Source organism: Mus musculus, chromosome 10 (assembly GCF_000001635.26).
Source record: "Mus musculus strain C57BL/6J chromosome 10, GRCm38.p6 C57BL/6J".
NCBI lineage: Eukaryota > Metazoa > Chordata > Mammalia > Rodentia > Muridae > Mus > Mus musculus.
The window spans coordinates 65,734,683-65,806,771 of record NC_000076.6 but is presented as its reverse complement, the minus strand read 5'-3'; the positions used below and the strand labels follow the sequence as shown (position 1 = coordinate 65,806,771).

General features: G+C 36.3%; 2 pseudogenes; one reads left to right on the top strand and one right to left on the bottom strand.

Annotated features, from left to right (window-relative positions):
- On the top strand, window positions 34,568-35,214 carry Gm19116 (predicted gene, 19116; annotated as a pseudogene).
- Marcksl1-ps1 (MARCKS-like 1, pseudogene 1) lies at window positions 38,203-38,895 on the bottom strand (annotated as a pseudogene).

Here is a 72,089-nt window from a genome sequence, read left to right as displayed (position 1 = left end):
AGTGAAATCATTTGTCTCAGAAATTTTCTACAAAAGTGATTTTTACATTCAATAATTAGATTATTTGTTTTTGTAAAAACACAGTACTGAAGAAATACATGTAAAAGGTACAGAGTATTGAAAAAACACTTTTTGCTAGATTAAATCTTTCTGTGTATTATATCATGTAAACCTTTTCAGAGTTCATTATGGCTTCCCTGGTTAACACTCACTGTGGAACTTTAAATATATTTTGCTCAAACACTTATTCAACACTGTGTTTAGATGGACATCACATTATAATTTGAGGGGCAAAGACTGAACAGAAGGCAAAATGAAGAAGAATTAGGAAATATATACTTAATGTGACTTAGAACATTGTTTCTTCTTCAAGCTTATTAACAAACTCCTCTATGTGAATCATTTCTGCATTATTTTTTCAGCAATTTATCAAACTCTTTTAGTTATAGTTATATCATTTATTAATTTTTCCCTTAAAATTGTTTTGCTTTTTTGTCTATAGAGGGAATGAAGTCTGGGTTCCTATATTGTAGTCTTTATAAAAATGATTTAATTGCATTTCTACTGATTGTGTGTATGCACAGGCAATTGTGCACAAGTGAAAGTCCGAGCACAGCTTGTGGGAATCACTTTTCCCTCTCTCCAATGTGGATTCCAGGAATCGAACTCAGATCATTGGGCTTGGCAGTAGACAACTTTTCCCTACTAAGCTATCTCATAGGCCTCAGGATAGATAGCTTTAATTTTACTGCCACAATTCAATAATTCCCATAACAAATCTAATAGTATTTTGAAATAATAGGAAATAATAAAATACTTGATCATAGTTGGACAAGAGTCTTTGAGTAAGAATCCTAGTGAAGGTGTGTGATTAGAGAAGATTAGATGTAGTAAGAAAGAGTGAAAGTTATTTTTGTTTCTTACCTGACTGTGTTGGTCAAATTGTCCACAATGTAAGATAGTAGCTGTGAAGATAGGAGCTATTCCCACATTTTCTATTACCATAGTTGTGGGGCAACGGGCTACACACAGATAGCCTGGTTTCCAGTCGAGGCTTGATCTTGAGCCCAGGTAACCGGTGGTGATAATTCACCTACATGGGATGGAAGGAGTTCTCTCATGTCTCCTGGACCCGGGCTCCTGTTGAAGTTACTGCCCTCACAACCCCCACAAGAGAAGCATGGCTATAGGCTGCTTAGGAACAGCACCAAGCCTTCCCACATGCAAATAAGGTTTCGCCAAACTCTCAGTCCAAGTCAATGAGAGGTGCCTGCTGTCAAACCCTGAATCACCCCCAGAACTGTATATAAATCCATGCAGGGAATTAAAGGTATGTGAGAACTATTCCTTTGTCTGAGTCTTTTGTTCCAAGAGCTCTATGTAACACTTGGGAAGAGATCTTCTCTCCTGAAGAGCCACCCGAGGTCCTACTGCACTCCTCACTGGATTGGCAGCTTTTCGCTGGCCCAGCCTGACCTAAGTTCAGAGAGGCTTGGAGTTACTGAGAGACCTGAAAGGCTTGGCAGAGACTTCTTCTTCCTGCCTGCACTCACTTTCCTTCGCTGGAACCTTCTGACCCGGTCTGGATGGAGATCTTCGTGGAAAACCTCTGGTACCCAGGACCACACATAGTTTTTTTTATTAAATATGATTATAGCACCTCATGAATGTTCCTTGAGTTACACTCAGCAAGGAATATATATATATATATATATATATATATATATATATATATATATAATAAGTATTTTCAGGATAACACATACATAACATATTAACATATGGGATTAGAGAAGTAAAATAAAATGTTGAATAAAGGAGCGAAAACAGGCCAAAATGTAAAGTGTGTTTGTGCACATTAATATTTTCTAGAATATTTGGATGTGGAAGCTTTGTACTTATACATTCACTTACTGAAAGGAAAATGTAATCCTTGCAATGAAAGCAGTTAATAGAATGATTTTTCCCAAGCATTGTAATGCTTTGATTTTCTTACTCTTTAACCCTGTAGACAAATGACAAGAGGAATAAAAAACGCCTATATGAATAAACTAAAAAGCTTTTTCATTATGTAAGTGTTGGCTTATCAGGCATAGTATCTTTGCTGCTACAGGCCTCCCTAATTTAACCTATTCTTCTGTAACCTCTTATGTTATTATACAAAAATTAATCTGTTCTCCACAGAAAGGTAAGAACAAAGAAATGTGCCGCTGTCCTGTTAGCAGTGTTTGGGAAATGCTCTTTTTAGTCAATAGCAAGTTTCCATATTATTTCACTATTGAAAAGAATACATTTGTCATCTGTCTTGCAATCATAAGGAATCATATAGTTCTCCATATGCTCATGTTTCAGCAGGCCACAGGTTCTCCAAGCTGCTTTACCGATCACTCAACAACTATCTCCCCCCAGTATTCTAGAATTTCTATTCAGATTGCATATGAACTCTGAGTCTGAAATTTTATCCTTTCAACATTTTGAAAAGTTATTTTAAAATGGTAAGAATGCTTAAACAGAAGATAGTATATATGGGACAATGTTGTGGTAAACCTCTCCAACCCAAATATGTCCCGGCAATGAAAACACATCACAGTTCATATGATTACATGCTGTGTGCCTAGGCTGGGCACGTCTACAGTTACACTACCATCTTCCACAGCTTATGAGACCCCTTAGAACTTGCAGTTTCTCCAGGCCATGTGCTTCTACTCTGCTTTTCTCCTTCTTCCTCCTCCTCTGCATGTCCTCCCTCTTCCATTTTCTCCTTCTCTCTCTCACCTTCCACTCCACCTTCCCTTTTATCTGCCCAATCATCAGCTCTCCTTTATTTTTACAAATTAAGGCCGGAAGCAGGTTTACAGGAAATCACCTGAGTGTGACTCATTCCTTGTTCACAACCCCTCACAGGAGAAGAGATTTAAACATTAAATATAACTAACCCCAGGGCTATCCACAATAGCACAGAATATCTTAACAATAACTCAATGTTATTAGAGAGCAAAATCACCACATAATATTTAGAAATACGTGTTTTGTTTTGTTTTGTTTTTTAGTTTTATCCATGTAGAGGTTGTTTTTCAGGAAAACAATGACTATGTGTCAACTCTGTCTATAAAGTGTATCAGTAAAGTACAGATCAAGCTAAACTCTCTCATATATTGAAACCCATGTGTTTCTCCATATCCCCATTCCTGGGAATGTTCCATTCTGTGTGCATTAAGCCAGTGTTAAGCTGTTGGTGCTGGGTGAAGATGTAAGGGGGCCCCTGCATGTGTTATACAGGGAAGTAAACTGTATGCCAAGAGATAAGAATGAAAAGTCCAATGCAGATTGACTTTATCAACATGAATCGGACTTTGGAGAGTTTAATAATCGATGATTTATTCCCAATATATTTTTAAGGACAGGACAATTTGAAAAAGAAGTTTCCTAGTATAATATAATCCCTGGTGCACAAAGAAGCATAACAAAATTAAACTCAACTCAGGATCCATGGGTTTTGCAGTTAAACCCACACATCCCCTCTCAATTACAAAATTTGTGATACTTTCTTGGATAAATTTCCCAGTTACCTTTTAGTATGGTCCAAAGACCCCATAGAGCCAGCAAATTCATTTTCGAAGTACCCAACCCAAGTTTGCACTTTAGAAAAACAGTGTTATGTATCACACCATGTTGACTGTGTAAGTGATTCCCCAATGCCATGAACATAGCATGGTCTGAGTCTCAGGTTTTCTCATGAAGCTTCTGTGTCTACTTTCTTCACCTTTGCTACCTTATTTCACCAATATGGTTTGGTGTTTTTGTTTGTTTGTTTTGTTTTGTTTTGTTTTCATTTTTAAAAAAATTATTGGTTATTTTGTTTATGTTTCAAATCCCTCTTTCTAGTTTCCCCTGTACAAGTACCTTCTCCCCTTTTCCCTCCCCCTACCTCTATGAGGGTGCTCCCCCACTGGCCACCCACTCCTGCTTCAGCACCCTAGTGTTCCCCTATCCTGGATCATCAAGTTTCCACAGTACCAAGGGACTCCCCTTCCAGTGATGCCAAATAAGGCAATCCTCTGCTACATATCCAGTTGCAACCATGGGTACCCCCTCTGTACTCTTTGGTTGGTAGTTTAGTCTCGGGAAACTTTGAAGTGTCTTGTTGGTTGATATTGTTGTTCTTTCTATTGGGTTACAAACCCCTTCAGCTACTACAGTCCTTGCCCTAACTTTCCCATTGGGGTCCCCGTGCTCAGTCCAATGTTTGACTGTGTACATCCATATCTGTATTGGTCTGGCTCTGGCAGAGACTCTCAGGGAACAGTCATGCCAGGCTCCTGTGAGTAAGCACTTCTTGCCATCAGCAATAGTGACTGGGTTTGGTGTCAGGAGATGGGATGGATCCCTAGGTAGGGCAGTCTCTGTATGGCCTTTCCTTCAGTTTCTGCTCCACTCTTTGTCCCTGCACTTCCTTTTGACAGGAAGAATTCTGAATTAATATTTCTGAGGTGGGTGGGTAGGTGGCCCCTTCCCTCAACTGGGGGCAATGCCTGTTTTGTGCAAACCCTCCTAATTTGTCATCTCCTTGTTGTCAAAGGTTTTTGGTATCAAAGAAATACCTTTTTTAATGAGAAAACAGAAAGGCTTCTCTCTCTCTCTCTCTCTCTCTCTCTCTCTCTGTGTCTCTCTCTCTCTCACCAGCTAAAATCATTATACAAGACAAGAAATCACACTCTAACTCTAATTCAATATTATTTCCGTTGGTAATTGCAAGGAAAAGTGAATGGGCATACTCTTTTTTCATATGATAATCTCCTAAATAACTGAAGATGAATTTCATGAGATCATTTATCTTGTGAAAAGATAGTGTTTAAATTATTCCTAGTAAATTGAATATTATTACCATCTCCCTCTGTTATAGTCTGTATTTGTCACTATGTAACCTTAACATATCTGAAAGTTACCAATTAAATCAGAAAAGCTTGTTCGAATTCATTTTGCAATTCTACTAGATGCTCTTAGAGAACAGGAAGCTTATGTGCCACTGCCCACCCTGGGGTACTGGTGTACTGAGTCTCATAAAGTAGACTGAGACATAGCTACCACAACAAATGTTTTTACTCTCCTACCTATTGTACTTTCATGCATCAGGAACGGATTTTGTTTCGTTTTGGTAAGAAAGGATCACTAACGGCTATTTTACATCATCCAATGTTGAGATTATTTTAAATGTATTTTCCTAGCAGCTAGTCTGGACAAGGAAAGCATACTTTCCACACACACACAATCAGAAGAGTGTGTAATAAAGTATTTTATATTTCTATAGAATCACACCATGTATATAACATTACAGAAACTCACAGAACAGTCTAAACATTGTCCTAAAGCAATGCATAGAAGACACATTACATTTTACAGTTAGAAAAAAAAAACCAGTGGTCAGGAATAAATGAATGGCCTGAACAAGCTCAGAGCTGGTTACTGTTCACCCAATCTTCAAATCCTACCTCAAGGTTATGTATCATTCCCCTTTTCTGCCGTCTGTGAAGGGATATGATCAGTTGCCATCATTCATTTGCCCTTTTCTACTTTCTGGGCTTCTTTTTTAATTGTTTTTCAGTTATTTATCTTTGATGGCAACATTTATAATAGTAAGAAATGCTGGGCAGGTCTAACTAAGCAGTATCAGCACCGACCACGAAGAAAATCATTGTTACTTCACCCTGTGAAATACTCAACAGTCATGTGAATGGAACATCTAATAGCCAATGACTTAGATTCATAGAGGAAACACTAGAATCCTCGCAATCTCACACAAATGCAGTTTGAGCTATTATCATTATAATGCTGCTAAGATTTTACAGGTGCATTTTTTTTCAAATAGACTTTAAATTTAGCTATAATTTTAGCAAGCAACCAAATGGCATTTGGAAAGATAAGATAAAATGTGGCTTTAATGATTTTGTCCTAAAAAATGAACTCAGAAACAGATGAGAGTATTTCAGGTGAAGTGGGGTCATTTACATGACTTCTTTGCTACTCATTGTCTTATTTTTAATCACTAATGAATATTTATTTGCAGCATAAACTTATTATGAATGGCAACATCATTAAGGGTACATTAAGTTTATGCTTTGGGGGAAAACAGTAATTCTAGATTGACCTAAATGTTTCTGTATCAGATAAGTTCTCATTACAATTACTATATCAGTCAAGTATAAGACAAAAGGAAATGAAAATTTGACAGAAATTAATATGTCCACAGATATTTAGCAATATCTGACTCTAAGAGGTAATTAATGAAGAGTAGCACACAGGATTATGTAATTTGTTGAAACCTCCAGTATTTTCCCCTTATATACAAGAGAGACATCATCGGGGCATGCTCAATACATAGTGTATCTACTAAGGCTGGTGTCCATTGCATAGCAAGCAATGGGAGTTACCTTTTCACAAAATAGATAGATAGATAGATAGATAGATAGATAGATAGATAGATAGATAGATAGATGATAGAAATTAGAGAAAAGGGTTTGCTTACATAGCCCAATCATAGTCCAAGATGATAGGAAATCAGTGTAGGAACTCAAGACAGGGACCTGAACATAGGAAGTGAAGCAAAGGCCACTGAGGAATGGTGCTTATTGGCTTGTTTCTCATGGTGCTGATTTCTTATATAACTCAAGAGCACCTGCCCAGTGTTAGCAATATCTTCTGTACCACCACTCAAACTGTATCAGTAATGAGTAAAGAAAATGCCTCATGGTTTATAGGGTTGAAATTCTGAGAAAATAACTCCAGGAGCATATAACAGTATTGTCTCATACAGGGCTGACTGTTCAGAAATATCTTCCATAAACTGTAAAGAGGTAAACATGTAATTTGGACAAATATGCAAGTCTACATTACCAACTTAAGTGGCTCTATTCATATAAGACTTAAACTCTGGTCTTATCAGCACTTCATTTATAAAGTAATTTCACAGTGTATCCTAGGGATCACTTCAGAAAAACATCTACATACTTAATTAGTATATAGAAAAATCTCAAGAAAAATAATAGTAAGATGCTTGTGAGGCTCTAACTAATAATTATGAAACAAGCATAAAATTGCAACATAGCATTGTGCATCGCCTAAGAAGACTTCCCAGTTTTCAGAATAAACCTAAGTTGTCTAACCCTGAGATCATTATTTCTCATTTTAAAATGTAAGCTTTCAAACAAAATAAGTAATTAAGGTTTCATTTTATGGTTATTGTATTATAAATTTTAACCAAATTCCTTTCAATTTTCAAAACCTATCATAGTCATTGGATTTCTCAGGGATACAGATTCTCAATTTTACCTGATATAAAGTTTGAGACTAGTATTCACCGGAAAAGATATTAAAGGAGAAAGTTATGGTTATTTGTTTGTTTATTTGTTTATTGATGGATTGATTGATACATAGGATCTCAGAAAAATGGTTAGGTTCATCAGCTAATCCTCTCAAAGCAGTCACTATGAAAATATATTTCTCAAGTCATCTGTGAAACACTCAAAGGACAGACTCTTTTTAGAAACCACAGGGAAAAAATAGAGATGGTTTCCCACTGAATTGGAAATAGTTAATCTTAGGCTTCAAAGATGAACACTGATGGAACAATGAACCAACATTTGCCATAGGCCAAGTGTATCCATTAAGAAAGGGCAGTCAATTTGTGATAGCAGAAACCTTTTCCCCTGCTAGGAAAGTGTTTCACAACCTCAAAAATATATTCAAATCACATAGTAGAATCCCATTTGAATAATAATTTAGAACCTCTTGAGCTCTAATTTCATTAACACTAAATCCACCTATATTTACTTTTGTTGTTATGTTTGTTTTTGTTACTATTCCAGATATTTCAAATGTTTTAAACGAATTGGTTGTATAGATACTGATGTGTAGTTACAAAGAATGTGAAAGTCTGTACAGACAGGAGTGGATCAGTTGCATTTAAATGACAGTCCCACCGGAAATGGCATTGACAAAGGGGAATTAGAGGTAACATGCAGGGCTGGTGGTTCTGACATGTGGATGCACACCAGAGTGGCAGAGTCTGATATTATTTCCTTAAAGACTGTTCTTGTGTCTAGCACTAAGTGCAGGATGGAATTTTATAGAATGATGTCAGAAGAATTTTGATAGTTCATGGTGGAAGAATGTACTTCCCTGTCCTTTATATATGACGAATATTTAATATGTCTCAGACATTATAGCATGAAGTGGTTTTGGTTCAGAGGCAACAAGGTAACAATTAAACCCATTATACAATTCTAAGTTATATAATTTTTCCTCTTTTTATTCTCCAAAGCAGATCATGTGTCTTAAAATGTAACTAAAATTTAACAGATTGTTTTCCATAACCCTATTATTATCCCCAAAATTCACTTTACCCATTTTCTCTCTCTCTTTTTTTTTTTTTTTATTCTTTAATCTTTTTGACATTCCAGACTTTATCCCCCTCCTGGTACACCCTCCAACTGTTCCACATTCCCCACCTCCCCCATCTCCAAGATGTTATCCCCACCCCCACCCTACCAGACCTCCCCACTCCCTGGGGCCCCAAGTCTCTCCAGGATTAGGTACTTCTTTTCTGACTGAGTCCAGACCTGGCAGTCCTCTGCTGTATGTGTTGAGGGCCTCATATCAGCTGGTGTATACTGCCTGGTTGGTGGCTCAGTGTCTGAGAGATCCCAGGGTTAATTGAGACTGCTGGTCTCTTATAGGGTCATTCTCCTCCTCAGCTCCTTCCAACTTTTCCCTAATTCAACAACAGTGGTCAGCAGCTTCTGTCCATCAGTTGGGTGTAAATATCTGCATTTGACTCAGCTGCTTGTTGGGCCTTTCAGAAGGGCAGTCATGATAGGTCACTTTTTGTGAGCATACCACAGTATCAGTAATAGTGTCAGGCCTTGGAGCCTATCCCTGATCTGGATCCCAATTTCCTTTTCCTCAGGCTCTTCTCCATTTTTTCTCCCTGCAGTTTTTTCAGACAGGAACAATTCTGGGTCAGAGTTTTTCACTGTGGAATGGCAACTCCATCCCACCACTTGATGCCCTGTCTTCTACTGGAGGTGGGATCTGCAAGTTCCCTCTCCCCACTTAGCATTTCATCTAAGGTCCCTCCCTTTGAGTCCTAAGAGGTTCTCACCTCCACGACTCTGGTATATTCTAGAAGGTCCCTCCCCACTCCCACCTCCTACCTCCCAAGGGTGGCTGTTACCATTCATTTTGCTGGCCCTCTGGGCTTCACTCCTGTTTACCCCCAATACCTGATCATATTCCCCTCTTCTCTTCCCTGTTGCCTTTCCAAACTGGTCCCTCCCTCCCTTCCCCCTCCTATGATTGCTTTCTTCTCCCTCCCACCTGGGATTGAAGCATCCTCACTTGGGCCCTTCAGCTTGTTAGCCTTCTTGAGTTCTGTGGATTGTATCCTGGGTATTTTATACTTTTTTTTGGGGGGGGGGCTAAAATCCATTTATTAGTGAGTACATACCAGGCATATCCTTTTGGGTCTGAGTTACCTCACCCAGGATGACATTTTCTAGGTCTATCCATTTACTTATGAATTTCGTGAACTTGTTGTTAGTACCTGAGTAGTATTCCATTGTGTAAATGAACCACATTTTCTGTATTCATTCTTCCATTGTGGGAAATCTGGGTGGTTTCCAGCTTCTGGCTATCACAGATAAGTCTGCTATGGACATGGTGGAGCACGTGCCCCTGTGGAATGGTGGGGCATCTTTGGGTATATGCCCAAAAGTGGTATAGTTGGGTCTTCAGGTAAATCTATTTCCAATTTTCAGGTAAATCTATTTCCAATTTCCTTTTTTTTTATTACGTATTTTCCTCAATTACATTTCCAATGCTATCCCAAAAGTCCCCCACACCCTCCCCCCGCCACTCCCCTACCCACCCTTTCCCATTTTTTTTGAGGAATCTCCAGATTTATTTCCAGAGTTGTTTTACCAGTTTACAATCCCACCAGCAATGGAGGAGTGTTTCTCTTTCTTCACATGCTTGCCAGCACATGCTGTCACCTGAATTTTTGATCTTTGTCATTCAGATTGCAGTAAAGTAGAATTTCAGGGTCCTTTTGATTTACATTTCCCTGATGACTAAGGACTTTGAACATTTCTTTAAGTGTTTCTCAGCCATTCTGTATTCCTCTATTGTGAATTTTAGTTCTATAACCCAGTTTTTGATTGGGTTGTTTGGTTTCTTGGTCATCAGCTTCTTAAGTTCTTCATATTTTTGGAAACTAGCCCTCTGTTGAATGTGGGGTTAGTTTTTCCCAGTCTGTACATTGCCAATTTGTTTTATTGGCTGTATCCTTTGTCTTACAGAAGCTTTTCAGTTTCATGAAGTTCCATTTATCAATTCTTGATCTTATAGTATGGGCCATTGGAGTTCTGTTTAGGAAATTTTCCCTGTGCCAATGAATTCAAGGCTTTTTCCAATTTTCTCTTCTATTTGATTCAGTGTATCTGGTTTTATGTTGAGGTCCTTGATCCAGTTGGACTTTAGCTTTGTGCAAGATGATAAATATAGATCTATTTTCATTTTTCTACATACAGACTGCCAGTTAGACCAGCACCATTTATTGAAGATGTTTTCTTTTTTTTCCATTGTATATTTTTTGGCTTCTTTGTCAAAGATCAAGTGTCTGTAAGTGTGTGGTTTTATTTCTAGGTTTTCAATTCTAGTCCATTGATCAACATGTCTATCTCTGTACCATTACCATACAGTTTTTTTTATCACTTTTGCTCTGTAGTATAGGTTGAGGTCAGGGATGGTGATTCCCCTAGAAGTTCTTTTGTTGTTAAGAATTGTTTTCACTATTCTGGATGTTTCACTTTTCCAGATGAATTTGAGAATTGTTCTTTACATCTCTTTGAAAAATTGTGTTGGAATTTTGATGGGGATTGCATTGAAACTGTAGATTGCCTTTGTTAGGATGGACATTTTTACTATGTTAATTCTGCCAATCCATGAGCATAGGAGATCTCTCTAATTTGTGAGATGTTCTTCAATTTCTTTCTCAAGAGACTTGAAGTTATAGTCATACAGATCTTTCTCTTGTTCAATTAGAGTTACCTCAAGATATTTTATATGTTGTGGCTATTTTGAAGGGAGTTATTTCCCTAATATCTTTCTCAGCCTATTTATCATTTGTATAAAAGAAGGCTAATGATTTATTTGAGTTAATTTTATATTCATCCAGTTTGCTAAAGTTGTTTTTCAGCTGTAGAAGTTATCTTGTAGAAATTTTGGGGTCACTTATATATACAATCATATCATCTACAAATAGTGATACTTTTACTACTTCTTTGCCAATTCTATCCACTTGATCTCTTTTTGTTGTCTTATTGTTCGAGCTAGATCTTCAAGTACTATATTGAATACATATGGGGAGAGTGGGCATCCTTGTTTTGTTCCTGATTTTAGTGGAAATGCTTCAAGTATCTCTCCATTTAATTTGATATTGGCTGTTGGCTTGCAGTAAATTGCTTTTATTATGTTTAGATCTGGGCCTTGAAATCCTGATTTATCCAGTACTTTTGACATGAAGGAATGTTGTATTTTGTCAAATGCTTTTATAGCATCTAAGGAGATGATCATGTGACATTTTTTTTGAGTTTGTTTATATAGTAGATTACGTTAACGGATCTTTGTATATTGAACCAATCTTGCATCCCTGGGACGAAGCCTAATTTTATCGTGGTGAATGATGGTTTTGATGTGTTCTTGGATTCAGTTTGCAAGGATTTTATTGAGTATTTTTGCATTGATATTCATAAGCGAGATTGGTGTAAAGTTCTATTTTTTTGGTTGTGTCCTTGTGTGATTTAGATATTAGAGTAATTGTGGCTTCATAGAATGAATTAGGTAGTGTTCCTTCTGTTTCTAGAGATAGCTTCATGGTAAAAGCACTAGCAGCTTTTCCAGAGGATCTGAGTTTGGTTCCCAGTACATGCGTGTTAACTCCAGTTCCAGGAGATCTAATGCTATTTTCTGGCTTCTGGTGTGCACAGTCATACATGCAGACAGAATATCTGTGAACATAAAAAGAAAAATAAAGATTGCCTTTATAGAGCATACATAGGCTGATCTGAGGCCCCCAGCACCTATGCAGCAGAGGACTGTCTGGCCCCAGAGGATGTACTAATCCTGTGGAGACTCAATGTCCCAGGGAGGGGGACAAGGAGGAGAGCAGTTTTGTAGAAGCAAGAGGAGGAGGGATAAGGGGAATAATTCTGTGAGGGAACCAGCAGGAGGCAATATTTGAGTTCTAATTAAGTAAAATTAATTTTTAATTTTAATTATAATTTAATTAAATTTCAATAAAAATTAATTTAAAAATTGCCTTTATATATATTTAGAAGGTTTCCAGAGCACTAAGTTTCCATGCTATCCTTAAATGTCGCTCAATTTAACTCTTTTACTCTGTATTCTCTCTCTCAATCCCATCTCATTTCCCAATCCTCCCACTTTATCCTCCCATTCCTATCTCCTGCTCCCAGTTCGCCCATAAAATGCTTTCTATTATCTCTTCTTCCCAAGGAGATACATGAATTTTTCTATAGTTAACTTCTTTAGGTTTCCAGATTATTATTTTATTGTGATTTACTTAGTGGCTAATATCCACATATGTGATTATATACCATATTTACCTTCTGTCCTGTTATCTCACTCAGATGATTTCTTCTAGTGCCATTCATTTGCCTACATAATTCATAGTGCCATTTTAAAAAACAGTATAATATAACTATACCACATATTCTTTATCTAGTTTTCTATTGAGGGACATCTAGGTTGTTTCCAAATCTGGCTACTCTGAATAGAACAGCAATGACCTTGGTTGAACAGGTGCCCTTGTGGTGAGATGAAGTATCCTTTGAGTATATGCCCAAAGAACAGTATGGCTGTAGCTCAAGGTAGGTTGATTCACATCCTCCTGAGGAACCACCACATTGATTTCTTGAGTGGCTATACAGGTTTCCACTCCCACCAACAACAGATGAATGTTGGGACACAGTCCATAAATGAAGCTGTGGGAGATTTCTGAGAGCTTGTAAGAAACTCCAAGTAAACAACACAAGAGTGTTGTACCCTTTGTTCTGCCATAATGTGGGTAGTTCTTGGAATGTGCCTTTGTGCTTCATCTTACTTTTGTTACTCAATATATTTTGCTTCATCTTACTTTTGTTATTCAAAAATGTTTCTGACAAGGATTATCCTCATAAGAGTATATCGCCTAAATTCATATGACCTTGTCTAACCCTCAGGATATAAATTGTCTGATGCACTGAATAAAGTTGGTTATTACATTCAATTTTAGTTTGCCTCATATTTAGACTTTGCTTTTCAAGGTTCACACTGCCATCTAGAGTGGTTGCATCTGAGTTTTTCCCTTATTTCACATCCTAGCCAGTATGTAAGATGGAATCTCAAAGTAGTTTTGATTAGCATCTCCCTGATGGCTAAGGACTTGATTATTTCTTTAAGGGTTTGTGAGCCATTTGTGTTTCCTCTTTTGAGAATTCTCTATTTAGATCTGTACTACATGTATAAATTGGATTATTTTTATGTCTAATTTCTTGAGTTCTTCATATATCTTGGATATTAGTTTTCTATTGAATATAGGACACCCTCTGGTGGTGTGTATTTCTAAAGAAATATTGTTTGAATCTGGCTTTATCATAATATATCTTATCATCTCTATCTATTGTGATTGAAAATTTTGAGAGTATAGCAGTTTGAGCTGGCATCTGTGGTCTCTTAGAGTCTGCAGCATGTCTGTCCAGGCCCTTCTGGCTTTTTAAGTTTCCTTGAGGAGTCAAGTATAATTCTGAGAGGCCTGCTTTATATGTTACTTGGTGTTGCATTTTATTAAAAAAGAGGAAAGCCAGGTTATGTTTTGTAGAGTAGAGTATGGGGAGGTGGGAGGAGTGCCTTGACTGGCCCATGAAAAGGGATCCCTTCCCCCTGAGGTACCAGCCATAAGATGGATGTAGTATAGAATAGAGTTGATTTAGGGACATGGGAAGGGAAGTTTTGAAGGGAATAGAGATGGGGGGGGGGTGCGGGGGAAAACTTCCTCTTTTTAGGAAGCCAGCCCTACCTGGATATTGCCAGGCAACTGTTAGGCAGAGCCCAGAAGGAATGCTAACACTTGGGCTTTTTCTCTTGCAGTGTTTAATATTCTTTCTATATTCTGTGTATTTATCATTTTGATTATTATGTGCTAAAGGGACTTTTTTTTCTGGTTCAATCTATTTGGTATTTTGAGTGTTTCTTATACCTTTGTATAGGCACTTCCCTCTTTAGGTTAGGGAATTTTTTTTTTTTTTCTATGCTTCTGTTGAAAACATTTTCTGGGTCTTTGAGCTGGTTTTTTGTTCTTCCTCTATTTCTATGAATCTTGGACTTGATCTTTTCATAGTGTTCTAAATTTCCTGGATGTGATTTTTAAAAATTATTTCTTTTATTTTTAATTTTTTTGAGGGAGAGTGGGTCAGGAAATTTTTACATTTACCATTTTCTTTGTTGTACCCATGTTGTCTGTCTATCTTCAGTGCTTGAGATCTGTCTCTCATCTTTTTCATTCTGTTGTTGAAACTTGCCTGTGTAGTTCCTGTTCCAATTTCCCAAGTTTTCATTTGCAGAATCCCCTTAGTTTGATTCTATTTTCCTTTCCAGGTCTTGACCAGTTTTATTAGTTTTCTTCCATTGCTTGTTAAAGGATTTATTAATTTCCTCTTTAAGGACCCCATTTATCTTCCATACCCCTGGCCCCCACAACACACCTCAGTAGTATTGGAATATTCAAGGCTTGCTGTGGCAGGGTTGCTGAGCTCTAGTGAAGACATCCTGCCCTGGATGTTTTTGATTGTGTTTTTATGGTGGTATCTAGGGATCTGGGATGCTGATGATTATAGGTTTAGATGCTGGTTCTAGTTTTGTCTTTGTTGTGTGAGTGTTTTATTCCCTAGTTTCTGTTGCCTTTCTGGATTTTAGGACAGTGCAATGACTGTCCTTTGTCTGGTAGGACATTTTCTGTGGACCTGATAGGTTTGACTGCTGGAATCTTCAAGGAAACCATATTTCTGGGTATCAGGAGCTGTCACTTAGGAAGAGTGATATGCTAGAGGTCTAAAGGGTTTCACAGGGTGGAGGAAATAGATTGTCCAACCAGGATCTGCTTGTTTGGTCTCTTTGGAATGGGGTAGAGAGTGAAAAGAGATCACTCTGTAAGGTCTGCTGTAGCATTGGGGATGAGACTGGGGGACTGGGTTAGGGGAACAGAGGTATAGTCTGCAGTCAGTTTACCTGGTTCCCTGGTAGGAGTCCTTGTTAATTAGCAGGGATTGCCTACTGGAGTTCAGGGCTGGGATAAAACAATCAGTGGGGGCAGGGATGTTAGAAGAAGATCTGTGAAATTCATAGGAGATAGGGTGCAGGGGTAGGGGGTGGGGGTGCTAGGAAGACTGCAGCAGGTATTCAGTAACAGCAGGGGTAGAGATTGAAGGATTGTATCAGGGGAACAGATCTGGAATGAATCAATGAATGGAAAGTGTGTGGGATCCACATGAGATATGGGTGGAGGTGGGATAGAAGGAGGGTTAGAACAGTTGTTCTGTTGCAGAATTAGGAAAGAGACTTGGGGATTATATTTGGAGGGGAGTGGGGAGTGGGGAGTGGTAAAGGTCTTTCATTAGGTTATCTGTTTCTCTGGTCTGCTTAACTTTTATGTCCCCTGGGAATGCCTGCTGGTGTTGTCAGCTGGAATAATGAGATGTGTTCTGGATGGGAAGGTCAGGGGAGGATTTCTTTGTGACCCCTTGGGTGTGGGTTCGGCGAAAATGGAGACCACAGCAAGTTTTCTGCTATCTGGAGATAAGACTAGGTGGATTGGGACAGGAGGAGCAGAAGGAGAGGTGAAGATCTTCAGGTAGTCTACCTGCTTCTCTGACAGAATTGGCCTTGGGGTGATAAGCTAGTGCCTACTGCTGAATGATATTTATATTTCCTTCAGATTCATAGCTCCCTTACAGTTGTGTAGCACTCCATATGATCAATTGCTTCATTTTAGAAGGCTTTATACAAATTTGTAGGCTTTCACTGTGGCTTTAAATCCCATTTTTCTAGTGACAAAATGTCAAATATCCTTTTATCTTCTAATTTGTGACCCATATACATTTTCTCCTTTAAGTTTCTTAGTGGTTAAACGTTTGAGCTATTTTTATTGCGTTACTTGTTATGGAGAGTTGTGCTTAAACTCTCAAATAATACATTGAGCAAAACAAATACTCTAGAGGTATTTGAAAACTGACTCTGGCTCTGGTTTTTATTTTAAAATAGTTTCATATGAAGATAAGAAGTGTTGGAAAGCCAATCTGTCTGGGATTCCTTTATATTAATTTTGAAATTTCTGTTATAACTAAGGATCTTTGCTTAATATACTGTTGTAGACTTATCTCTCCTTTCAAAAATGCTTTACAAGTTTAAATTGTGTGTGTGTGTGTGTGTGTGTGTGTGTGTGTGTGTGTGTGTGATTTCCATGTGTAAGTTCTCTACTGGTATAAGAAAAGCCACAAAATCATTCCTTTAAAATACAAATATTGAACATTTCCGCTGTTATTAATTGAATGTTTACTCTCTGTTGAATTATAATTTCAGCAAAAATGTTTCAATATGAATCATATTTTTCCCATTATCTTTCATTTTTATTAGAAATGTTTATATAGTTTTCCCAATTAACATTACAACCATTTACCACCTAAAGGTGAACCAAATTTTATTTTCCACACATCCTTTATTGTTACGAACTTCTTGTGTTATAGTTGAAATTATAGTCATCTTTGAATCTTTACTTTGTTCCTTTACTTCACTATTATCTATAGTAACTTTAAGACTAAGTAAGAAAGGACATGAATAAGAAGTAACCACAGAAAACTTCACCTATGTCTTACAAACTGTGAGTCCCCAAACACAGATGTTCTTTGGTGGTTAAATTTGTTTTAATATGAATTTTTTTTGTCCTTGTATGAGAAACCTAGGGACCAGGGTGCTGTTTCAACTTTTATGCACACACATACATGTACAGGCACATGCATGTACACACACATACACACACACACACACAAACAACACATACACTCACACACATACATTTCACTATAATAATATTTACATTGTGGTTTTGAACAGCTACCCTTTAGTCAGAATTTCACAGTGTCATGAAAGACATATTAAAGGGAACTTAAAGGCCACTGTGATTTAAAGAATGAAATGGGGGTCCCTGAAAAAATGACTTTATGAATTTGCTTCCTCCTCATAAAATGTTCCCAAACACTATCAAAATCCAGAGTGTAGAGCAGGGCAGACTGCTACTTACCTCATTAGAGATACTGTAGAACATTTAAGGCTAAACATAGAATTTAGTCGGCATTAATTCTTTCTTTATTAGTTCTATGTTATTATAAAAAGAAAGAGGCTTCCAGCAAATGACTGGTTTGAGAACTGTCCAGTGTTGAGACAGATTGAGATGAATCAATTCACAGACATTATACTGTGTAACTCTAGAACAGCTTCAGTTTGTGGTCAGTGAGGAAGGCCGGGATATATGGCTTTGATTTCAAGATGTGGGAAAATTGTCATTAATCAGGACATAGGATTATATTCCAACCATTTATATTTTTCATCTTAGATGATGACATCTGGAATTCACATATTTCTATGGGTTGACTCTAGACCCTCTGTTCTGCACATAATAATCCTTGGATCCCAAATATGAAGATATTTTCAGCATTTCCAGGTTGTCAAGCCTTCCTTTTTCCACTGGATTCTGCAATTCTTTATATTTAAAATTTTTAAATCCTTTTTTTTTAACTCTGCAATATTCTAAAATGAATTTTAAATTTTTCAGTATCTACTAAATTTTGTCTATTGTGCAATAAATATTCAATTTTGGATTACCGATTAAATGAAGACAATTTTAAAGTATATGCAAATTAATGAGACATTGACTCTGTTAACAAATAGCTACCATCTTGAATAAAACGAATACATGGGAAGAGATATCCACAATGGAATAGGAATAGTATAAATTCACTACTTTGAAAATTTAAACAAGTAGAAAATACTGATAGAACTACAAAACAAAACAAAACAAAACAAATCCTGAAAATATGAGGAGGGAATCTTTGCCACCTATACAGATGACAGAGTACTAATTTCAGAATATACAAAGAACTTACCACAAAAAAAGAAAGAAAACACAAAGAATCATTAAAACAAAGGACTCACTCAAAAGAAAATGGGGTTAACAGAAGAAAAAATAGCTAAGTATTATATGAAATTTTTTCTTTTCCCTATCAATTAGAAAAATGTAAATCAAAACCGCTTTGAAATTTCATCGTACCCCAGTCAGAGTGGCAAAGATCAATAAAATACCCAAAACCAAATGCTACATGGAGTGTAGAGAAAGGGGAATCCATATATTGGTGGGATTGCAAATAGGTGTAGCTACTATGGAAATCAATGTGGAAAGATCTCACAAGGACAAAAGGAAACGAGCCATATGACCCAGCTCTATCATTCCATGGCATTTGACTGAAGGACTCACAGATACTTTCTCTGTTATAGTCATTGCTTTTATATTCACAGTAGCAAGGAAATAAAAATGATCTAGATGTCCAACAACTGATAAATGGATAATGAAAATGTAGTACATACACACTAGAAAATACTATTCTGCTGTAAAGAAACATAAAATCATAAACATTGCAGGTAGATGGATACAACTAGAACAAATCGTACTGACTCAGGTAACTTACAAACAGTGACAAATGCTGCATGTATTCTCTCTCTCACTGGAAGCACCTAGCTTTAAGTCTTCAGATATGAATACATATCCCAGCATAATTACAGGAAACCAGCAAGGTATGAAATTGCCATTGCTGGGGTAAGAGGGTTGGGGAAAAATAGAGAAGGGAGTAATGGGGTACATGGGATCTGACTGAGAAAATGAAAAAAGGTTGGTCTTTAACTACGGAGGGTGGAGGGAGGTAAAGACAAAGGAAGGAGGCAGAAGGTTAAAGTAGCAGTAAGGATGTTTGAAAAATCATGAGAATAACTACATAAAAATTATAATACATGTAATTCTATACATATATATATACATAAATATAGTTACATATATTATATTTATACATATATAAACATGTATATATAATTATTATGTATAGCAAGTATATATAGTTACATGTATTATAATTCATATATATGTATATGTGTGTGTAGGAAACTTCTCTTTACAAAATAAAGACCATTACAAAATCTACAACGAATCAAAATTGAGCATTGTCAAACCCAGCCCCAATGGATATATAGTGAACATTGTGAAAGAGGCACTGGAAAGTTTTTAAGAGCCAGAGAAGCAGAAATTTGCTTAAGAGTGTACCCAAGATATAGATACAATTTGCCAAATGCATGAAACTCTAGAAGAATGAAGACCAAAGTGTGGACACTGTGCCCCTTCTTAGAATTGAGAACAAAACACCCATGGAAGGAGTTACAGAGACAAAGTTTGGAGCTGTGACAAAAGGATGGACCATCTAGAGACTGCCTTATCTAGGGATCCACCCCATAATCAGCTTCCAAATGCTGACACCACTGCATACACTAGCAAGATTTTGCTGAAAGGACCCAGATATAGCTGTCTCTTGTGAGACTAGGCAGGGGCCTAGCAAACACATAAGTGGATGCTCACAGTCAGCTATTGGATGGATCACGGGGCCCCCAATGGAGGAGCTAGAGAAAGTATCCAAGGAGCTAAAGAGATATGCAACCCTGTAGGTGCAACAACATTATGAACTAACCAGTACCCCGGAGCTCTTGACTCTAGCTACATATGTATCAAAAGATGGCCTAGTCGGCCATCACTGGAAACAGAGGCTCATCGAGCACACAAACTTTATTTGCCCCAGTACAGGGGAACGCCAGGGCCAAAAAAATGAGAATGGGTGGGTAGGGAAGTGGGGGGGGAGGATATGGGGGACTTTTGGGATAGCATTGGAAATGTCATTGAGGAAAATACGTAATAATAAAAAAAAAAGAGTGTGTCTCCTAGTAATATCAGAAAGTACAACCACAAAAGTCACACCAACGTGACTGTCTAAGCATGAGCTGAACCATGACAACAGTGATAGACATTCTATTTGGACAGAAGACAGGCTGGGAAGCCTCAACCTACACAGAGTACTAAGGAATGCTGAAGTCTGCAGGAATAATATCCTATAGAAGAGCATACCAAGTAGTTATCATATACCAACTTTAGGTACTAGAATCAGTTGAGTGGTTTTATTACACACACACACACACACACACACACACACACACACACACAGACACACACACACACACACAAACACACCTCACACAAATCCCCTTGTAACAACAATGAATGAAGAGAGAGGCCACTGATTTGAAAGAGAACAAGGAAGGATTTGGTTTAGAGGGATGAAAGTGAAAGGGGAATGTTGTAATTTTTAGTATAATTTTTAAAATAGAAGAAACAGAGTTATCCATTTTTAGAAAGGAAGTCTTAGAACATGGCCTTTCTGGATAAAAATTGCTAGAGTAGACCTGGAATTTACTTATCTGTAACACTGTTATAATTCTGCTTTTTCATGAGGGACATTGATTAACATTTAAACTATATTCCTGAGTGTGAACAGTTTAGCACAAGTCATATAATAGAAGACTACCCAACAGTGGCAGGTCAGTTTATCTGTGAATCAGATGTACAAAAGGATATACTAAATGGAATAAATCAGAAGGGTATCAAACAATATGACATGGCCTTTGAATGTAGCACAGTTCTCTATTTAAGTAGATTTTGAAATAACTGTGTAGTATCTGAACCTATGGTCAACATGATTAACATACTTTAAGGAGGTTACCTTGTGAAAGAGAAAAGGATATACACTTTATACCAAATTACAATTTTGGTTTTTTTTTTTCTAATGTGAACTAGAAGAAAAATAAGAGGAAATATTCCTGATGGTTCTATGTTTAATGGACCATACACTAAACAATCTTCTTTCATTTGCAAGATTTGTTCCCCCTGGAGTTGCTGCTAAGAGATTCAAGAAAGGGAAACAACCACTTAATAACAAGTCTGTGAATGTCACTGCAGATGGTAATCATAAGTTCCCCGGGATTGCAAGGCAAGTAGAGCTACTTGGGAAGGAAATAAAGACATGGGGCTTTGGTCCCTTGGGAAAAATTATACGAGGCAGTCTGATTGAGTGGAAACTACCCAATAAACTGTTCATGGACTTTACAATCAGTGAACTCTATAAAAGAGACTCAATTTCCTGAATTGCATGTCAAGGAATAAATTTACATGACATATCCACTTGAAGCAAATACAAGGAAGTCTGCTGTTCTACGAATGCCTTGGGGATAAATGGGTATCACTAAGCAGCTGCCTGACCACTTATTCAGAGTATTTATATAGCTGTGAATGGTATTACTACCTAATCCTCCGCCTATCTCTCTCTCCCTCTCTCTCATAGATACATCATATACACGTGCACATGTGCACACGCGCACACACACACAGAGGCACTCGCATAGGCATACGCAGAGTTCACACGTGCAGTTTTTCAAGATGCACACAAAGAAATATGACTTCCAATATTAGTACTAGTTAGGTCATAGTTGACTAAATTAGGTCAACTATGCTTCAGAGTATATCTATTAAATCTAGATATTATTTTCCCAAAATCCATTTAATAGTAGTAGAGATTTTCATAAGTTCTTAATTCTACCCAGTTGAATAGTAGAAAAAAATTAAAGTTATCCTAGGCTTTCTACCCACCTGTTTATATATATATATATATTTTTTTCTTTTCTCTCCATATAAGAATTCTTTAAATATGACTCTTTGATTTCTTGTTAGAGAAATCTTATCAGTCATACACACATGCTGGCTTTACTCTGGCCTTGATACTTGGAAGAAGCTACAGTATGACAGTTCTGAGCCTAGACTTCAAAGTTGTTCCAGCACTTCCTTTATTTCTTAGACCTTCATGAGCATGATTGAGCAAGTTTCTGATACTTGTATTTGATGGGATAACACGTGAAGGAGACATTGTAGGCTATTTAGCCAGTCTGCCACCAATCATCCCTTAGGCAGCCATCCATTGGTCTTTCACACACAAGCTAGGCCACCTGGGCACCCACAACTATCCCCTATGAGAAATGGTTTATAGGTGTTTGCTTAGATCACAAGTAACTTGAGTTGTCACTAGTGATATTCCCTGCCAGGAGGTATATTGCTTGGAGGTTCAGAGAAGGGAAAAGGCGCTGTGTTGTCTATTCCTGAGAGTATATTTGAGAGGAAAGGAAGAGAGGTCACTTTACAGAAATAGAAACAGAAATTTCTAAAGACCCATGAAGGTCATGGTCTGCAGGAACCAGCCACAGTGAAACACTGTAAGCACAGGCAATAGAATGGGAAACATAGTTTGCTCCCAGGGGCATGCAGAGTCAGGTTGTCATCCAAAAGTGGACACTATCTTAATCATCTTGGCTCTCTTGCTTCTTCCACCCTATTTCTGGCCTTGCAAGACAATACTGCTCACACTGCAACACTTATATTTTTGAAATGAAGTCATACAGTGTGTCTTTTGAAACCATAATGGAAAAAATAGGAACCAAAGATACAGAAGACTAGAAAATTCTTCAATGCCGTGAAACAGAAAAATACTTTTAGAAATGATCCATCAGTCAATGGGAAGTCTCAAAGAAGATGAAAAAGGCTATTGATCTGAATAAAAAGGAACAAAAAAACATCAAAATTTTGCAGTGACTGAGCAAACCTATGCTATCTGTCCTCGAGGATGGAACAAATAGAGGATAATTTGTAGCCTATTCAGACTGTCTAACACAAGCCGTTCTGTAGGCAACCTTCCACCTAACTTTCCCACACAAGCTTGGCCACCCAGTGATCCCACATCTGTTCCCTATGAGAAATGGCTCATAGGTATTCCTTTAATTCACCAAGTGACATGAATTGTCATTAGAGATAGAAAAAAATTGTCATAGAAATAGGAAAAATATACAGAAAAATCAGCACTGGAAAGGGATGTTAAAACATGCACTGAGAAAAAGAAAGTGAAGCTCAAGTTGAGAATCTAATCTTCCAGGTCAAAAACCTTGGGAGATGAAAGTAAATAAACTGAAAATCAAACATCAAAGGAAAAATAAGGAAAGAAGAAATACTTTAAAACAGACACAAAACTGCCATAGTGGGAAAAACAGTAAAATAATTAACTAATTTTAGGAAGGCCGTTAAAATTGAAAAGTCTTAATGAAAAAGTAAAATGCAAGACTCAACAGTGAGGTCCAAACAAGAGCAGAAAGGCTGGGGAGACAGGTCCTTGTATCAATTAATCCATGTAGAAGTTTTGGGTGAGGATTATGTAGTCAAACTGGCTATTTAGACTTGCAAGAACTGGCTGACCTCTAGGTTCGTAGAAGACAATGCGTTAGTACATAATGAGTAAACAGGCAGAGGAAGAGGGTTGAAAACAAACTTAGGCCTCTACATCTGTGCTCATGCTTATACATGTGCACCCACATACATAACAAAATGAACATATACTCCAATGAACAACATGTACACATGTACATTCACATGAGAGAGAGAGAGAGAGAGAGAGAGAGAGAGAGAGAGAGAGAGAGAGAGAGGAGAGGGAGAGAGAGAGCGAGCAAGAGTGAGCAGGACAGGGAGACAGAGACAGACAGAGAGACATAGAGAGGGAGGGAAAGAGACAGAGAGAGAGCACACAGAGAGGGTGAGGAAACACATGCACACATTCTCTATTCCTCACTATACAAAGCTGCATTACTATAAGATTCTGATGTGAGCCCCAGATCTTGGCGCAAAACCATCAGCTGGAGCTGCCTCTTTCAGCTCTCCCTCCTGCTCATCCTTGCTCTTTTGGAACTCAATGCTGATTTTAACCCCGCTTTGCACCAGGGTACCCATATCCAACTCTCTCTCTCTCTTTCTCTCTCTCTCTCTCTCTCTCTCTCTCTCTCTCTCTCTCCTTTTCCTATCTTCCATTAGCTTCTACTCTTATTTAATTCCTTCTGTTCATATTACTTACATGGCTAGGCCCATGGCCTCAAGCTCTGTTCTGCCTTTCTTCTTAGTTGATGACCAGTCATCTCTTGGAGGCTCCTATTTTTTTTTTCTGTTACCTGTTCCATCTTCACTACTGCAATGTTATTCTGGCTTGAATTTCCCCCAGGTTTAATGTGTTGAAATAATTCTCCATTGTGAGATATTTAAGAGGTCATGTACTTAAAATGTATATGGCATTTAGATATGAAATTTTTTGGGGGTGACTGAAATTTGAGAACTTTATTGTTATAGCCACATTATATAATCCTGGTGGCTTTTCAGGAAGACAAAAAAAAGGAGAGAGAGAGAGAGAGAGAGAGAGAGAGACAGAGAGAGACAGAGAGAGACAGAGACAGAGAGACAGAGAGAGAGAGAGAGAATAAGAGGAGGAGAATCAATAAAAATATGAGGATCTTATTTTAAAAATTCTCCAGGATCAAGTTCACCTCTCCCCCCACCCCCTCCCAATCTGTCTACTTTCCCTCCCAGGTCCCTTCCTCCCTTTTCTTTCCCTCCCTCCCCACTTGTGATCTCTTTCTTTTTTCTCCCAAAAGGGACTGAGGTGTCCTCACTTGGGCACTTCATCGTATTGAGCTTTTTGAGTTTTGTGGCCTGTATCATGGGGTTGCCATCCCACAGTCACATCTCTGACCCATAATTGTTCCTGTCTGAAAGAGTGGAGAGGACCCTGAGGAAAAGAAGGTCCAGCAACAGGCCTAAAGTGGGATCCAGTTCAAGGGGATGTCCCAAGGCCTGACACTATTACTGAGGCTTTGGAGAGCTCACAAAAAGGGATCTATCATGACTGCCCTCTAAAAGACCCAACAAGCAGCTGAAAGAGTCAGATGCAGATGGTTGCACCCAATCAATGGACAGAAGCAGCTGACCCCTGCTATTGAATTAGGGAAGGCTGAAAGAAGCTAAGAAAAAGAGTGACCCTGGAGAAGGACCAGCAGCTTAATTAATCTGGACCCCTGAGGTCTCTCAAACACTGGACCACCAAACAGACAGCATACACCACCTGATGTGAGGTCCCCAATACATATACAGTAGAGGACTTCTGGGTCTCTGTTCATTCAGAGATAATGCATCTAATGCTCAAGAGACTGGAGGTCCCAGGGACTTTAGAAGTCGGGTGGGGTGGGGGTGGGAGTATCCAAGTGGAAACAGAGTAGGGTGGTGAGGAGGTGTGGGGTATGGAGCAGTCAGAGGGTGGATGGGGGTAGGGAATGGAATATGGAGTGTAAAAAAATTAAAAATTGAATTAAATTTAAAAAAATTATCCAGGAAAGACATTCACAAGGTCTTATAGTTTCAGCTAATGACTGTATTAATCTCAACAGATTAGCATTAGTATTTAAAGTCTCCTTCACATAAAACTAATAAGACGATATTATCAAATACATTTTAAGAAGCTTATATTACATTGATATAATATCCTGAAAATATATCCCAGCTGCACATCAGAGGAAGGAAGATTACCAAACTATACAAAGAGTCTTTAAAATTCTACATTTAAGAATAAGAAAGTAGAAAATGGATAAATATTAGCAAAGATTTGAAACTTATAGGGTGTCACTCATGATAAAAGAATAGAATTCCCCATCAAGTGTGGGAGGATTAAATAATCCTCACCTACAAAAAAAGTAAGAGGTGAAGAATGGACCAGTAGAGGCATCGGAATGAATCTCCAGGAACATTTGGATTTTCTCAAATACATTAATGTTAATTGTGAGAGAAAAAAAATGGATCAAGAAGCCAAATAATATTTGAAAGATTACCTGACACTAAATGCTTCACCTATATATTAATAGTGAATAACATTGAAGAGAAAATACAGCGAGGTGGAGTTGAGTTGTCCAGGCCTCATCTAGCAGAGGGTATGGATATGCAGAGTTACTAGAGTAACCTAGTTAATTGATGGAGACCTTGTCTTAAGAGGAAATAAACAGGGGCTGGATAAATGGCTTAGCAGCTAAAAGTGCTTGCTGCTCTTGCAAAGGAATGGAATTGTGTCCCTAACATATCACACAGCTCAAAACCACCTATAAATGCTACCCTGCTCTTGCTTTCAAGGACACTGCACACGTGTACATGTGCACACACGTAAAAATATAAATGAAATTATAAAAAAGTAATTTAATTTTACTTATACAATTTTGGATAATATACCTAATTTTATGAATTACTTAAAACTATTAATTTCAGTTTTAATTTTACTGTTAATCGATTATAATATGAAATGACATGATTATCTGATTTACCTTGAACTTTACAATGGATTGAAGATTTAGCCTGAACAGATTGCAAAGGTTGGCAGTAGTATCAGGAAAATGGAATGTATGTGGTTTGTTTCAGTTTCAGGCAATGACGTCTAATTGATAGTATGCATCTCATGCCAGACTAACTTCACAAATGAGAATTACCAGATACTCATCAGAGCATATCTTTTGTAAACACAATATGCTGGCTTTACAATTATCTTTAATTCTGATTGTAAGAGCATCTTTATGGCAAAAAAAAAATTAAGCCTGTGACATTTGTGCTTCAAAATACCTTCTGTATTGTATGCATGTAAAAATTTTTAAGGAATCCTAAAATAAGGAAAGTGAATCAAATTGTCAATGCTCTTAATTTTTTCTTCATCAATATTAGCAAGTTGGTGTGAGAAAATGCTTTTAAAAATATATCTTCTACTTTGTGATAGTAGGAGATATTTTAGCCCCTCTTGAATAGATTTCCTTGTTGATAAATAAAATTATATCAACACAAACATGTGAAGAAAACATGGAAAAAATCTGTTCTGCTCGTTATATTTCCATATCAGAATCAGTTGTATTCCTCTTCTATAGATGCTAGCTATGAAACCCAATCTTGCCAATGTCACTTAAGAGTCAGACATGCCCATGGGCAGGTATTCAAGTTGAAAAGTGTTTAATTTTCTGACATCAAAAACTGAGGAGATCTGAAAAGTTAACATTTTAATATAAAAAGACTGAGCTCGATTCCTCTTTTCTTTTTCATGGTACAGTGACTGTATTAAATGGAAGCGATATGAAATCAAGAGCAAGCTCTGAGTGGGAACCAAGAAAATAATATCATTTCAATGGCAAAAATAAAATTTTCTCAAATGTTGAGAGGTGAATTATCAATTGTATTTTTGTTTCCTTAATGTTTATTAAAATAAAACATAGGAGGATAAATGTCTATACATTGTTTCTTCTATTCATTTTCTTTACAGAAGTAAAGAAACCATACTCTAGGAGTAAGAGACTAGGTGCAAGGGACAGTGTACCTTTGGGATATATGCCTATAATTATTGACATGCTGAGAGGGATTTCATTGGAACCTCATTGATCCTCAGAGCTGTGTTCTTCAACCTGTGTGGATCTTTGTCACAAATCCTATCTGTTTGTACAAATGAAATTATTTGCCCTCTTCCTTAAATGATGGATATGTATTAGGTTTTCTACTAAGGCCCATTCCTAGCCAGCCATTTTGTCGAAGCTAGTGGTAACAGGCATGACTTCTGAGTCCCTTCTTGCAGCATGGGACTTTAAATCAGATTGTTAATCATTATTCCCAGAACATCTATGCCACCATTGTACCTGTGCAAATTCCTTGTCAGACCAGTCATTATTCTATCTCACAGCTAACTAAGACAATAGACAATTCTTTTTCACCAATAGTGTACATAGAACTCTCAAGGTCTACAGATTCACAATGCCTGTGCCTGCATTAACAAGACATATTCAGGATAGAGCCAGCCCAAATCCCAGCATGGATATAGGAAATATTTGTGGAGTACAACTCTGCGGCTGAGATCTATTGACCATAAGTGACTAGTAGGGAGAGAGTTAGTCATCTTCCAGGATACATGTTCTCTGAGACGTCACATGGTCCAGTAGACTCATGTACACTAATGTACATATTGGGAACACTAAAGGAATTCAGTGGGTGTAAAAGTAGTGCACATGGACTTGTGATGGAAAAGTGAAAAGGGGAAAGGAATTACAATAGAAGGAGAGTTGAGGATATTTGATCAAAACATGTATGGATGGATGACATTCCCAAACGATGTAGAAAATGAAAATTAAAAACAACAAGAAAGACTACTTAGTAGAGCAGTAATACATTACCTCAACATGAACTCACTTCAGAATTTAAACATAGCAATATTTGGTATATAACAATGGGATGCAGATGACTATAATTAGAATTGGACACAATGTTAGGCCTTCTGAGGCCTTGTACATCCCCATCTATACATGGAAACCTTCCTTAGTTGTCATTATACATGTTTAATTACAGCTAGGTGCAATGGAGTCCACAGGAACATAACCAAGATGTGCATTCAAGGTGAAAGTGGTCCAGGATAATATAGGGAGAGACGCTCCTGGATCCGTCTCAACATGTCAATAAGTATAGGCAAATATTTAAAAGGTACAAGGTCCCTTCCATGTAACCCTCTGACTCCTACACTGAACAAATTCTCTTCTAAAGAGAAGTGAATAATAAAAACTATTTATAGACATTTATGTCCTCATGGTTTCTATAATCATCAAGAAGACAAGGACATCCATACCTCATTTTTGTAGTATTATGTTTGTCTACATTATACAAACTTCACAATTTCATCAAAGAATCCTAGATAAATATTATTGTAGCATAGGAATATTAGAGGAATTGTCTCTATATACCGGGAAATACAGAGAAGACATAAGAGTCAATAGGAAGAATAATCAAATAACCTATGTTTGAACATGGTTCACAGATCTATTTCTAGATCAATATCAACAGAACATATATGAAGCTTCGAGGAAAGATTTCCGATAGTCAATACAAAATGTACATATAGTATATATGAATATATGTACATGTGTTTATATTATATATGTCTCTAAAGCAATATTATTTTATAAAATATATATATTGTGCATATGTGTGCATGTCTTGAGTATATGCATGTGCACCACATGCATGCCTGAGCCCATGGAGATCAGAAGAAGTCATAGGATCCTCTGGAACTAGAGTTAGAGATATGAGTTGTCATATAGATGTTGAGAAACAAAGTCAGGTCTTCTGCAAGAACAGGAAGTGCTCTTAAGGACTGAACTATCTCTCCTGCCCAATGTAAAGCAAGCTTAAAGTAATTACTTCTGATCTTTGTGATTTTTCCCCATTTGTTGTTGCTATTAACTTTTTGAAGTTTTTGTTGTTTGTTTGTTTGTTTGTTTGCTTTTCCTGATTTTCCTTAAATGTCTGAAAGAAGTACCAGGAATCACTGAGTACCAATTCATATTACTAATTTTTTTCTGAAGGGTTCATTTTTCAAGCTATTTTTTGTAATGATTTTTCCATCCTCCAGGAGTCATTGTGGGATGGTTTAGAGGAGATAAGTGACAGAGGTCGCTTTACCAGCACCTCAGCTATAGCTTGAATTTTCTTTAGTTAATACTTATTTTTAATTTATAGCTCATCTCTGAGATACCTTTTCTCTCCTCACCAGCTATGTGCACATGCTAGGGGGTCTCAGTGTGAGGCATAGATCAGTGATCAATCCACCCTGTGATCTCATCACTCCTCCTCAGGGTGTAATCAGGGTGGCTGGAAACTAATTTAAAGATCTGTGCCCAAACGTTCGAGGGATTTGAAAGGAATAGGATGAAAGCACAAGAGAGAGACATCTCTCCCTAAGTGGGTTTCTATAGTAACAGAGAGTTTCACCCCTAAGTTATCACTTGGTCCAAGCTTATTCTTACAATTGTGGTTTTCTTTCTTCCTTTATTTTTATTTCTTACTTTAAAATAATCAATCCTTTCTTTATTAGGGACCATACATTTCCTATTACTTAATTTTTATTAGGGAATTGTCTATGAGTGTTCTCTATGTGATAAGACATGTATAACCTAAGTATATCACAAAGTAGGTTTCACCTGACAAGTATCATTTATACCAGTACCAATCCCCAAGAAAATAATTGCTCCAATGTGAGTCTTAGTACTAAAAATCACACTGATATTTGACATTAATTAAAAGAAGATGTCAGAGCTGGGCAGTGGTGGCACATGCCTATAATCCCAGCACTTGTGAGGCAGAGGGAGGCAGATCTCTGAGTTTAAGGCCAGCCTGGTCTACAGAGGAAGTTCCAGGACAGCCAGAGTCACAAGGAGAAACATTATCTCAAAAAGCCAACAAACATAATTAACTAACTAATCAACTAACTAAATGTGGATTTCAAAAGGTAGATGTTTTGTTCCTCAAAATTATTTTAATGCCACTTTGGCTGATCCACATCACAGCACATTAAGGCCAATAATATGTTTACTGATGTTCAATGGCCATTCCTATTTTCAAAATATATAAAAAGAGTGCCGTGCATAGTTTTATTTATACATTTACATATTTATATAGTTAATTTATAGTGCAAAACCTCAAAGTAGCCTGTCAGTGCACTATTTCATATAGGAAAGAAGAATCTCATCCATATATATGTATCCAATATTTCTCCTGGAATGAAAATTACTAGACGTATCCTAAGAAAAGTAAAACATGGATATTTATAGAGTATCCTGCACAGCATGGCAGTAGGTACCATAGTGAACAGTGAAAACCAAGAGGATTACAGAATAATATCAACCATTGTAGGAAACTCATATATGCAGACTTCTATTGCTGTGTTAGTTAGGTTTTTCTTGACATGGGAGAAAGAAAAGAAAACATTGTGGAAGAAATGGCACTAAGATTTGACCTAATTTACAGTTAATCAAGGTGCCACAAGAACCCTGAGACAGGGATGTGCACACACTGCTTAAAGCCTGTATATCTATGTGAAATGAATGTTGCAGTATTTTGTAAAAAAATCTGATGAGCTGAGTACATTTGCTCTTTATGCATATATTATCTCTCTCCACCAGCGTTGGCTTCACACACAAGTGACAGTGTAATCTATGGAAGGGAAATGGTTAGTGTCATAAATAAGGCATCTACTTCTCTGGCTAGCATATAATTAGACTTCAATAGATAGTGACACTTTTCCCTTCGAAACAAATTACTACTAGAAATAATTGAATTAGTCTGAGGAGCACAAGGTAATGATACGGGAACTGTATAGCTCTCAAAAAAAAAAAAAAAAAAAAAAAAAATCTCAGTGACGTTTCTCCTCGAGCATTTTTTTGTGTGTTCAATCTCTGTTAGTTTTGGTGACTCTTCAGTTACTATACTTGTGGTGACTTAGGAATAATGAGTTATAAAAACTTGTTACTTTCACTATGCAATCAGGACAGAGGTAAAGGGAATACCTATAGTAGTTTTATCATTTGTCTTCAATTGCTTTAGCTAAGAAATTATGCTTGAGTCTATAGCCTGGTCAGAAAGATTGGTCATATGACCTTGCCTAGAGTCATAGAAGTAAGAAAATAAAAGGCAGCAGAGACAATATTTAGTAAGAATTAATAATATCTCTAATAAAACTCTAAGATGAACTGGAATGATGGCTTAGTGCTTGAGAGAGTTCGTTGCATTTCTAATTTTAGTATATGTGCTGCCAAAGCAAGCACATCACTGCATTTCTAAAGGACATGGATTCATGTTTCAAGACCCAGATGATGGCTCACAACCATCTGTAACTCCAGTCCCAAGGGAATCTTCTTGTGGTCTCCCTGTGATTGTGCATATTATACGAACGTAAGCAAAACACCAAATACATAACAAAATAAAATATTATTTTATAAACTGTCTAAGAGCATGTTATGGAATTGGGGAAGGTTACTTGTCAACTGGGTACTAAAACTAAAGACATGCACGTATCTTTTGAATCTAATTAAGAACCTTGAGTCAACATTTAGCTCAGTATTAGAGCATTAGCCTATTCAAGGAACCCCAGCACTACAAACAACCAACAAACAAATAAAAATACAAAACAGCCTGAATATTAGTCCAGATATATAAGGAAGACGAACATGTCAAATGACCATCCAGAGACTGCCCCACCCGGGGGTCCATCCCGTGGTCAGCCACCTAATACAGACACTATTACATATGCCAGCAAGATTTTGCTGAAGGGACCCTGATATAGCTGTCTCTTGTGAGGTTATGCCAGTGCCTGGCAAATACAGAATTGGATTCTCATAGTCATCTATAGAATGGAACACAGGGCCCCCAATGGGGGAGCTAAAGAAAGTACCCAAGGAGCTGAAGGGGTCTGCAACCCTATAGGTGGAACAACAATATGCACTAATCAGTACCCCCAGAGCTCGTGTCTCTAGCTGCATATGTAGCAGATGACCTAGTCGGCCATCATTGGGAAGAGAGGTCCCTTGGTCTTACAAACTTCATATGCCCCACTACAGGGGAATGCCATGGCCAAGAAGTGGGAGTGGGTGGGTAGGGGAGCAGGTGGGGGGGAGGGTATAGGGGACTTTTGGGATATCATTTAAAATGTAAATGAAGAAAATGTAAAAGAACATGTAAAATGAGAACAGTTTACCTTGAATGTCATAAAGATAACACTGCAATGTTTCAGAGAAAAGAATTTTATTTTCATTTACTATTACTGGAGGATTTATGCTAAATAAAATAATAACACTGCTTCCTGTTTCATTTCTTGTAACTCTAACTTTCAGGCACATTTGATATCCAATTGCATAGATAAAAAAACAGAGTACTTAAGAGAAAAGGTAAGAATCTTGCTGGGTAAAATTGGAGCATGCAATTTTTTCTTAAAGAGGATAGCAGCATTTCAAATTTTCTAAGAACTATTAGAGGTAAGAGCATAAAAGGTAAAATATTATTTTATGATATATTCATGGAGGGAAAAGGAAAATTACAGTCTTTGGACAATATGTTGTGGTAAACACTTCTACAATGGAACCATATGTATGTTGTGTTAAAGAGAGAAAGAGAGATCTCCCAATCAGAAACAGAAAGCCTGGAAGATGTCCTTCATGAAGGAAAATAATTGAGTGGGTAAATTCCTATTCATTAGTGATTAAATAAACACAGATCCAAGATCACAATGTGACACTATCACACACCCAACCATGTCTCAAGTGAAAAAGACATGTCTGATTCAGCCTGAATACAGAGAAGTCAATAGAACATTCTTGCTTGGTTGTTGGAAATGTCAACTGATTAAGTTCATACCATTTAAAATTGAACACATCCAGAAATATTGAATTAAAATTCTCTTTTTTTGGTAGGATAAACATGCCCATGTAGTTATGAAAGAGATTTATAATAATATTTAATTCAATACTGTCCATAAAAGGCAGAAACTGAAGTAGACCAAATGCTCATCACATACAGGACAGAGCAAGAAGCAGCCATGTTTTGAGAAAGATTGGATAGAAAATATTTAGGTTCTGTTGGCCATGAGATGACTGCCACAAGTACTCAGTTCTGACTTTGCAGTGCCAAAGCAAACCTACAAAATCTGTAACTAAATTTGTATTGCTGTATTTCAACACATTTTGATTCAAAAAGCAGGTGGATTCGGACAATGAATTCCTTTTGCTTTTTGTGGCATAGATAATTAAATGCTGCATATTTAGAAGATATATATTAGAGACAAAGGCCACAGATAGACTGTAACTGCATGACCGACATGGATAAATTCCCTGTATTTTTTAAAAAAGAAATCTGACATATTCATGTGGATGTTCCCAGAATATTCAAATAGCATGATTCCATGTATTAAGCGGCCCTCTGTGGTACTGTAAATCAGAGGGATGGTTCTTCTGGTGAGTGAGTGAGTGTGTGTGTGTGTGTGTGTGTGTGTGTGTGTGTGCGCTTTCAGTGGGTAAAGTAGCTACAGCTTATGCAGGAAGTTTGAACAGAGAGTTCAGAATGAGTGAGTGTTCTGAAAAGCTAATGCTGTTCTCTTTCAAACTGGCTTCTGACTAGAAATATATTTTACCTTGTGAAAATTCATCAAGCGATTCATGAAGTATTTCTGATCAGTACATATGGCTCTGTTCCATGGGGAAGGATGGTCTTAAGAAAATGAATGGTTCATACCCTTTAATCGAGTAGCAGCAGGCATTCAGGTTTCTCATATGCTAATTTAAATTTATTTCATTACGGTAGAAAAATGAAAGAAGATTAAATTACCTTTAAAATGAAACCATAAAACCAAACCCTGTCAAAAGTTTTCAAGTCATATTCAATCATAAGAAAATGTAGAAAATCTAAAGCATGAGTTTTTTTTTAAATAATAGATTGGAAGACATGTTATGATAATATTAAATTAATAAACAAAGGTCTGTATTATAATTAAACTAATAACTATTTATGATAGTCATTAAATTAAAATATAAAATATTAGAGACACCAGATGGTGAACTAGGCTCCGATGCCATATCCGGTTTGTCTGGCCAACTATCCTGGCTTGGCCCTGCCCATTGGCATTGCTCTTTACATTACTGCTTGGCCCCATCTCAGTTCTCACGATCTTTGTCCATCTGTTCATGAGCTCTTGCAAATCTCTCCATGAGGAGATATGGAATGACCTTCTAATGATGTGCACGTGTGAGATCACTGACCAGCCTGGGCAATGTCAGCGATCAGCACTCCAAATTCAAATGACAGACTCTGCTAGCCATATTCTGTATACCAAGAAGGACACAAGTAAGTGGAATTTTGCCTTTACCATGGAAGATTATGACAAGATGGAAGTGTGTTTTGAGAGCGAGGGAGATGGGCGGATACCTGACCTACTTGTAATTCTACACAAGAAGCATGGATTGAGGGTGAAGAATTAGGACGAGATTGCAAAAGTTGAGGAACCTAAATATTTGGAGCTGGCGTTCTGATGCCTAAAGGACATTTGAAAGACAATTTTTAATGGTTTGGCATACATGAAGAAGCGGGAAGTTGAGATGTGCGGTACCAATAATTCCATATGCACCAGAGTCCTGTATTTCAGCATCTTTTCAATAATCTGTCTAGCTGCATGGCAGCTCTTCTGCCCGTGTCCCTTTTGCAAGTGCAAGAACTTGATACAGTAATGAGGCTCAGTCTTCCATCTCCTTATGTCTCAGTCAGCAGAACATCACTGGGATTTGCCTGGCCTAACCCAAGCCTATCCTGAAAACGGCGCCATCAAAATGCAGTGGGGTTTTCTTGCCAGAACTGTTTGCCATCAGTGTGGGAGAACACAGGGCATCATCTCCATGCAAGTCAGCAAGGTCCATAGGATTTGGGCTGGTTTGGCTGCAGGATTATTAAATTCACTTATGGGGTTAAAGGAACAAAACAAAACAAAAACAAAAACAAATAAAATAGTGGTTACCTAGATAATGCCAAAAACCAGCATTCATTCTGGGATTCCTTGCCTGATCTGTTTGAGCAGCTTGCTTGCTTTCTTGCACTTGCTCAGTATTTCGGTCTTTCTCTATTCTTTCCCCAAGATTGCTATGACCATAGTCAGCTGCTTATGAGATCTTTCATGATTTTATGTCTCTTAAATGGGTCATGGATGGGAACCATTAAAAAAAAAAAGAGCTTTGTACTGTAGAGAATCTCTTAAAAGAAAATCTCATTTTAGAACAATTAAAATGTCTGTGCTCACTGAAACATAAAATATTGAGTCTTTTGCCTATTCTTTAATAACTTTGTGAAGAAAATATTATAAATGGAAAAATTTAGAGCCCCAGCAAATTTCTGGGATTAGGAGAATTTACTTCTCACATAAAGCTCACTAAAATATATGTCTAGAAATAATATTTGGTAGTGTGGTTGAGTGGGTCAAGTTGCTTGCCAGGCAGGCACATAAGCTGAGATGAGAGAATTGACTTTCAGACTGCTCTCCTCTCACCTCAATATGTTCGCTGTGGTAAATATTTTTTGTCTGTGTGCTGTGAACCCCATTCATTGTGCACACACACAATTAAAATTTCAGGGAATATATCAGAGATATATTCCAGGAATATATATATATATATATATATATATATATATATATATATATATATACACATACACACAAATATATACACACATATACATATATGCATATATGTACATATATGTATATGCACATATACATATATGTATATATGTATATATCTTTACAGACTAAATGCTTTCTTAATATTTATTAAGTATGTATGGATGTTTTCCCTGAATGACTCCATGGGCACCAGACAGGCATGCCATGCACAAACATACATGAAGTCAAAACCCACCAGGAACATATACAATTTTTAAAGAAAAACACATATTCTTGAAATGAATGGTAATTATTTTCCACTGAGGCCTTTCTGTGTTGAAGGTCTTCCAATCTTCTGTGGTCTTGATGCATCTTCTTTATACCATTTAAAGAAAGAGCTGAAGCAGGGGAGTTGGCTGTGTTTTCAGACTCTTCCTTCTCCCTGTTATTAGTCATGGTCTTCAATTCTAGCACTCAGGTTAGCAGTTCATCATGGTTATCCTTTGAAACTCAGTGACTAAAAGAGGCCAGATTAGGATACATAAAATCTCGTCTCAATAAAACAACCAATCAACTAGTAGAACCTATTTCCTTTTGTATCCTTTTATTATTTTTAATTACACTTAGCATTTAAATACTTTGCATCCCAGGTTATATTGTATAGGAGACTACACAGTACTAAATATTTAAGTGACACATATGCTCAGGAACAAGGATGGGAGTTACCTTTGGATTTAACATAATAGTTAAACTCTATCAAACATTAAACAAATGGCTTGAAGACAGTGTCACTAAGCCATTCTAACTGTTGCTGAAATATAACTTCAAATACAAAATTCTTTTTCATACAAACTCAAACGATGGTTTCATTGGTCATAAAAATAATGTTAAGAAAAGCCTCTGGAAGGTCTATTTTTTTCCCTGAATGACATAAACTTTCCAAGCTATTACCGTGATAGCTAACGTTAGGTGGCACTGTTTTCCTTTTGGTATAATCCCAAAGGCAAAACTCAGAATCAAAGAACTGTTTGTGTGTTCTTAGTCCATGACAGAACCTACAGAGTTCGTATGAAGGTATTTTAATTAAATACTGGCAGATGCCTTCAAAGTGTAGTGGGCACTAAAATTTACATGCTCCTTGAGTACTTTATAGAAGAGGTACTTGCAGGTTATGAGTTAAACAAGCAATGAATGAACTTCAAATTTTTCTTGTGCACACTCATCGTGGTGCTATACAGTTTAGAAGGATTTGTTTTGTAATTGGCAAATATTCTCCTGTAAAAAGGAAAGGTTGTTTTAAGCAGAGATGAAGTTTAACTACATCATTAAGACATCAATAATATTCACATATGATATCATTCATATAACATTTGTTTTTGCAAAGGCTTTGTTGAGTTTACGGATTGTACATGTTGTATTTACAATATTGACAAGCATATTTTCTGACATAATAGGAATTATTGGGTAAAAATGATGTTATTAACCAGAAACCAAAGAGTAAAAAGACTTAACCTGATTTTTCTAATTTTCCATTGATTATTATTCCTTACTTGTTTAAATGATTATTTTATTTAAAAAATTAGTTTGAACTTTTTATATATGAATATTATATCTACCCCCCATATCCCCTCTTCCAATCCCTTCCCTTCCTGCACCCACCATCCTCTCCTGAACCATGTACTCCTTTTAAAACTCACTGAATCCACTTATTGCTGCCTGTATGTGCATGCTTGTAGAACAGTCTACTGGACCATGAGTAATTTCTCAATGGCTCATTGCTGGAGAAAAGTAAATGTTCCTCTTCTAGCAACCAATAGTGACCGATGTCTTACTAGCTAGAGATGGGACTTCATGACAACCCTCTCCATCATCTATGATGAGATTTTTGGTTGTGTACAATTGCAGTTATTTTGTGTTCTTATGTATACCTCAAACACCACTTTTCTGTAAGTAACCTATTACTTCTGCCTCTTATAATCTTTTAGACTCTTTCTTTCTTTCTCTCTTTCTTTCTTTCTTTCTTTCTTTCTTTCCTTCTTTCTTTCATTAGTGGAGCAACATTTTCCTTTTCCAAATGTTAAAGTAAATCCAGGTGGAAAAGAATAGTTTTAGTAGTTAGAAAAGAAAAGTACAAATCTGGGATTTGGACATCAAAAGTTATTTACACTAGGAAGGGAAAAAAGACAACAATAAGTTGTTTCACATTACAGACCTCCCTCCTGTCTGAAGCCGTATACTTGCTTATCAGGTCAGAGACATGGTAGATTTCACAACTGGAGGTTTGAACTTGTGTAAGACATTTATAAAAATCCAGATAGGGCAATATCATCCCCAGCCTAAGTGCCACTAGGCACAGACTAAAAACTCAACAGGGGAAAGGCTGGACAGTCAAGTCTAAGAGTATAAGCCCCACTTCTGGCTCAGAGGAAGAGGCAAAACAGAACCTACTTGAAAACGAATTGGAAATGCAGCAATTGCCTTCTGCATGGATGGGGCTTGGGTAGGAGGTAGGGACAGGAGCATTTCACCTCACTAGCTTAACTTATGAAACTATAAGGGGCCAACTTCAATTGGTCTTAAGAGTAAGACCAAATGGCTGATGGGAGAATCCATAGGAAGAAGAAAGTGGAGCATGGCTTGGGTAGGGGGCAACAAGCCCCTTCCTATCGAGGGACAGGAAGGCAGCCAGGGCACAAGGTCCAGGCAGTGACCTCACAAGGACAGCACATTTTTGCAGGTTAGAGATCACCCACCTACTCACACCCAGGCACTTCTTTTGTGATGATCCCTGAGATTTGGGTACAGGCATCCTTTTAGGGCCAAACACTCTGAAGTCTCACATTTTCAACACATTGGTTGTGGTCCCTCTGTGTTAATCACTATCTCCTGCCAAGAGAAGTTTCTCTGATAAGGAGAGATACACTAAGGTATGGTACAAATTCAAGTATTTATGAAGCAAATTAATATGATATATATTTTGCAGAATATTAGTAATAGGTTGTCCCCTATAGCCTATGACATATCCATCCAAGGATGCTTAGCCACATTAACAGTGGTAAGCATGAGCTCTTTCTAACATAAAGGGCCTTGAATCTAAGAAAGAAGTTGGTTATTCTCAAAATTTGAGTCACAGTTGTACCATGAGCATATCTCATCTCCTCACATACTGCACTGTTTTCTGGTTAATACAATTTTTCTGTGTGTTTTTTCCCCTTTTGGAGTGAAAGGCTTTTCACACTTTAGAATTTAATATTCATTTATTTCATGATTCTCTTACATTTACCAGTAACCTGATTTCTAAGTGTATTTTTCTTTGTTTTCTATGTAATGGAATAACTAGCAAACTTGTTATAAACCCAGCATTACCCTGATAGGAAAGGCAGGTAAATGCAGAAGAAGGAGAAGAAGAAGAAGAAGAAGAAGAAGAAGAAGAAGAAGAAGAAGAAGAAGAAGAAGAAGAAGAAGAAGAAGAACAACAACAACAACAACAACAACAACAACAAGAAGAAGAACAAGCAGAAGAACAAGAAGAAGAACAAGAAGAACAAGAAGAAGAACAAGAAGAAGAACAAGAAGAAGAAGAAGAAGAAGAAGAAGAACAACAACAACAACAACAACAAGAAGAAGAACAAGAAGAAGAAGAAGAAGAAGAAGAAGAAGAAGAAGAAGAAGAAGAAGAAGAAGAAGAAGAACAAGAAGAAGAACAAGAAGAAGAAGAACAAGAAGAAGAACAAGAAGAAGAAGAACAACAACAACAACAGCAGCAGCAGCAACAACAACAACAACAACAAAATAGACCAATTCCTTTGAGGAGCATACATGTAAATAAAGGCTCTCAGCAAAATTAGAAAACACAGTAAGATCATACAGTATAAAAAGTTGGTGTCATTTCAGGAATAGAGGGTTTTCAGAATACGAAAATCAGTAAATATAATGGGAAGCAGGGCAGACTTATTTAATGCGGGTGGAATTACAAACCACTGCAGCCAGTAAGACTGAGTGAAGATCTCAAAGCTAAAATGAGAATGACCATATAAACCAGCTGTAGTATTCCTGAGGATAATCTCAAAGGACTCAAAGTCTTGGTAAATCTGTATTTATTTAGGCATCATTCACAATTGCTAAGAGATGGAAAGAGCCTATGTATCATCAACTGTTGAATGTGTGAAGAAAATGCAGTATATCTGCACAGTGACTTTTAATCAGGTCTTAAGCCATGATCTTGATCAAGCTTTAAAATCATGAATACTCAATAAATACAGAAGGCTGTGTTTATATATTTATGCATATGTACATATACACATACATGTAAGTAATAATAATAGTAACAGGAAAAAATCGAATTGACAGAGGGTAAGATAGAAATGTGGAAGTAGCTAAAGGGACAAGAAGGAAGGGGAAATAATGTAATTATATATATATATATATATATATATATGTATATATATATATATATACATATACATATACATATACATATACATATACATATACATATACATATACATATACATATACATATACATATATATGTGTGTGTATATAATTTATTATATTTTATGTATGTGTTTGCCTCTCTCTCTTGGTCTTGGTTTGTGTGGATAGCTATGTGGGTGTGGATACATGTCATGCATTTGTCTGGTACACATGGAGACTAAAAGATAGCATAAGATGTCTAGAAACTAAAGTTGCAGACTGTTTGGGGCCACTATGTAGGTGCTGGGAATTAGACTTGTGTCCTCTAGAAGAGCAGCCAGTGCTCTAAACTACTGAGCCATCTCTCTAGCTCTAAATTATATTTTAATTAATGAATGATTTTAATTAAAAAATGAGATAATTTTGCAGGTAAATGAATGGAACTAGAAATGTATTGTGTTAAACAAAATTAGTCATAATCAGAAAGACAAACATATTATTTTCTTTTATAATTTTACACTATGTGTATGAGAGAAATAGCTATATATTTACATAGATATTAGATTATATAGAGAGAATATATATTCTAATATAGACTATTCTATTATTCTATAGAATATGGTAATGCATTTGTATTCAGTGTACTGAAGGGCAAACTGGAAGGGCAATGAGGAAAACAATTGTGTTTAAAATAGTGTCGAAACTGTGTGCTGGGGAAATAGATTAGTGATTAAATTGCTTGTTGTTCAAGCCTGGAGACCTCAGTTCAGATTACCAGCACCTAGGTAAATGCACTGTTAATCTGTTGCTAGAGAGGCAAGGGCAGGCAGATGGATACTTGGAGCTCATTGGCTGTTCTGCTTTGCCAAATGAGTGACCACTAGGATCAGTGAGAGACCCCATGTTCAGAAAAAAACACCCAACAATAACCTCTAGCTTCTGTTTTTAGATGTTTCCACACATGCACACATGCAAACATGCAGTCACTTACAATACATGAAAAGAATAAAAAAAAAGTAAAACTACTTAGAAATAAATTTAGGGAGAAAAAAGCAAACCACACATATTCTGAATACTATGCACCATCAAGGGAGAGGGAATTACTGGAGAATTAAATAATTGGAAATATAAACTAATTCCATCGCAGAGGGATGACCATCATGAAAAGGCACACTCCACGAATTGATGCACAGATCCACTGCGAAGCTCATCAGTAGCTTACATAATGTCCTTACAGAAATTGCTATCTGATGCTAACACTCTTATGGAATTTAAGGTGTATTCCCGGACAGCTAAAACCATTTTTTTAAGAGGCTAGGGAAGTAGAAAGAAAAGTTCCTGATATCAGAGCTGTTCCAAAGCCAAAGGGATGAAGAGGATGGATTCAGGAAAGGATAAGCAAACAAATTACTATAGAGAGACATTAGTATGCAGAGATAAATAATTATATATTACTTAATTTTTCTCTTTCTTACTTTTATTTAATTAGCATGCAAAGATTGGGTGTCTTCATATTAGTTTCAGGCATTCACGCCTTTAATCCCAGAACTCGGGAGGCAGAGGCAGGTGGATTTCTGAGTTTGAGGCCAGCCTGGTCTACAAAGTAAGTTCCAGGACAGCCAGGGCTATACAAAGAAACTCTGTCTTGAAAAACAAACAAGCAAGCAAGCAAACAAACAAACAAAATCATTAATTTTTTAGATGTCTATCAACCTCCTTCCCACATCTCTCCTGTCACCACCCTCTTCCTGCTCACTGTAGCGCACTGCTGCAATCATGGTATGTTTGGTCAATTGTTCTTCTTACTGTTCCTCCCATGTTGAGATCTTTTAATCTTTTCTTTGCCTACTTTCTAATTTTGTGATGCTCTCTTTCTCTCTATCTAAAGATAGATAGATACAGATTCTATATTAGAATGCATATATTCTTTATTAGAATATATTATATATACATATTATATTTTACATATGTTCTATGTATAATGTAGATAGAATATATACTCAATATATTCTAATTGAAAATATATATTCTAATGTATATAATATATTGATATTATCAATACTACTAACCTTGATTATTAATGTTAATGTATATGGTAATTATATATTATATTTATATGATTATAATAATTTTAATTAATAATATTACCAATGATATATTATATATACATACACAGATTACAAGTGTGTTTACATAGGTACTGGGAATCTGAACTGATGTCTTCATACTTGAACAGCAAGGAATTTACTCCTAATCTATTTCCCCAGCAACCCAGTTTGGATGCTATTTTAAACACAATTGTTTATACACTGCCTCTCTAGTTTGCTTATTGATGCCAAATAAAAATGCAATTGATGTTTGTACAGTGAAGACAGTGCAACTAGCTTCCCAATTTAATCAATATTTTTATTGGTTTCTTATGATTATATATACACATAATTATTCTATTCACACATCTTGTTTCTTCTATTCTTGGAATTCACTTTAATTTGTCGTAATTTTTAATTCCCTTGACTAGTACTTTTGGGAAAATATATAATGAACCTGGTGAGTAGGGACAGTCTAGTCTTGCTTATAACTCTAGAAGGAACACATTAACCATCACACTCTTAGTGGCTTTTATTTTATTTTTTGGTACATATTCTTTTTCTTTTTCCTTTTCTTATATTTTGCACAGATGTCTTTTTAAATTTTATTTTATTTTTAATTTACTTTTTACACTCCATATTCCATTCCCTTTCCCCCATTCACCCTCTGTCTGCTAGACACCCACCACCTCCTACACATTCCACCCTATCTCCAAGTGGATGCCCCCACCCACAACTCCACTTGACCTCTAAACTCCCTGGGGTCTCTAGTCTCTTGAGGGTTAGGTACATCTCTGAATGAACACAGACCCGGATGTCCTCTACTGTATGTGTGGGGCCTCATATCAGCTGGTATATGCTGTCTGTTTGGTTGAGACTACTGGTCCTGCTACAGGATCGCCCTTCTCCTCAGCTTCTTTCAGCTGCTTCTGTCCATTGGTTGGATACAAATATCTGCATCTGACTTTTTCACCTGCTTGTTGGGTCTTTTTGTTTTTTTTTTTGTTTGTTTGTTTTGTTTTGTTTTGTTTTGTTTTTTGTTTTGTTTTGGTTTTGGTTTTATGGGACAGGGTTTCTCTGTTGTAGTCTTGGCTATCCTGGAATTCACTCTGTAGACCAGGCTGGCCTTGAACTCAGAGATCTGCCTGCTTGTGCCTCCCAAGTGCTGGGATTAAAGGTGTGGGCCACCACACCCGGCTTGTTGGGTCTTTCGAAGGGCAGTCAAGATAGATTCCTTTTTGTGAGCTCTCCATAGCCTCAGTAATAGTGTCAGGCCTTGGGACCTCCCCTTGAGCTGGATCCCACTTTGGGCCTGTTGCTGGACCTTCTTTTCCTCAGGCTCCTTTCCATTTCTATTCCTTTAATTCTTCCAAACAGGAATAATTATGTGTCACAGATGTGACTGTGGAATGGCAACCCCATCCCTCACTTGATGTCCTGTCTTCTTGCTGGAGGCGGGCTCTATAAGCTCCCTCCCCCTACTGTCAGGCATTTCATCTAAGGTCACTTCCTTTGAGTCCTGGGAGTCTCTGACCTCCCAGGTCTCTGGTACATTCTGAGGGATTCCCCCTAATCTCCTATTTCCCCTTTTTCAGATTGAAGGAGTTCCTTTCCAATCTGAGCTAGTAGTGTCCCCCTCCCTCTTTTTCTTATTCATGAGGCTATGTTGTATTTTGACTGATGCTTTTACCTTATCTCAGTGATCACTCGACAGATTATTCTATTAATATAGGATAAGGCCTTATTTGAAGTTGAATGTCAGTTTCATAAAAAGGTCACATAGATGTAAAATATTCATTGTATCAATTTCTCTGTGCAAACCAGGAAAGGTAACTCTACCTTTCTAAGAAAAAGAGGACCATGAAAAGGCCGCGAATCTACTCACTCTAAAGCCTGATCCTTCAACTCTTTCATGAGGAGCTCTGCAAGGCACAGTGGCCACTTCATTTCAGACCACACTGATTTCCCTGAGTACATGATTAGACTACCGTAGAAGAATTTTTAAAGAATGGGCTGTTTAACCAGAATTCCATTGCACACAGGGCACTTTAAATAAGAAATGTTTACCCAAATTTAGATTATTAGCAATGCTGTTGGCAGATGTTTAAGGTGCGAAGATGTTATGGTAGCATTCTAGTCTACTGGGTTTAATGCTTCTAATAGTTCTGAGAAAGTGTTCCATCCTTGGCTATAATCCCTCATTCTGTCATCTAGTATTAAGCTGGCTCAATAAGTACCTATTGGCTATTTTTCTCTTCTCTGGACTTGTGGTTTTCTCACCTCTCGAGTTTACAATTGTTTTTCAAGCTTCTCCTGTAGGAAGTCAAACTAAGTCAACCTGTATTCTCAAGGTACACACATTCCATTCTGCCTGGGATTCACATGTCTTGAGAATCATGATGAGTAAGACATAGTGGTGACATCACACTTCTCCTAAGTAGTGCTAAATTTTATGTCTTGGTTTGCAATGTGATGGATGGAGACAGGTGGACATTGAAAATCTTCTTCCCTGTGGGTGGTCCAGAAAATGCTCACCTTTCTATCCCCACCAATTTATTTCTCCTGCTCATATGTATGTTTGTATTTTCAACATTGTTTTTAATAATAGACACATAAGATTTTCTTAGATGATACACCTCATAACATCTCTTGTTTCAATTCTGAAACTGTAATAATCTCAGCAGAGACAACATACTTCCTCCCAATATCCATAATGGAGCCTCAGTAACTACATAAGTTTGATATTAAAAGACGATGGTTGTCTTGGCTCAAATTGCAAGTGTTGGACAAATAGGGAATATAGCATGGTCCATTTCTACACGGTATTGTCCATTTTTAAGACAATGAAAAAAGACAAAGACAATCATGGCAGTACTAGATGTTAAGCAAAGTTGCTTTGTTTTGTGTTTTCTCTCCAATGGGCAATGTTCTGATTATATTTCTATTCATTGTGAAATACACTCATCATGATCCTTTGTACTCTCTGTAAATGAAAACTAGGTTTTAATATTCATTGAGTATAAATAAACTTCCACCATCTTTAGATCTACTAATACATAATGTTATGTCATAAATCAATCAGAAAAATTGAAATTACAGGATATTAACATCATGTCTAATTTCAGATAAAAAAAACTTGTTGAGAAGTTCAGAAAAACTTATCACTTAAATGAACCCATGTGATGTTCATTATTTTAGTTGAAAGGGACTGTAATAGGTATTGATTATCCCTGTAAACATGATAACCTCTAATTTAATAGATTCGTATAGAAATTTTACATATGTGAGTTGACTGGCTCACCACTGAGAGTCTGTCAACTCATTTGTAATATTATTTTAGTATTTTTGTAATATCTATCGGAAACTATCATTTACTAACTCTAGACAGACTAGAAGAGCTGTGGTCCACAGTTTCTAGCTGAGTGAGTATGGTATCAACACTCTTAACCTTATTTATATATCATTGTTACTATAATCTCATATTTTAACTTTCTCTAGGATATTTGTATATCCTTTAATTGCATTGAATAAATATCTCTGCTATTGATCTAATTTTCTTTTCCTATTATGTAGTTACTATTATCTTACTTATAACTTCTAATATCATCACTATCTGTCTAAGGAGACACAATTTGAAAATCAATTTTAATTATATCTGCTTCCCTTTCTATGTATGTCTTTTAGACCAAGAAGTGTTATAATTTTGCTCAGAATTTATGAGCATATTCCTTTCTACCTCCTTTCTTCCTATTGTGGAAAATATATCTTGTGAAACTTAGGATATATTTAATATTTACACAAATACATATTGCATATGATACATTGATGATTTATGTATGAATATACACCAGATTCCCATAGAGCTGCTTCCCAAACAAACATTACTACCTATAAAGATGATAAGGTGAAGTTTAACTTACCCTGGAATTCTTTTAGATTTACAATCATTTAAAAAATGACTCCCCCTACTGAGTATTACTGTAACATCCACACTTTGGTGTGATCTTCTTTCTTCTTTGGTTTCACATGGTCTGTGAGTTGTGTCATGGGTATTCTGAGCTGGGGCAGGAATGGCTAGGCAGGTTGGGAAGCACCCTCATAGAGGAAGGCGGGAGAGAGGAGGGGATAAGAGGCTTCTGGAGGGGGAACTGGGAAGGGGTGGTAACATTTGAAATGTAAATAAATAAAATAACCAATAAAAAATGAAAAACAGTTTCAGAAACTGCACAACCACCTTGAAGTTAGCTAAATAATATACAAAAAGCAATACAAAGAGTGAAAGCTTCACATGTTCTTCAAGAGCCTATGCTGTTGCTGCTATGACTACCTCTTTCACACAGTATTGAGTATTTAGTCAAAATGTTGTGTCCTACCATACTATTATTCCCAGTGGTACAGTGAACAAGAGTTAAATACCAACCCCAATATCTTTTATAATAATAATTATTATTATTAATCATTTTATTTGTTTACATTTCAAATGATATCCCCTCTACAAGCCCCCCTATCTCATTACCCCTTACCCCCACTACACTTTATCTCTATGAGGGTACCTCTCCACCCACTCCCCCACTCCTCCTACCTCACTGTTGTAGAATTCTCTATGCTGGGGCATGAAGCTTCCACAAGACCAAGGACATCCCCTCCCATTGATGTTAGGTAAGACCATGGATCACTCCACATATACTCTTTGATTGGTATTTTACTTTCTGGGAGCTCTGGCTGGTCTGGTTAATTGACATTATTTTTCCTATGGGGTTGCAATCCCCTTCAGTTCTTTCAGTCGTTCTCTTAGCTCTTCTTTTGGTGTCCCCAGGCTCAGTCCTATAGTTGACTGTAAGTAACTGCATCTGTATTGGTCAGGTGCGGGTAGAACCTCTCAGGGAACAGCCATACCAAGCTCCTATCAGCAAGCACTCTTGAAATCAGCAACAGTGTCTGGATTTGGTGTCTGTAGATGGGATGGATCCTTAGGTGGGACAATTTCTGGATGGCATTTCGTTCAGTCTCTTTTGCAGATTTGTTTCTGTCTTTCCTTTAGACAGGAACATTTCTGGGTTAAAACTTTGTAGATAGGTGAGTGACACCATCCCTCAACTGGGGGCCATGGCGTTCTATTGGAGGTGGTCTCTATGGGCTCTATCTCCCCTTTGTTGTGTATTTCCAGCTAAAGTCGTCATTGTTGGGTCCTGGGAGCCCCTTGCTTTCCTAGTGTCTGGGACTTTCTAGTGGCTAACCCAGTACCCCATTCCCCACTGCTACATATTTCTATTTGATTTTCTGGCCCTCTGTACTTCTCTCCTGTCCATTCCAATACCTCATCCTATCCCCCATTTTTCCCTCCCCTACCTCTCTCCTTCCAGGTCTCTTCCTCACTCTACCTCCTGTGATTAATCTGTTCCATCTTCTATGTAGGATTGAAGGATCCACACTTTGGTCTTCCTTCTTCTTAATCTCTATATGTTTTGTCGGTTGTATCATGGGTATTTTGAGCTTTTAGGCTAATATCCACTTATCAGTGAGTATATACCATGTGTGTTCGTTTGTGTTTGGGTTACCTCATTCAGGAAGATATTTTCAAGTTCCATCCATTTGCCTGCAAATTTCATGAAGTCATTGTTTTTAATAGCAGAGTAGTACTCCTTTGTGTAAATGCACCACATTTTCTGTATCCATTCTTCAGCTCTCAGTGCAGACAGAAACCAGAAGGATGCTGTCCCTGGCTGTTCCTAGGTTCAGGACCTTCTGAACTGAAGTTGTGGGCTGCTCAAGGCTTGTCAACACTCCTGGGAGATCAGCTCTTTCCAGGCAGTATTTGGGTTTGGAGCACTTTGGCACAGGTTCAGCTTCAGGCAGGACCCTCATTACATTTTTTTATTATTATCACATGACTGTTCTTGCCTCCTGAAGTCATCCTAAATATTTTGTGACTCGTTCAGGTATAGGCTCTATCTATAAACCAATTATACTGCTCAAAGCCAGCAAGACAAACTGTATTTTTCTGATGGACAATGGCTTTTGCATTTTTTGTTTTTGTTTCTGTTTGTTTTAAGTTTTAGTAGACCTCTGAGAATCATTTCTGGAGGGCAAATTGAGAAGCATCTGCCTAAGCTGTTGATCCTTGAATTTTTGAATTAAAGCAGCCCATGGATCTAGAGTTAGAAAAAAACATATTTACACACAACAATACTTGGGTTTCTGTTTATTTCCTTCAGATACAATGAATAACAAACAATCAACATCCAGAGAGTACAATATCATGATAAATCATTTTCAATTGTTTCTTACTGTTATTTTATATTTAATGGTACAGGAAAATATAACCAAGTGTAATGAAATGCATTTATGAAGATGCTAATATAAAACCAATTCTCATGCTAGCATAAAAAGGGACCTAGCATGACCACACTCCAGAAGAACCAACAAGCAGTTACACCTAACCAATGGACAAACGCAGCTGACCCCTGTTATTGAATTAGGGAAAGACTGAAGGAAGCTGAGGAGGAGGGCAATCCTGTAGGAGGACCAGCAGTTTCAATTAATCTGGACCCCGGAGATTTCTCAAACACTGGATCACCAAACAGGCAGCATACACCAGCTGATATGAGGCTTCCAACATACATACAGTAGAGGATTCCCAAGTCTGTGTTCATTCAGAGATGATGCATCTAACCCTCAAGAGACTGCAGGCCCCAGGGAATTTAGAGGTCAGGTGGCATGGGGGGTGTGGACATTCACATGGGGACAGGGAGATGGGGAGGATGTATGGAATGTGGAGCAGTAGGTGGGTGGATAAGGGGTGAGAGGAATAAAATATGGAGTATAAAATTAATTAATTAATTAAAAATAAGATTAAATTAAAGGAATCTCTAAATATTTTTTAAAAACATAAAACAAAAATGTAATGCAAAATTTTGAATTTAAAATGATAAAATAGATCATGCATTTCCTAGATAATCTGTGATAGAAGAAATATTTTGTGTGTGTGTGTGTGTGTTCAAAATTGGTTGCATACTAAACGAAAATTGATGAGCCATCATTATTGAGGAATATCATTTTCTTATTTTTCCAAGTGTATTTATATATTGTTGATCCTTATCCTTACTCTGGCCCATGATTCTATGTAGGTCTTTGACATTAGGCAGATGAGACAGTGGCCCATTCAAGAGTCTGAAGTGCATTAAACCATAGCTTACTTTAATATTTGAAATAGCAGGTTGAGGATATTGAAATAACATTTGAACAACTACACAAATATTGCCAAGGCTCTTGAATTGCTCTTAAACCCACCCCATACTCAAGCATTCGAACAAGGCAAGCCATCAGCAAAGAAAGCTATAAAAACATCATAGACATCAATCTGGAACCAAATTTTCCCAATTGTGTATTTCTTCCTGCCCCTGAATTCTTTCTTTTCATTTGCATTTAACACTCAGATCCTCACTTCCTCTCCAATTCATGCTGAAAATCAGCATTCAACCAAATTTTATTTATCTAGGTCTTTCATTTACTCTAGGTGAGTTTGACAAAGATTTTTGTGGGCACTAAAATCCACCTATGTACATACTATTTACATCACTTTTTAGCGTTAAGTCATGTTGCTCATTTCTTTGTAATATATTCTTTTTCATTTTTCCCCTTAAGATCTCAGTAACTCAGCACTACCTTTAGGTTCAGTTTAATTATAGGGAAAACAGGAACAAATGATATATACTAAGAAATATGCTTAGAAAATTGAAAGGCTCACCTCCAAATCCGAATCAATTGAAAATTGAAAGCGTCTGCTCTAAACTCTAATGAGGAATTATGTGTGTGTTAATGCATACTACAACACATTTAATGCGTAGCATTTATATTTATTTAAAGTAAATAAATAGGGAGCTAGGACATCAGGTAGTTCAGAAACTGCTTGCTTACTTTAAGTGCATCAGGACAAGAGTTCAACCCCTGTACAAAATGTCAGGCAAGGTGACATGTGACTGTCATCTAGGTAGAAACCCTAACTAAGGATGGCTGACTTGCATTCTAGATGATTCAGTGAGTAGCTCCCTCAGTGAGGGACCCTGTCTCAAAACTAAGGTAGAGAACCATTGAAAAAAGCTACTAAACATTAACTTCTAGCCTCTGTATGCACATGCACACACAAAAGTGAATAAGGCATCAGCTCACATGCATGTGCAAATATTCAAACACAACCACATATGTACAACAGTTCCACACTAAAAGATAAATTTACCTTTTAATAAAATAAGTCAAAAGAGTACAAATTCTTTAAAATTGTTATGAGTTTGATTTTGGGAAGCGTTATTTTCCAAATTAGCTCCGGGCTGTGCATTTCTTTTTAGATGTGGTGAAAAATTTGTATACAGAATTAATAGCTAAATAAGACAAGAAGTGTGCATGCTAAAATACATAAAGTATGCTAAAAACCCATCATCTACTCACAACTAGCTCTTTTAATGGTGGAATAGAAGCATATACCAATTGCAACCTTTACAAGCTATAGAGTTGTATAGAAAAAAAAAATGGTTACTAGATACCTGGAATAAAAATCAAATCTTTAACAGAATTTCAGTACACAAGAGGCTGATGAGATTTTGCTGCACACACAGGCTGTCGAGGCTACTCAGCTGGAAGGCTTTAAATTAGTAATGGCCAATATACTCCTATAAAATATTTTTGGGATATATGGCTGAGTTCTGAGCATAGCTAAGCTAAATGAAAGCATGAGAGAGAGAGAGAGAGAGAGAGAGAGAGAGAGAGAGAGAGAACTCTATCCTGAAGCGTTCCAATCTCTGCTTAATAAATCAGATTTATGGGCATTAAGTAAAATGATTACTCATGGCTGTGCAGTGAATGTTTTTCAGAGACATTTTTCGTATGCAGCATTACATTTTCCTCACTGAAAAGCATGGGCCCTTCATGGAAAGCACAAAGGAGGGGCTTTATTTTACATGTTCTTTTCTGAGCTTTCATTTGAATATGAAATGACATTTTTTTTCTTCATTGCTGTTACTGCTTCCAGTGAAGAGAAGAATTCTGAAGAACAGTATAGAGGAAGCCTTCTGAACTACACAGTAATATCAGAGTAAGCTTCTGTTTCATCACACTGACATGCATTAACTGACCAGCAAAATATAACTGCTTTCTATTTGCATTTGGAGACAGCAGAAAGAAATATGGAGGGCTAAGAATATTAGACACACAGCTCACTCAGAAGTTGATCACTTGCCTCTACTTTTGAACTTCAAAATTTACTATTATTGATGCATACGGAATAATATACACAAACTATCGAGATCTTTAAGAAGTACTGAAATCATCTCTATTGTACCCACTAAGTAGATTAAGAAATATAACAATGCTAAAGCCTTCATGAATTTCTTCAAAAGTCATCTGTCTGTTTCAATAGGTACTTGGGCATACGTTTTTCAATTCATTGTGTGTGTGTGTGTGTGTGTATCTATGTTTGTTGCATGTTCATATCTATGTGTAAATACATGGATATGTGTGTGCTTATGTGTATACCTGAAAGCCAGAACTTAGTATTAGGGCCTTTCTTGGTTGCTCTCCACCTTAGTTTTTGAAAGGTTGACTTGTTCTTGGAGAACCTGGAGCTCACCAGTGGGAAAGATGAGCAGGCTATGAGCTCAAAGATGTTGCTTTTACCTCCTCCTGGCACTAGGGTTACAGGTATGGACTGGTGGTGGAACTTATGCTCCAAGGTTTCATAAGTGATTTACTGATTGAGACATTAGTTAGTACCATGATACTTTTATTCTTTCTTAGGTCTGTGCATCTTTGGTAAAAATGCTGATGCATCTAAATACGTGTTCTACACGTTTGCATTTTTACTTCTTAAATTGTATTTAAACACAAAACTTATTTATGTATTTAATTGAATATAATTTTTCTAATTATTTGATCAAAAATATGTCTAAGATATTGATACTGGATATCATGGTTGGGTTTGCATATTTATAGCTATACATAATTTCATTTTCTGACTGTGCCTTAAAACCATCTGGGGTTTTTTCCCACCATTGTAATCCAACATCCTTAAGCATGTACTGGATGTCACTATACTGGGATTCTGGTTATATTCACATTAACCTTTAGTAAATCCTGGCAATTAATTTCAAAACATATTTACAAATTTGTGGTTTTACAACCTGTAAGTGAGGGAAGTTGGACCTATTTGTTGCCCATCAGTTGAAATTGTTAGGCATTTGCATTTCACAGACATCTTGTTAGATATGGAGTCTATTAACTTACAGGGCCCTGAGTCTGTGAGGCTCACATTTCTGAGGTCGGCATCACTTGTATTTTATCTCCTGCAAGTTCATATTTAGCCTTTATCTGATTTATTTTTGTTACTTGTCCTTCCTCATTCCTTTCTAAGAAATGCATGGATACTTTATACTTTGTAAGTGGGTGGTCATGATTCTCTTTTATCTTGTGATTCATTGCATCTGCCTTAGACTAGGCTCTCTTGGTAGGCTTAGAAATTTTCAGGGCTTCTCACTGGTGATGTCACAAAAATGGAATGTAGAAACAGGGATTTACTGGGTGAGATATCATCCAATGTGGGAACAGCATCAAATGCTCTCTTGTTTTTAACCAGCAAGACCACAGAAGGCTTGACAGTCTACAGGTTCCATTCATAAGAATTAGGCCCTGGTGGTGCAAAGGTAAAATTAAATATGGACTCTGCACAAAATGTAGCCTAAAGATCAAAAGTGCTAGAAAAGAGATGAGAGACTGTGAAGGAGAATTCACTTTTAAGGTAGAACATCAGAAGCAGAAGCAATAAGAACATTAAAAGTAGAACTCCTCAGTAGAGAAATGCTCACAGGTAGTAAAATATTCAGTGCTATATTAGAGTGCTTGAAGTCAGTCTCATTTGTTAGATGTTATGTCCCTTGAAATTTACACATGAAAGTGGCCTATGGAGAATTACATGAAATATTAGATATATAGTTATATATGAGATATTTGGATATTCTGTGCTCCATATATAATAATGGATTTGCCGTGTACATAGATATGTGCAGTAGTTCACTATGCTCCATCTCTACTGAAAGGGCAGATAATGCCTTTAACAAAGATAGTGGGAAATTCACAAGGCACTAGCACATTTATTAAGTGCCATGGTAAATAAGGAATACAATCCAAGCTGATGTTATTATGGGATTCTGGATTGACAAAAAGCCAGGGAGCACCATGTTCATCTAAAGTGCAATGGACATAATTCATGTAATAGGAAGATAATGGCCATCAGGAAACGTTGAGGTTGTTGCCCTCTTCTTAGGCTCATTTTGACTTAAGGAAGGTGTGGGAATATTGGATGCTGTGTCATGCTTTTTTTTTCCCCCAACTAATCCAAAGTCACACAGTCGCTGTCACTTGGCATGTATCCACTGGACAAAGCTCTTTTCTTTTAACCTCAGGTGTATGTCTTAAAGGCATTCATTTGCCTTCATCTGGCAACAGCAGTAGTATATGTCAACTGCCATGCCTCTAGGCTATCTCAATTACTCTTCTCTTTTTCATAACAAAGCCCAGGGTGTCTATTACTCAAGCATACTTTGAAATCCCCTGAGATCTTATTAACATGGGGATTTTGATTCAGCAGTGCCAGAAGTAAAATCTTAGACTTTACTTTTCTAACAGGTTAGCTAATGAGGGTGACACTCTTCAAAGAAGATGTGGACAAGTATCCTGATGACGTTAGCAAGTGAGAGTTAAGGCACGTTGATTCTGTAGAGTGACAGCAGTATGGGAATTGATTTTGCTGGGTACAGACTTACAAGACACTAGATGTCATTGTAAGACAACAGAGGTGAAAGGTGAGAAGAACTATTTGAAATTAGAGCATCCTACAACTCATAGTGTTTCTATTTCAGCAAATCAAGGCACTTTGTTACCTTCTAAAAGAGAAAGATAAGAATGGCACTGCATGTCTCTTGTTGAGAAGATCCATGCTGGTCCTCTTCAGGTTACACAGGCTCGTGTATGTTAGGAATTCAGCAGTGAGGTGGGAGTGGATGGGTGGGTGGGTGGGGGAGATCCCCCATAGGAGCAGAGCGGTGATGGGGAATAGGATAGAGGGTTTTAAGAGGGGAAACCTGGAAGGGGATAACATTTGAAATGTAAATAAATAAAATAACCAAAAAAAATATTCTCACTCATTTTGCTGATATGAAATGGGGCATAAAAACAAATCGGCCCCTTAACTAACTTTTATATATCAGCCCCAAAATATAGATAGAAGATAGTTGTGATTTCCTTTGACAATAAGTCTAAATGGCATGGGTGCTAGGGTACCTTTTGATGACTCATTATAATTTGTTATGAATAAGAGTAGATTATTATATCATTGACTTCTCCATGAATACCCCATAATGACTGTGGAGAAAGAAAATTTCACATCTGTTTTGTGCAATGTAGTTGTTTTACTTTGTATGTAGAGAGAACCATCCTGAGTAGGAATGTATTTTGACTTCTTAAAAGGGCTGAGCAAATTTGCTCTAGGAAGAAAGTCTTCCCATTATACGGAGGTTAGCTGATCACCAAGAATAGGAGTTTAAACACCTCTACCCCACTGCATCTCAGATTATATTTTCTCAGTTGTCTGAATGTGGTAAGATAGAAAATCTTTACATGCCAAATATTATGTGAAATGAATTTATCACAGATAGGCAGCAAGGCATAAAAGAACTCTAAGAGCGATTGTGAGCTCCTCTCCTAGGGCCAGTGTGATACAAAAGCAGGGCATGTCATTGTTTCCTCAGCTAAGGTGCTAATCAGTGCAGACATTCTGAGAGCCCCTGCATTAATACCCCAAAGCCACAACAGACACAAAGGGACTCAAGCAAGTTTTGTTGTATGGGAAACACACCTGCAGCTAGATACATTTATCTGAGAAACAAAATACTCAAGTAAAATTCATCCCTTGCATCATGAATCCTAATTGAACTCCATCTAGACTTTGTGTTTCTCTGTCATGATCATAGAGGTTATATGTTTATATGGCTTGACTGTCCCAGCTGTGCAGTTTCGACCTGTGCTTTATTTATTATTTTTCTTTTTACTGTGCTTTATTTTCAGAACTTCAAAATCTGTGTGTAGATTTTAATATTTTAACTAGCAATGTAAATTATTTATCCTTTATTCCATCATATCTCATTATTTCACCTAAATGGCAATGTTATTTGTTAATCATTCGGGCATTGGTGCCATTTAGGGAATATCTATTTTACTGTGTCAGTCATAACTTTTAAAGCAAGAAAAATATGAAAGTACATAATACATATGGATGTTATTAGTAAATGGAGACATATACATTTTATTGGGGCTAGAGAACACATACAATGTAATTGGAGAGAAATCTATGGTCCTCTGAAAAAGTGAGATAAAAATTGAATCATTTGAGGTGGCAGGAAAAGTGGATACTTAAGGTAGATCAAAATGAATAGTTTTTAATGTTTGTACTCAAAGCCTTGATGATACACAAATGATGGGTTTTACAAATAAAATTACAGTTTCAATGTATTGAATTTTCTTTCAAAGCTCTTACAATATCCCTTCTTGATGGGAAAATGAATTTTCAAATCAAATATATAGGGAACAACAATGCCCATGGCATATTTTCCCTCTCCTCTAAATAGGCTGAGAGCTTAAGCAGCTCTATTGTAATGCAAATATGAGTATTATTATGATTTTAAATGGATATTTTGAAAAGCCTGTTATTGCCTGTCAATAATGTTTATAATTATCCCAAATGCTTTAACAGCTCTCTGGAGACATAGAAACGCAAGGGCAGGCAAAGAGCTTTCAACACAGACCCTCATGGAGCCAGATACAATCCTGTTAGCAGCTCAGCTCTTTTAGAGATTCCAGGGTCAAGAAAGTAGCAAATACTTGCTACTGTTATTTTCAAAACCTCTTCTATTTTGGTCTTTGATTCTTTTTTTTTTTTTTCATTTTTTATTAGGTATTTAGCTCATTTACATTTCCAATGCTATAGCAAAAGTCCCCCATACCCACCCACCCCCACTCCCCTGCCCACCCACTCCCCCTTTTTGGCCCTGGCGTTCCCCTGTACTGGGGCATGTAAAGTTTGCAAGTCCAATGGGCCCCTCTTTCCAGTGATGGCCGACTAGGCCATCTTTTGATATATTCTGACATGTTTGGTTAAGAGGATTATGAAGTCTATTTTAAGAGAGCACATAGAGTTGGAAATAGATAAGATGTTGTTAGTTATTAATGATAGTGTTAGCTGATATGAGAGTGAAAATTTATTATATACCTGCATAATTCAGTGTAGACCTCAAACATTTGTAAATGTTACAAAGAGGAGAGAATTTTTGACTATCAACTGCTAATATGAAAGACATAAAAATGTAATTTATTAAGTTAAATATAATATACACAGAGATTTATATTCATGTAGATGACTATTTGAAGATAAAAATCTCATTATGTAATTCTCGATGACCTGGAATTCACTCTGTTGAACAGGTTGGCCTCTATTCCACAGAAATCTACCTACCTCTGGCTTCAGAGTGCTGGAGCTGAAGGTACATACTGTGGTGTCTGTGTTTTCCATTGGTAATCAGAAATAAAAATAAGAATATCTAAATATTCTGAGATTATTGTACTCAGATGGGGCAAAATGGGAAGGCAATAAAAGCCTAGTTTGTGCACACAGAGAGCTTTAAATTCTTAGTAATATTTTATCTACTGGAGATCACTGAACTCAGACAATTATGCCATAGTTTATTTATCTTAATGTAAAAAACAATGTTTTAATATGATAGTTAAATTATTTTTTGTCTCAGTCATATAGCTCTGACCCTGTATCCAAAAGTCTTTCTTTTAAGCATTGTGTAGGGTGGCTTTTTACCTATATATTTTGAATTATTAAATTTGAAAATTTATTATTAATAAATTTTAATAATATAATATAGTGCATCTGGTGCTTTGTACAGGCTATCTTTAAGACTTATAAATAAAAACAAGAAATTAACACTCATTAATATGTATATTAAGTAAGGAGCACATTAAAAAAAACACATTGTGGGTAGGTGGGTCGGGGAACACCCTCATAGAAGCAGGGGTTGGAGGGATAGGGGATTTTTGAAGGGGAAATTGGGAAGAGAGATAACATTTGAAATATAAGTAAATAAAATAACCAATAAAAATTTAAAAACAAAACAAAACCATATTGTAAATTCTTAGATTGAAATGAATAATAATTTAAATAAAACCATAATATCTTGTTGGATAGAATGCCCAAGCTACATATCCAATGGAATGATTTGGCAAATAAATCTTAGAACAATAACCAAAGATGAGACATTCATCCTTATGTCACAGGATGACTTCATATAGATGATCACCCAGAGTTGTAATTGCTATTGAGCTGTTGTTGATTTTTTTAAATACATTTACAAATAGGAAACATGTTTGGTCTCCAGTTTTATTTCTGTTATTAATTTCAGGCTTGATTCCACTGTGGTCTGAGAGGTGACATTTCACCTTTAACTTTTCTCTAATATTTAAAGATGTATATCATATGCAGGATGTGGACTATCTTAGAGAATATTTTTAGTTTAAGAGGAGCAGATAATGTGCTTGCAAGCAAACAAGGTGCCAATTATCAATTTTGATGTTGATTTCTGTTGAGTGCCTTGAGCTCTGCAAAATACTCACCCTTTCATTTTGAGAGCTATTCATTTGTGTGGGGTAAAGGTTATTTAATTAGGATAAAGGATTAATTTATAATAGTGGATTCATCTATTGCTTCTTGCAGTATTATCAGGTTTTGGTTACTTACTTTGACAAAATTGAGAACAATAGTGACTTATCTTTTCATCACAATATAACATCAATTGACCCAATGACTACTTTTTATTAGTATGTTAAACATTATTTTATTTTGTTAATAGATGTGTCTTCATCTTTAAAGTGGGCTTTCTGGAGGTAACATATGGTAGTTTTGTTTATTTTTATTTTAATCCAAAGGAATGTGCCCTTTTAATGTTGGTGGACTCACAACATTGATGAAGGTGGTTTTTGATATGGTTGAATTAATATAAATTATACTTGTGGCTATTTTGCATTTGCTTTCTTATATACTCTCCCACTCAACATCCTCGCACAAATCAATCCAAACACAAAAACAAAATCAACCAGCCAAACCAAACCAAATGAACAAAAAACCCAACTGAAGTCTTTCCATAAACTAGTAAGGTCAGGAAAAGGAGCCATTCTGTAGTTGTGGATTAATGCTGCCCTTCTTAAGACTATAACCCTATGAACTAAACTGATACATCTCATGATCTCATGATCCCATCAAAATCTCATCATCACGAATCTCATGATTCGTAGACGGAACACAGTGTCTGTAGGGGACTGGCATAATTTGATTTCTTTAACTTTCTGGAAATCTTGGTGTTTTTTTTTCCTCCACCAGGTCATTCAGGCTGTGATAAAACTGGAGGAGGTTAGGTTTAACTAGAACAACTTAATATGAGGACAGTTTTGTTTTTGTTTTTGTTTTTTTAAGTAGAGAACAAAGCCCTGACATATTTATGAATAGTTCTATTTACCTTTCCACTGCCAAAATACACAGTAATATATACAAAGTAATACTAATTTTAGTTAGTTTGAGAATCAGTAGAACCCCTGACTCAGAAGTAAAATTCTCAGTTGTTAGATTGGAACTCGTTGTTTCCCATATGGTGGGCTTTTAATTCTCAAACTTGTCCACTCTGAGACTCTGAAAATTTGTTTCAAATTCTCCAGTAGATTGGTTGCCATAGAGACAACTATTCAAGGATTTCTAGCTGTGGTTATGAATCTGTGTACCTGTAGATCTCTTTAATTTGATGGGCAGCACTTAGCTCTATGACTTCAATTCTTTAATTCTTTGACAGATCTAAGACTATATCTTGACTTTTACTCTTATAAGAGGGTGATGACGACTAAACTCCTTCTGTGTTTAAAATCAAACATGTTCTGATAATAAATGTGATCATGATTGTAACTGAAATCATGTTTAGTGGAAACTAATGTGAAGAAAAGTGGCAGCTTCACAATAATAAAGATATAGTTTCACATTTTGACATGTCAGCAACTTTTATGACTTATGCTAATTTTTGGCATTATTTTTATAGATATTAGATTTGTTACAAGTATTATATATTTTACTTTAAAATGTGTCTTCTTTTAATAGTTAAATTCTAAAGTACTTACTGTTGGAATAGAGAATATAAAATGAATGGGTAGATAAATTATACATAGATTATAGATAGGTACATGGATCTTTTAGATAGATACACACATAGATTATAGATAGGTGATAGATTTTTATAGGTAGATAAATCATAGACAGATGATAGGTAGACAAAGACATACTGAAAAACAATAGATTGATTGATAGGTGATGGGTAAGTGATATATAATAGAAGTTTGCTCCATGTCTCATCTAATACAGACCTTTGACTTGTTTCTTAAAGCACAATTTATTTTTACTGATTTGTAGCAAAGCAAGACAAAATTCATTTTTGATATATTGCAAGTACAATTTATTTGGAAATTTTATACAAAGTAGAAAATAATGACAGATACATTTATGATTTTGGGATTTCAATATTTTTTGATCATTCTGCCATCCAAAAATAAGTATGTGCTCCAAATACTTCCATTGTTGTAATTATTGCTGCAAAACTTACTTGCTCTTTATAATGGAGTACACAATTGTTCACACTCATCAATTTGCACAAACAGTTCAATTATGTAGCTAATAAGGCTGGCCAGAGAACTATAAATTCTCCAAAGCCATATTTAGGATGTGATTGCATAGAAATTTTGACTTATAACACTTATGCAACCGTTGCAGCTCATAACTGTGATAAAATATACTCAAACATGATTTTGCTATAATTCTTAAGCAATAAAATATATGAAGGCTTTGTGTCCTAAAATGGGGCTTTAAATTTTCCTTTATGAGATGTGGAGAGCTAAATGCTGTCTTCAGCATGAGTAAGCCTGTCTAAAACCCAAATGACAGCCTGGATCTCAAGCCATTTTTGTGTTTAGAGGTCCTATGATTCACATATTAAGTTTTGATCTTGACAGAGGGCGTCAAAGTTTGAGCAAATATCTACTTAGGCTTTATCTTGATAATTTATTGTGTAAGAACTATCCTGTTTAAAGAAGTAGAGGGCCTATGTCCTAAGTAAAAATTTCACTTTAATTAATGGATTAATTTCTGAAAATGGTAGCATAATTATTTTGATAACTAGTAAGTACACTATATACCAAATAAACACAGTATGATGCAACAGCCTTGACTAGTGGCCTTTTGCCTTTGCACTTAAATAAAATGCAGGTGTGTTTTAGGAAGAGGGGAGGAAAAATGGTTTAATTTATGCTATATTCTGTATATTTATGTTTCTTTGTGCATGTAACTTCAAGAGACTCTCAGTATCAACCTGATACTCTACAGTTAAATTGAGCTATATATTCACAAGCAACAGCAACTCAAACGAAGACACTCTTATCAAAGTGAAAAAAATAATAAATACAGTAAATAAAGCCTCTTAATATGGAATGAGTGTTTCTAATCTCTAAAATGTGACTGGCTTAGATAAACAAACAAACAAACAAAACAAGCCAGGAGTGAATATGAAATTAAGGAATCGGGATCTTTTCTAAGGACCCTTTTCTACTATCTCTTATACTCCCTCAAAAGAAAAAGTGAGCCATTCCATCTAGTCCAACTTTCTGATTCGTGGACTCAGGAGATGTAGCCAAGGAAATGAACCCAGTAGAAAATTTGAAGAGTAATCAGGCTGTTAGGAGAATCTCAAATTTCATATCAACCAGAGGTCTTTATGACCAAAATTAACTTTTTTTTTTTTAATTTGTAGCACTAAGAGATGTTCTCAATAGGCTATTATAGTATGAATGTTATTAGTTATCTCAGTAATTACAGAATATGAAGGTATGGAAAGAAACCTTTCCATTTACACAACTTTCCTGTTAGTAACACTTTATATCTATCCATGTGCTTCTATTTTCTTCTTTTTTTTTTTTTTTTTTTTTTTTTTTTTAGATTATTTTCAGTTTACTGTATGGGTGATTTTGTGTCAGTATATATGTACATTTGTCAAAGAGGTCAGAAGAGGGCATTAGGTGACCCATAACTGATCTTATAGGAGGTTGTGAGACATCATGTGGGTGCTGAAAACCAGACTCAGGTACTCTGAGAAAGCACACACTCTTAATTACTGAGATGCCTCTCCAGCTTTCTTCCTTTATAAAACAAAACCAATATGCCCATGATTTTCATATCCTTGTTAAATTACGAAGTTCATGGGTGACAAAGGGAATCTACTATTATGATAGCATATGAACATGTGTGTGCACATGTGTAGTTGCCCAACACATTGTACGTCACACTGTACTCAGAATAGGATGTGTACAGTGCCCCAAAAACAAAGCCATGATTTCTGGCCTTAGTTTGAGGATGTTATTTCTGACCACATTTGCAAAGAGTTTCATCTCAAATAATTTGTACAGCTTTGATGTAGTATACCTCTTCTTCAAATATTCAGAAAACCCCATGTCCTCTCTTCTCTCAGAAATTTAAGTGTCCTTTTGCCACTACATGAAAGACATTTTGTGTTTTAATGGATGACATTTTTAGGTACCCAACCTCAATATTTAATTTTAGATGATTCTAAATACCTAATCTCAAGTTCTTCTTAGTAGCTCATTGACAACGTTCTGGCTTAGTTTGTTTGCTTACTTTAAAACAAACCAGTAATCTTTGAAATACCTTTTATCCATTGATCTGACTCCTTTCATTATAATTCACTGTAGTAACACAGTTATCATCACTTTGAGCCATAGTCAAAATGTGGTTTCCAAAGAAATAAAACCAATTCAAAAAACTCATTAAAAATTTTAGCCATCTTAAATATCTCTGAATGCATTGAAATAAATATAATGTTGCTTTACTAATTCTGTTGGTATAGGTCACATAAACATATACTTCATTGTCTTCATATAGACAGCATTATCTTTCTGAATCCTCAGGGCTGAAAACATAGATAATTGAAGCTTTAATTACACTGTTATGGTACTTAGTTTATCTGTTACAGTGGAAACCACTGAAATTTTAAAGAGAAAAATAAAAAATTTTACATTGAAAGAAGTAATAAAAGTGAAGTTAATTTTAAGTTGTAAGGCAAGGGGATGGAGTTATAAATCAAAAACTGAGTGAAAACCTAAGTATTGAATGATTTGACTGAGAGACTGGTTTTTGTAAAATTAAATTAAATGATTTTAAATCTATTCTCACTCTGTTTTCATGAGTAAGATAGTCTGATATTTGCCTAACAGAGACTATAAATTTAAATTGGAATCTCAAGTATTCACTACTTTTGCTATCCAAGGGTATGTCTAAATACTTTAAACATCTGCCTCTTCTATCTAAATATAACTAATGATTTTTGATCTGCAAGTATTCTAGAGGAGGTTATATAGGACATACATTTGAAACTTCTTGCCCAAACATCTTCTCAAGTAACTTGAATATATAAATTTGTTCATCAAAGCAATAACCTTGTTCCTGAAACTCTGAGTGAAAATAAATATACATATTTACACATATACCTATGCACAAGAACTTAATTTCAGTGTCTGGACAAGATACACTGAACCAAAGACACCATGCATGTAAGGCAAGCTCTCTACCAAGCAAGCTATAGCCCCAGCCACAGACCTATCAGGCATCTATCTATTCCTCAACACAGTATCAAGGACTTGTCTTTACATTATTTTGGGACATTTCTTGTGATTCTTGTGATAAACCCTTGCTCCTCAAGATTATTTGAATTTTGTTAAGTTTTCTACCATGGTGCTGTAAAGCCAAAATTAAGAACCAGTTACAATTTTTTTTGTCTTTAATTCATGTGAAAGTTATAAACACTATAAAAAGTCATATGCAGTGATGAGAGTCTCCAAAATGAGAGTTGTCAACCTACATTAAACATTCTTTCAGTTTTCCCTTTATTTCATCAATTACAACATCTAAGTGTACTTTACCCGATGTGTCTGTTTGACTTGTGACCCCAGAACCTCTTTGATTTCCTTGAAGATAAAAATGATAGACATGATATGATCTTGCTGAAATAAGGATTATTTTTCTCATATGAAATAAACCTGATGAGTAAGGAAGTCATCAAAATTCAAGACACTGCATCCATCCTAGTAACTGAGTTCAGTGATTTGAGCCGCAACATCATATTTTTAGGACACACCTGTCCTTTATAGGTAAGAAAGCACACAGCATAAATATAATATAAGGCTCATGAGAGATCAGAGCCTGACAGAAGAGATTCTTAAAATTATTTGATGCTCTTCTGCCTCGATATTTAAAAATGAGTCACAAACTACATTCATTAACATCAGATCACCCCTCAGGAAACTGTCTATTATCTTCATAGATAATAGACAGAAATCCCCACTGATTTCTAAACATCATTTGTTTTCTGCTCTTTAGATGCTACCTGCAACTCTACCAGGCTTGACTTCTCTTTCCTCTGTCAAATGAAATTAATTAAGCTTGGCGTGATTAGTAATAGTTTCTCTGGCTTTTTGTTTATACAATGAACCATGGATGGAGGGGTTATATGTACTTTATTCAGGGAGCTAATATTAATGTTTTTCCTATGTTAAATGTCAGCAGAGCATCCCAAACTGTGAAGCTCAAGGAAATGTTAGAAGGTAAAGAGTCTGTTAAAATTTTATTTGTGAACTTTAGACCTAGAATTATGTTTTATATTTTGGAACTGACCATATCTCGGTGTGTGGTTCAGTATCAATAAAATTTTACAGTAAATAGGAAAATCCCATATTCTTCTCAAACTTGCATATTCTTACTTCAATAAAACTGATGTAAGTGGGTTGGGGATTTAGTTCAGTGGTAGAGCGCTTGCCTCGCTAGCACACGGCCCTGGGTTTGGTCCTCAGCTCTGGGAAAAAAAGAGAGAGAAGGAAGGAAAAAGAAAAGAAAAAAACAAGGCAGTCAGTGGTGGTACATGCCTTTAATCCCATCCCTTGGGAGGCAGAGGCAGGTGGATTTCATGGATTTCTGAGTTTGAGGCCAGCCGGGTCTCTACACAGTGAGTTCTAGGACAGCCAGTTCTATACAAAGAAACCCTGTCTCAAAAAACAACCAACCAAACAAAAAACCAAAAAAATCCAAACCAAACCAACCAACCAACCAACCAAACAAACAAAACAACAACAAAAAAAGGCAGTCAGTGGTGGTGCATGCCTTTAATCCCAGCCCTTGCAGAGGCAGGCAGATTTCTGAGTTTGAGGCCAGCCTGGTCTACAAAGTGAGTTCCAGGATAGCCAGGACTACACAGAGAAACCCTGTATCAAAAAACAAAAACAAACAAATAAACAAACAAAAAACTGATGTAAGTTTGGTTTACATACATATTTGGTTATAAAGAAGCAAACCATGCCATATAAGTATGCTTACACACACATAAGTATAATTTTCATATGTATAAAATAATACACATGTATATATGTGTATATATACACAAATAGATCTTCAATAAATGAACACTGAACATTAGTGATAAAATATGAGCTTTAGTGATAAAAATTCATTCTCTTCTGATGACATTCAAATTAATATTTTAATGACAACAAAATAGATATTTAAGGAGAAAAGAAAGCCCTATCCCCTTACGTGTGTGTGTGTGTGTGTGTGTGTGTGTGTGTGTGTGTGTGTGTGTAGTTCATTGGTGAAAGAACCAGGGCCTGCCACCTTCTATCTGTTAACCTCATTGTGTGATTCCAATCTTTTCCTCATTGACTCTCTCACCTGTAGTTTTGCTGACTTTTTATCCAGAGCACCAGGTTTTGAATAATTGAATTTGTTTTCCCGACTTTAATTCCACTGACTTCTGTCCAGAGTTCCTTTTGTACGCTACTTCATGAAAATGTTCTTCTCTCATTCATATTTTCTGTTAATGTCTTTGTTGTTTACTTTTTGCCAATTCCCATCATGAAATGTAAAGTTATTTACTACACAGCTCATGCTGTATGTTACTTCTTTATGCTGATTTATCTTATAAAACAATAAGTTTGCTCAAAATAACAAACTATACTAACAAAATGCAGATATATTAGAATGTATCCATTTTGCATTTGAAATATATCACACTAGAAGTAGCACCTAGGGTCTGTGAATGTTGTATTATTTGGATTGTAAATGGATATGGAAACCTCTGATGATTTTAATAGTTAGTTGTTCATTTGTTTTCTTAGATGTTTATTAGTGATGAGGTAATAATAAGTCACTAGTAAGCATTAATAAATCTGCTACATATGGCGAATAATGGTAGTTAACATCTGAATTAACTCAGGTACTTACTTCTAATGAATTATTTAAAATCTACTCTTTGGGGAAAGCTTAAATATATGATACAGTTTATAACTATAGTTATCAGTAATTTATTAACTCATTCAAAATAGTTTGAAACGGAAGGCCTTCCTCTACTCAAAGGATAAACAAGCTGAGAAGGAAATTAGGAAAAAACACCCTTCACAATAGTCACACACAATATAAAATATTTTGGTTTGACTCTAACCAAGAAAGTGAAAGATCTGTACAACAAGAACTTCAAGTCTCTGAAGAAAGAAATAAAAAAAAAAAATCAGAAGATGGAAATATCTCCCATGCTTATGGATTGGCAGGATTAATATAGTAAAAATGGCCATCTTGCCAAAAGCAATATACAAATTCAATGCAAGCCCCATTGGAATTCCAACTCAATTCTTCATAGAGTTGGAAAGAACAATTCTCAAATTCATCTGGAATAACATAAAACCCAGGATAGCAAAAACTATTCTCAACAATAAAAGAACCTCTGATGGAATCACTATCCCTGACCTCAAGTCATAATACAAAGAAATTGTGTTAAAAACTGCATGGTACTGGTACAATGACAGACAGGTAGACCAATGGAATAGAATTGAAGACCCAGAAATGAACCCACACACCTATGGTCACTTGATCTTTGACAAAGGAGCTAAAACCATCCAGTGAAAAACAGACTACATTTTAAACAAATGATCCTGATTCAATTGGCCATTAGCATGCAGAAGAATGTAAATTGATCCATTCCTATCTACTTGTACAAAACTCAAGTCCGAATGGATGAAGGACAGTCACGTAAAACCAGATACACTGAAACTAATAGAAAAGAAAATGAGGAAGAGCACATGGGCAAAGTGGAAAACTTCCTGAACAGAACACCCGTAGCTTATGCTCGAAGATCAAGAATTGACAAATGGGACCTCATAAAATTACAAAGCTTCTGTAAGGCAAAGAATACTGTCAATGGAACAAAACGGCAACTAACAGATTGGGAAAAGATCTTTAACAACCCTATATCCAATAGAGGGATAATATCCAATATATACAAAAACTCAAGTTAGACCCCAGAGAACCAAATAACCCTATTAAAAATGGAGTACAGAGCTAAACAAAGAATTCTCAATTGAGGAATACTGAATAGCTGAAAAGCACCTAAAGAAATGTTCAACATCCTTAGTCATCAGGGAAATGCAAATCAAAACAACCCTGGGATTTCACCTCACACCAGTCAGAATGGCAAAGATCAACAACTCAGGTGACAGTAGATGCTGGCGAGTATCTGCAGAAAGAGGAACACTTCTCCACTGCTGGTCAAATTGCAAACTGGTACAACTACTCTGGAAATGAGTTTGGCAGTTCCTCAGAAAATTGGACCCAGCTATAACACTCCTGGGCATATACCCAGAAGATGCTCCAACATAATAAGGACTCATGCTACACTATGTTCATAGCAGCTTTATTTATAATAGCCAGAAGCTGAAATGATCCCAGATGTCCCTTAACAGAGAAATGAGTACAGAAAATGTGGTACACTTACACTATGGAGTACTACTCAGCTATTAAAAACGACTTCTTGAAATTTACAGGCAAGTGAATGGAACTAGAAAGTATCGTCCTGAGTGAGGTAACTCAATCACAAAAGAACACTCATGGTATGTACTCACTGATAGGTAGAAACTAGTCCAAAAATTCACAATGCCTGGGATACAACCCACAGACAGTATGGAGCTTAGAAGGAAAGAAAACTAGAGTGTGGATTCTTCAGTCCTGCACTGAGGGGGGAACAAGTGGGAGGTGGAGGGAAGTGGAGTCCTGGGAGGGAGAAAGGAGGTAGAGGAAATAGAGGGAGCAGTATCAGATAGTGGAGGGGACAGGAGAGAGGTATAAAGGGTCAGGAAATCAAATAAAAATATGTAGTACCCCTGGCACTCTCCTACACTGGGGCATCGAACCCCCTCAGGCCCAAGAGCCGCTACTCCCACTGATGTCCAATAAGGCCATCCTGTATCGCGTATGCAACTGGAGCCTTGGGTCCCTCAATGTGTACACTTTGATTGATGGTCCAGTCCTTGGGAACTCTGGGGAACCTGGCCAGTTGACACAGTTGCTCCCCTCATTGGGCTGCAACCACCCCAGCTCCTTCAGTAGAACTCTTATCAATATGCTGACCCCATCTATTATCTAGATTAGTTTTCTATCTCAAAGAAACAAAGTAATCTTATTAATAGAACAACTTGTTTTGTGTAAGATGAGATAATGACATGTTACAGGGATTGAGAAATGGACATTTTAACCATGTTATTACTCTGTCTCATATATGTGTTTGTGTGTGTGTGTGTCTATGTGCTGTGTCTACTATATATATGAAATACACACACAGAAGCACACACACACACACACATGTATATATATATATATATATATATATATATATATATATAATCATCTACTTAAAAAAGAGTATGGTTATGTCTGAATAAGTCCACTTCTAGGTGAAAGTATTGTTAAGTTTAAAATAGATTTAATAATTGTGAACTATAAATATCATATCTTAGCCTCATCATCACTGAACCTATTGAAAAATGTATACCACTCAACAGTTGGGAACAATGTCTAACACAAAGTTGACTGTATCATAAAGACCTGAATATTTCATAAATATACAGATAGGTGTTTTGTAGACATGGGATGTTAAAACACAGAGTAAAATGTGCAAGGAATAGTGACTGTATACCACACAACATATTTCATCTTGTGCTCAGAACAGTGGTTTACTGGGTTAGTGTCTCACTGCTATTGCCAGTTAAAATATATCACTGCATATTAGCAGACTGGGAAAAGGTCAAAATTTAAAACATGAATGAATGGTGTACTGAGTAAGTATTGTTTTCTTGCTATGATAATGCTGCAAAGGTTTAGGTCAATCTTTCATAACGACAGTTCTGCCTAGTACTGGAGAGTTTTCACTGTTGTCTCTCTCCTATGGAAGGAGAGAGCTTTGCCTACATTTGTATATTACTGCAATACTTCTGATCAATACATGTGCTAATGGGTTGTTCCTGAACCTGTTTTAACAAGTTACTAAGTTTTTTATTCCTAAACAGTCAAGGAAAACTTGCAATATACTTTTACTTTATGTCTTTATAAGAATCAAAATTTTAACTTTTAGAAATTATTCCTTAAATGTATAGGGACAGACTTAGAATTGATAACTATAACAGATGCACTTAAAATTAGAGGGGAGAACTTTAAAAGCCTCCATTTTTCATTCACATGTAAAAGTAACAGTGTCCAGAAATGACTTCAGGGTCAAATTTTTAAGAAGTCTTAAGATAACTGGTAGAAAGTATTTTTTAGCCTAATTGTTATAAATATTCTAGATGCTGGAAAATGTGACATATTGATATACGATATGCTGTTTTTTTTTTAACTTCAGAAGCACTAGGAATACACTCATGAGATGAATTAATACTATAATCCATAATTATTTGTTAGAAAGTGTAAAAGGCTAAAATTAGCCAACTGAAAGTCAAAGTTAACTATGACAACTGCATGCATTGCTTTTTTCCTAATATAAACAATTATTACCTATCTTGTTTTTTACCATCGTTATGTATTGTTTTTGTATTTACACAGCTTGAATTTAGATCAAACATTTAGTGTGGATTTGCAGATTTAGGCATGAGTATTTGAATTTTTTCTTGAATTAAAAGTTGAGGATAATGATGAGTTCTAACCTGTGGTGCTTCCAAACACTTCCAGCTAAGTAAAATTTGTCCGTGTGGCACAGAATAGCTATTATAGCTTATTAAACAGCCAGTGGGTGCACACTTCTGAGACTAAAACACAAACCGTCATTCATCCCTGATGTTTTAGCAGCTGTTTAATGAAAAGTGTTAGCTCAGTGTGTAGTTAATCTATGTAATAATTAATAGAACTGCAGTCTGGGACCAATGTGGTATAACTTCACAGTCCTTGTTCATTTGTAGATTAACAAAGAGACTTACTTGTAGACCCAGTTGATTATTTAGGAAGGAGACTTAGGTGCTTAAAATTCTTAATTTAAAGGTCTCCATTTGCTCACATTTCATTTGAGTATCTCATAAATAGAATTTGAATGATAATACTTAAGAGTGTAATTCAGTAAATTAATCCCCCTATGGTTGTTAATATACACACATTTAACTCTCAAACCTAAAAGATATAATGACAGCATTCTATTGCAAAAGTGCTAACTTCAGAGTAAAATTTTTTTCTAATGTCCCTAACAACACAAATGTCTATAATTTATCTTTGCTTGTGATATAGTCAAAGTTATCTAGTACATGCAAAACATTATATCAACTGATTGGTAAAAATCTAAAATTTTTATTTTAAATGTAAATATTTTCTTTCTTTCTTACTTTCTTTCTTTCTCTCTCTCTCTTTCTTTCTTTCTTTCTTTCTTTCTTTCTTTCTTTCTTTCTTTCTTTCTTTCTTTGGTTTTTTATTTTTTGGTTTTTGTTTTGTTTTGTTTTGTTTTGTTTTTTGTTTGTTTGTTTTTCGAGACAGGGTTTCTCTGTGTAGCCCTGACTGTCCAGGAACTCACTCTGTAGACCAAGCTGGCTTGGAACTCAAAAATCCACCTGCCTCTGCCTCCCAAGTGCTGGGATTAAAAGTATGCGCCACCACTGCCTGGCTAAATATTTTCTAAAATTTATATTCTGGTTTTGGACATAAAAGTTGTTAAAAATGAGTATGAGCTAAGCTCGAGCTAAGTAATTACATTTATGCAAAGCTAAAATATACATACATTTAGATATTGTTATGACTGTATTTTTGGAACTTCCCTAGTTACTATGTGCAAATCAATCATTTTCAGAGGTGAGGCTTTGAGGAAGCAATTTGGCCATTAAGGATGGAGACATCATGATATGATTAATACCTTATAATAAAGAAACCAAGATAACTCTCTCTCTCTCAATCTCTCTCTCTCTCTCTCTCTCTCTCTCTCTCTCTCTCTCTCTCTCTCTCGTATCCCCATACCTGTCTCTTTATTTCTCAAAAAAAGAGATAATTACTACCATACAAACTACAATCTAGATACACGTTACCACACAACTAATAGATCTGTGACACCTGCACCACAAACTTCCCAGCATCAAGGAGTATAATATGTTTCTTGCTTTTTAAGTTAACTAGTTTATAGTAATCTAGTTGTAGCAGGTCAACTGTCTAACACACACACACACACACACACACACACACACACACACAAACACACACACAGGTGTGTATGCCCATGTGTTGTGTGAGTACAGGTCTACATGGAGTGTGCAGAAGTCAGAAGAAAACCTTGGTGACTAGTCTTGTCTTTTTGCTTTGTTAATATGAAGACCTTTGGCTGTTATTATTATTCTTTGACACCTACATGAGGCAATCTGACCTAGAAGTCTTCAGGAATCCAGAGCTATATGATATATTGAGAAAAATAACTCTATAAGATGTGGTTGATGTTGTAAATGTCCTCTACAGTAAGACTAAAAATTACTTTTTCAGTTAATTTCTGTTTCTACCAGCAGTACAATTTTTTAAATCAAGATCTGATTGCATATTTCAAATTATTTCAATAATAATGAAAAGTTTCAATACAGCTCACACAGCCAGAAACAAAATACTTTTTGTTAAGATGAACATAGATTAACAGGATAGTTCAATACAGACTTGTGATAGGAGATAAGCATTGCTTAGAAAGGATTTTATTTTAAAAATGCATTTCCATTTTGAGATATAGATCATGATTGAAGTTTTGACCTAATAAAATATAATTGTGATAAAGAAATAATTAAAAAGAATATGAAATATGGCACAGAACTAAACATCTTGTATTAATGAATAAATTAATAATGATCTTTTTGAGTATGGACAATAAGCTCTTTGAATTAATCTGGCATGATCTTACTGTGATTAGATGCAAAGCTTTTGAAT